Source organism: Cinclus cinclus, chromosome 11 (assembly GCF_963662255.1).
Source record: "Cinclus cinclus chromosome 11, bCinCin1.1, whole genome shotgun sequence".
Classification (NCBI taxonomy): Eukaryota; Metazoa; Chordata; class Aves; order Passeriformes; family Cinclidae; genus Cinclus; species Cinclus cinclus.
Window position 1 is genome coordinate 12,595,014 of NC_085056.1, and position 71,600 is coordinate 12,666,613.

Here is a 71,600-nt window from a genome sequence, read left to right on the forward strand (position 1 = left end):
AAATCCTTTAAGTGCTCCAAACAAACACCTATCATCAGGCTAACAGTATAGTGTGCTCAGTGTACAGCAAGTATAACTAACACCAGGATTAAAATCCACACACTGTAGGGTATTATGCCATAATCCACCTTTCCTCAGCTGTTACACTCCAGACCTCTTCACTGCCTGTCCTGCCAAATCCCTGGATAACCTCTCATACACTCCATGCTCTTGACTTCTCCTGGTTTTCTTTAGTCCAGCCTCAAAGGCCCTTGACCCCCCCCCCCATCCCAACCTCTCACTCCTTTGACTAGCAGGCATCATCACATCACACATTTCACCTGACTCCTATGAAGTAACAGCAGTAACAGCACTCCCAGGCAGTACAGCTGCTTAAACTCCTCCTCCTCTTCCATTTGACAAAATACCTTGTCAGGATTTCAGAGTCAGTCATTTGCAAGTTACCAGTCAGTTCTCAAGTCTACTTTCCAATCTTAGAGCCTGAAATCTAACAAACAGCAAATTTGGTCATTTTAAGTTCCATGCTTTTAACATGGGAAAATTTTTGCCAAGAACTGGAAGCCTGAGCTAAGGCAGCACACAAAGAGAGGAGAAAAAAACCCTCCTATTTCAAAAACCAGCACAACAAAATGCTTTTGTGTTTACTTGTGAGTTTTTTCCTTGAAAACTGTGTATGAGGATCTCACTCACAGAAACAAAACCAAAGCTTTGATATATGGAAGATATACAATCTGCATGAAACAATTATATTTTTAAAAATATTTTCTATATTTTACAGTTTAAAAATCTCCATCACAAATATGTGCAAAAGGTATTTTGAGCATATATAAATTTACTTCAGGTAATACCCCAGTATAAAAAAATACTTTCTGTTAGGTTTAGTACTTCCCTGAATTCAAGCTCATCCTGATGTAGAATTACAAGGAAGACTGCAAAATAGGAGACCTAATTTTCAGAAATACTAATCAAAATAAAGACAGGGAGCTGTGTCTAAGTGTAGGATCTGCTTACACTGATTTTCACAGCAAAAAACTATCATACTGAATTTATCATATATGAAAAATCTACACATTTGTCACACACTTCTTTTGGGAAGTCTGCCATAAGTGCCTGTGCAATTCTAGGAACAGGTAAGGGCAAACAGCCAATATGAACTTTCTCCCACTGCTCCATTCCCTGAAAAAGATCTTGAGCTTTTCTCTTTTTCCCCCCAATCTGTCACATGACCAAGAATATTTTCAGAATTTCTTTTTCACCCAAGTGTAGTTTTCTGCCAAGGTACATGAAGATATCCAGGCAATGACAGTGGTGCTATGTACAGATCTCAGGACCTAAAGAGCACCTTCTTATCACTCCAACAATCTTAGGGTATGCTACGGGGTTTTTGATGCTGATATGTCTTTCATATTGCATCCACCCAAAAGTATAAAAATAGTGAATGTCATAAAATGTAGCATTAACATCAAAGCAAAACTGCTCTCCTCAGTAGAGTTTGGAAGTTCAAGAGTTATATTTTTTGTAAACATTTCTTAATAAGGAAAACCTTAAAAGTTCCTCCATGTTTCAAGTGGGGGTTTTCCCTAGTGTCTCCTGATATGCAATGAATCTTCTCAAATTCATCTTCACATTGTCAAGAACACACAGTTGATCTGTACTATATTGTCCTTTGCCTTCTTTTCGCATCTGTAAAACCAAAAGAATATATGGTTTACTAATGGAGAAGTCTGTCCTGTTAGATCACCTCGAGTTTACTGTAATTCTGCATATAGGTGTTCTATCAAGAAATGCTACCCATGGCTTGTGAGAACTCCAAGGTGATCCCGTGTGCACACATGGAGCTTAGCAATTATTTCTGCAAGTCAACTTACTACAATACATTGCTGCCTAAAACTAGACTAATGGCACATTAATTCACCCCAAAATCTGAGCCATATACTTCTTTTCTGTGGCTTTTTATATGGAAAACCTTGTACATTCAACCTAACAACTAAAGCATTATCAGGTATGTACTTTGTGTACATAGCCTTTAGACTATGAAAGTCACTCCTCAGGCCGCATCTGACCAAAGAAACAATGTGCATGAGGTCATTCTCTGTTTAAGTCTAGGATGCACTTAAAATCACAGTTTAGAATCCCAGCCTTGTTATTGTTGAAAATACAGGACACATGAACTGTTTTACTTAACCAAGAATGGAACAAAAACATCCAACTGCAACTACAAGATAAAAACCAAAGATGTTAATGTAACTTCAGAAAGGACTTTTTCTCCCACCTCCAGAGACATCTGCAGGATTTTTTGTACAAGTGTCTCAGAACAATACAGGGATTTGGACATCAGTAATACTGATGGTGTAATGCAGATGTTGCAATGCAGGTGCTGCACTGTTACCTTGACACTTCCATGAACTTTTAAGTAAGTGTATTTGCTTTCCTCTAAAGTGGAGAATCAGAAAACCAAACACTTTTTTTCTGTCATCTTATAAATTAATTATCTCTTCTAGGAGCCCAGAGTTCAACCTTTAACCCATATTGTGTGCTGAGACCCTGAGCTGGCTGCCCTTGATGCCTACCCTCATCCTGAACACTGGCTGAAACTCCTTCAGTGTTGGAAGCAACTTTATCTGTAACGCCGCCTTTTCTGCTTCTTTGCCATCTGCAAATACATCAAAAAGTGCATCCAAGGCTTCCCCTGCTACCACAAGAGAAGATTCCTTCATAGCAACCTCAAGAAGAAATTTTCCAATCATCTGTAATAAGAAAGAATAATTCATTTTACCAGCAATGCTAAAGAAAATTGAAAGAAGCATCAAAATTGTTTCAAGCTTGCAATGCAAAGTTTGCTTTTTCACCTTCAGTGTTTCAGCTGTATCTTGTCCTTTTGCCAGGACACTTCCAGAAATTCCAAGGATGCTCACCATGTTCACTCTAACACTGGCATTGCTGCTTTGAATACCAGCCTCACACAAAGCCAATAGCTGCTCAGGAGTCATACACTGGTCAGCAAGAGGAAAGCAGGGGAAGAAGGAAGACAGACACAGTTATATTTTCATGAAAATTTTGAAATATGACATTTAGACACTGTACTTTTACAGAACACAGGCAAATTCTTCACAATCAGAGTCCTAAAGTATGAAAACTATATGAATTCTGAAAATGCAGTTACCAAGAAATTTCAATTCCCTTTCAATTTGTTTCTTCTAGAACATAATCAAGGCTGACACGAAGAAAAAGTTGAGATTTTCACAAATTTATCTAGCTCAATAGCTCCTTCCAACTCATTACAACTTACAGTATAGAAGCTCAGTTTTCAGTTTAAGGCCAGAAGGGTCTAGCAGACTATCTAATATTGTGTTTTGTATAACAAACCATTACGATTCATTCCTGTATTCAACTCACTAATTCATATCCAACCAAGATTCAAGGACTACCACCTTCAACTAGGTAACATCAGGAAATAAAGAATCCACCATTTCTAGGTGCTAATTTTTTAAATATTTGTCATTATAACTACCTTCTAAAGATACCTGTGGCTTATTGCTACTCTGGTTTTGAAATACCTTTCAAAAAAGCATGTTGAGGAGGTGATATACAAAAAAATATTCTTGTAAGGTTCACAAAAATCACAGTTAATGCTATTAAATCTGTTCTTCCAGTGTTTACAACTGTTGAAATTTTGAAATGAATTTATATTGTTTTGTTTTAAAAACTTTCCAGCCCAATCTCACAGGAATTTGAACCTATCAGAGCATTTGAGTTTGAAAGCTTTTACCTGGGAGATGTTCTTTGATGCCATTGTTTGTAGGAGAGCCCTCAAAGCACTGGTTACAGCTTCCAGGAAGTCTGTGTCTGTAGGGAGTTCTGTCCAAGAATAGAACCCAGAGCCACAAGTTAAATAGTAATATGAGGGACTCAGAAAGCGAAGAAATACCAATTACTTAATCGTTCCTCCAGGTACTACCACAACAGGAAAAGCTAAATTTTCAGAAACTGGTCTCTGTAGGTTGCAGCCATAGTGATTTGTTTGGATTCAGCATTGACTGCATCTGCAGGTTAGAACACAGCTGGGCCTCCTTTCCAGGCACATCCCTGGTTGAGACACTTGTGTGACCTAATGGACAGTGCCAGCCACTGTCACCAGAACAGCAGCTGAGAACTGGTATCACATGAAAGCCATAATACAGGAAATGAGAAAACTATAGAAGCTGACTGCATCCTTTGCCCCATTTTTTCTGCCTTTTTAAGCAAGCTTTTCAGACACCCAGAACACTGGGGCTCTTTCCAGTTCATATAAGGAACATGCTTTCCAGTGGTTTAATAACATTTCAGGAATGCATGATTCAAACTCTGCATTATTCTTGTTTAACTACAAACTCATTGATAGCAGCCATCACCTTCAATCTATGTTCTGCATTTCTTGAGACTTTTCATTTTCCACTAAAGTGTTTATTTTCTGGACCACTCCAGATACAGAACTTCTTGATTTATGTGAATCTCCTCCCTTCTCATGTAAACAATCAGATCTTTATTCCTCTTTTTTACCCTGTAAACCACAGAATTCCTTCTAACCACATGTTGGTATGTTATCAGTTCCATCTGGCAGTTTTCATTACACAGCATTTAAACACTAAAAAACACTAATGGCCTGTGCCATTAAATTAATTTTAGCACCCTTAGCTGTCTTCAGACAGCAGCTTCTCCAGCTTCATCCGAGAACTTCCCATAACAAAACATTACACATGGACCCAAAATATTGGAAGTCGTCTCTTCAAGCATGAGACATATTTTATGTGAATTTCCTTGCATATGTTTTCATAGGTATTTTCATTTCTGCATTTTAGTTTACCACACACTGCACCCTCAGTAATAATGTTCCCATAGACTGATCACATATCTTTAAAGACATTGAGGAAAAAAGTGTGTTTTGTAGGCAGAGGCATTTTCAAGCACTAATGCAGTGTCATTTTATACACCACATCAGAGCACTACGTAAGCTACATCTGTGGCTACAAATGGAGACACTTGAAGGAAGGGAAGGAAATTGAGTTTCTTGAGCTTCTAAGAGATGAGAAATGACAAAGCCACACATATGCCAGACTTCAACAGAACTGTCTTAGGGAAAACGTTTTCTGAGTTTGGAGAATTGGCAGCTTTTCCAGGCTCTAAGAATATCCCATATTTTTTGAAAACCTATCACCACTGACCATAAAACAAAGATGATCAGAATAATCTGAAGGAAAGAGTCTGTCAGGGACCCACATCTTCAGTTTGGAAACCAGTGGGGTTTTCTTAAACCTTTTTTTTGTTTTTTTCTAGTCTTGGTTCAGCTTCTCTCATGTCAGTAACAGAGAGAACATAGCATAATGATCCAACAGGGTTCTGGAAATGATGCTGCTCTCATGTATAGGATCACAGAAAGCAGCTGGAAATGCTACCTGCTGCACAGATGATCCAGTAACACTGTACTAGCAGATGAACGGGCAAACCTTCACAGTATGTCTACGAAATAATGGACCTTGGAGGAACTACAGTGAAGACATTCTAGTGTTCACCAGGATGTATCACAGAACCTGTGAAGCTGGGAAAGATCTCTGAGATCAGTCCAACCTGTGACCGAACACCACCATGCCAACCAGACCCTGGCACTGAGTGCCACATTCAGTCTGTCCTTAAACATCTCCAGGGATGGTGACTCAGCCATCCCTAGGCAGCCCATTCCCATGTCTAAATACAGATCTAATATATATTCTAAAATAGTATTTTTAGAAGAATTAAATTTATTACCTTCTCTGTTGAAATTGAACCACAACCAGAACAGGAAGCTGAGCAGCTTTAACATTTAGTTGCTATAACCTTGCACACTTTCTTACTACAAACCTAGTTCCAATAAAGCCATCATAAGCATAAAGCATGTCCTGGGGACAAGGTGACTTCTTTCTTTCCTAGTGTAATAAGCACAGACACTCAAGATTTTTGCACCAACTGCTTTTGCCATAATTTGGTAAGATTACTAGAAAAAAAAATTATGTGAAAGACTGTGCTAGACATGTTTTGTTTTCACATCTCCTTACACTAGCTAGGACATTTAAAAAGCAAATGTCCCATCTTCTTCATGCTTGTCTGATGGCTGAAAAACTTATTACTACAAATATGATCAAGCAAACAGTTCTGGTCTCCCAGCATGGCAGTATTAATCCACTAAGAGACTTTCTGCATAGACCCAAACATGAAATAGATTCTTGCACTACAAGCAGACTTGCTCAAAGTGCAGTTTGGATAAACACATCTTAACATATCTAGATGACCATCAAAAGGGGTCAGCAAGTCCCCTTTACTAAACACCTTACCTGTTTTAGAAAAGATCAGCTGTGAGACATGCTGTGCAAGGGACTGAAGTGCTGAAGCACCCCCAAGACAATCCACATCTGACACCAACAAAATGCTCTGAAGACATGTTAAAGCTCTACACTGCACTGTATTCAGTCTGAAACAAACAAAAAACACACTGAGCAGGTATTCTGAAAACACCTGTTGTAATATAAAGAGGAATCTTGAATTTAATAAGGCTGTGATCCAGTATGCAGTTCACAAAAACATTTGTATCCCTTTATTCAAAATCACATATCAGATTGCCAGTTTCCAGATCTTAAGAGCAGCCAAAGATGAACAACCCTTCTAAGTGTTCTAAAACAACTGAGTATACGTGAGAAACAGTAAGAGACAATGAAATGCCTACTTTTTAATTAATGGTTTCCAAGACGGATTGTGCATACAGATGTCTAGAGCAACACTGTTCGGAAAAGCAGTTTTTTCAAGAATCTGAGGAGGGGAAAAAGAAAGGTTTAGCAAAAAAGCCCTTTTTCTTTTATTATAGTCTGTTCACAGGGAAGACCAAAATTTTAGCTAATGTCAAACAGGTACCTCAAACTGCGTAATTCAAAGTTTTCCAGATAGCAAATATCTCACCTGCTAAAAATGCCAGAAATTTCCTCAATCACTTAAATGGTGCAATCATATACTGGGTTTAGCATAGGGTATTTTAAGTGTTGAACTGTACTAACAACAGGTGATTTTCTACATCTCTGCTATTCTTTCTTATTTAGCTCTTTCTTCTTATAGATTCTGCTACAGGATTTTCAGACAGCTGCAAGTCTGGAAGGCCTTGCCATGAAACTCTGGCTATTAAGTACAAAAAGCTTTCAAAGTTTTCACCTTGCACCTTGATATCTTAGCTCAGAATTCTACAATGCTGCTGAACTAGCGCAGTAACTGATTCAAATAATCAACTTTACCTTTACAACTCCAAATAAAAACGAGCAAAAAAAAAAACAAAACTCAAAAACATCTAATTTCCTGTCAGTGCCAAATACTGCATTTCAGACACTTTGTATAAAACAGGGAGAGAGGAACTTGCACTTTTTCAGTGCTGACTGTTGCCATTCATTAATGTTATTTCCACTTCATTTAGCTAATACAGAAATCTGGCTGTCACACTTCAGCCAAGTTTCTTTTCTTTTTGTGGGTAGTCTTTTTCAAGTCCAAATCAAGGAATAACAACCTTTGTATTTTGGGGGAAGAAAAAAATTAAAAAGCCCTACCAGATTTCTGAAACACATGACCCTTCTATTGTCACTTACATGAGGAAATTATTTAGGTCATGCAATGATGCACCACCTCCACGCCAACAACATGAGGTCAAACTAATTTGAAAAAATATTTCCTTCAGGTGGATTGGGATAATTTGTTTGCCTAACCTGGGATATAAGGCAGGAACAAGGGAAAGACTGTATCATGTGTAGGAAACAATATAGCACACAATACCTTCTTTGGAATGAGGTTGTTGAGAAATGCTGAGTTAACCTCATCAGAGAGGCACAGGGGTGACAGCAGCAGCCCACTCCCCTCGTTGTAGGAGTTTTCCATGAACAAGTCACTCTCATCACTGCTGGAGAGTTCTTCCCACTCGTCATCGGAGGGATCTGAGAACAAGACAGACTTGTAAGAGCCCCCATGCAACAGGTATCCTACTTGCCAACTGAAATTGGCTCCTCCAAACTTCTTGGTTTAGGAATCTTTAAGATCTTGGGCTCTAACAAACTCCTCACAAACCAAGTGCCATTAAGCCACAGTTCTAAATATTTTACTAAAAATTTTATACTCACTGAGGCACATATTTTAATGAGAGAGGTTCTTCATATGTGGGCATGTTAATCTCTGATATTAACAATATGTTGTTTAAAATATCAAAAAAGGTACAGAAGAAACATTTCATAAAGATTTACTAAGATTTTAACTTGTACAACTTCACTTTCTGAGGTTGATTCAAGCATGCAAATACACCAGTTGAACTTGTCTACTAATTGCAGTCAGTTTAAGGCAATTCCTCTGGCAATACTGAAGCTACAGGCAGATGTCCTCTGCCTGGGCAGTAACTGGGCTGGATGAAGTTGTTACTGTCTCCACAGCAAGGTCAGTTGAAACAAAATGATGACAGCAAAGAAATAATCTCTGACAGTCATTTCAGGGAACACATTTCACATAAATTAAACTAGGTTTATAATCTTAAACTAGGCCATACTTACATGACTTATTCTACTAGCAGATCTTTAAGGGCAGATATGATGACAGGAGTCCAAGTCCTATTACCAACAGGCTGCTGTGTGAATAATCTGTTCACAGCTGAAGGGGGACTCAGGCTGACAAGCACAAACTAAAATCATCCTCATTTATATTTAAACTCATATCTACAACCACAGAGTTCACACTCATTTAGCTGAAGTTTCTTTAAATCTGGTTACATTTTAACTAGTGTTTACCCAAGTCCTAAGTCTAGAGGTTGGACTGATCCTCCTTTCCAATAGATGAAAGTTCTGTGTACATAGGTCAGGATATTTAACTATTGTGACAAAAAAATACCATATTCACCCCCAAGTAATTTTGTCTGACAACACAAATTCTCCTAAGATGTAGGTCCTGTAGTAACTACAGAACAGCCATGCATTTTTGTGGCAAAAGGTAAATTCACAAAAATTCAGCAAGAAAGATCCGAATGAATGCATTTCACTTGTACTGTACAAGTTTAGGAATTTATTTGAAGGTGATGATTATGGTTTATCTGATGTAGAGTAACTCATCAAGGTGTGGCAACTTGATCACACAGGTATATGGTAATATCCAATTAATTCAACAACCATAAGGTGTTGGTGTTAATAGCCTTTGCATGAGAAAATGGTAAAGCATTTCATGCTTTACCAAACCATGGCAGCAAGAAACATGAAAATAAAGCAGACATCCCCCCTTCAGTCCTTTGCCTCTTCTAAAGAATTCCTTTTGCATCTTTAGAAAATAAAGGAAGCAAAAAAATATCCCTTGAAAACTCACTGATAACAATACAAGCTGACAATGCAATTCAGCAGTAACAAAGACAGCAGTTGTCATAAGTTGACAGCGAGTGACCAGGGCAGAGCATGAACTGGGATCTAGAATGCCTGCCCATAAGTCTTATCAGCTTTCTCATAATGTTCTGGGAAACACAGAGGCATTTTCAGCAGCAATCCCATCTTACCTAGCACTGGTAACCCAAGAACTACAGACTGGACAGCAGTGCTGGAGTCTCTTGGCTTCTTGCCCAGGTGCCCATCAAACGGGAGCACTCTGCTGCTTCCACACACTGGCCAGTGCTCAGTAAAACACATCCCTCACCAGCCTGGTTATTTCTCTCAGTTCTGTTGCAAGCTGAGTGTTTTTATGAACTCAGGATAATGGCTAAAGCTATTTTAGTCCTCAAATAATTTGAAAATTAAATGAACAGCTGCCTCTGGATTCCTCTTAATTTCTAGAGACTGTCTGCCCATAAATGGGTAAAGTACTGTAGCAAAATACAACACAATCAATCTTACATTACACTGAGTGAATGGCAGAATATGCAGCTTATCCACAAGAGATTTTCCAATTAAAGAGGAAAGCTTATGAATTACAGCTCATTAAATGAGAAATGCAGTTATGAAAGGAGCTTCATACACTAGGTACAGAATTTCCTTGTGCTGTAACAGAAAAAAAAGTCACCATTGGGAATAACTGGGTATTACTGTGGATTTTATTAGAACCTGAAAGTTTTACTCAGTTACTTTCTACACAATTACTCCTGCATCAGGCTAAAACTATGACAGCAGTCAAAGTTTTCAGGTTTTTGAGGGTTTAGGGGATTAGTTTGGTTTGTTTGTTGGCTTTTTAAAAATAGCATTTGATAATCTCATTTGCTTTCCTGAAGATTAGAAGAAAAATTATCAAAATAGAGTTTCACAGTTCATAAAAGATACAGAATATCCTACTCCCCTCCAAATAACAACCTCTGTTTTCTCTCTCCTCCTCAAGGGTCACAAAGGCAGAACTCTGGAAGCCGAGGTTGACATTGTTGCCAGAGCCGCAGGCAAAAGCAGTTCCTACTCCTAATTTTGCAACACTTGTAGTATCAAAACTAAATCAAAGCTACAAGATTTATCTACTTTAAAAAATGGATGTCCCCATCTTGCAATCAGATTCACACATATCTTGCATCAAAAGAACAGTCACTCTAAGTGAACAAAGATTTTGCTGTAACACTTCAGGAAAGATCTCTCTGGCGTGAGTGCTTTTTCATTTGTCCTTAAATGTTGGCACATACAGGATCACACAAAAAAACCCCACCCAGAATCTTAAGCAATGTAAGTCACTTAAATGGAGAAAAAACCCACTTAAAATAGTAATAGAAATGACAACCTACTTTGCCCCCAGATGATGATATCAGGGACAATATGCCCAAAAACCCAGACAACTAAACAGCAAACTAAATGTGACCTATTCAGAAACAAAACACACCATAACACTTGCAACAAACGAGACTCCTACAAACCTTCACTGCAGCACATATTAACAATGATTTCCAGAGCAGTCTGCTGAGCCGTCAGTAAAGCTGTCACTTCTTTCAGTTCCCACTTATCAGACTAAAAAATTAAAAACATGAACCAAATTTGATTTTGGAAAACAACATTTAAGTGCCATTTAAAGTATCCAAGCTGCCAGTTAAAAATACAGTCCAGCCATTTCCTCTTCTCAGTCTACACACAAACTTGGAAAAAAAAAAACAACCCAAAACACAAACCCAAGCAGAGCTATCTACCATCTTTTTGATGGATGCTCCAGAGAAAATTTTATTCTCAAGGAATGCCACTTGCACTAAAGCTGCCCAAAAGCCAGTCAGCCACACTTACTGGAAGTAAATCTGAAACGTCATTTTCTCTTCTGAGTTTTCCTTTTGGTATTTCTTCCATGTTATCATCTTCACTCAAAACACAGTTTTCTGTAATATCACTCATGTTTTCCTCAGTTTCTGCTTCCACAGTAACTTTTAACCTATTTTTTTCAGCTTCACTCATACGAATAATTGTTTCACCAGCATCTATTGCCAATGATTCTGAAAATATCTTCAGGATTGCATTAACCGTGCTTCCCAGGCTGCCTGGTGGAATGGTATCCTTTATATTCCAGATAGTACCTAAATACGAGGTAACCAAATTACATAAATTATTAAAGTGCTCAATTCCCAGCTCTGTAATAGCCATTTTGCAAGGACACAGCCTCCACTACTTAAAACACTCTGTGTCTATATTCACTATAAATGTTCAAGCCTTTTCTCTGCAGAGTTCTATTTCTTTTTTGGTATAGCACTTCAATTGTCATGCCCCCATCTTAAGCTGAGGTAAATTTCTGTATGCAAGTATTTACAGAATATTTATGTGGAATAAACTTGGTATCACCCTGTACCTGAAATAACAAATCCACATGCGAGAATAATTTTCTAAGGAGTCTCAAAATTTATTTATTTATTACACTCCAGTATCAAAAATCTTCATGGTTAAGCATTTGAGGTAACAAGAAGAATTCAAGGTAGAGAATCTGAGGTTAAAAATCAGCTAGTGAGATCAAAACTCCTGTACCACTTATTATTGACTCATTTAACTATTAAAAAATAAACAGCAGTTAAAGTGGGCTATCACACTGAGCAGGGGCTGAATTCAGAATCAAGCCAGTTTTAAAAGTAGTTGCATCTATCTACTTGCATCTCCAAAAGGCAGATATAACCTCACAAACCATCTGTACAAGCCTTGTCAATCAGATGTCCAGACCACAGCAGAGAAGACTAAGTCTTCTGTCCTTCCCAGCCTCATTTACCTGCCACACTCCCCATCTCAAAGCCATGATCCCCCCTGAGCACTGTACCTGCTATCAGTGTTCTCAGAAGGATGTGCTTCATGGTGCTCTCTGGACACAGCATCACTGTTTCCAGTATTTGTTGTGCAGAAGTATTAAATGAAGAAAGAAGATCTGGATTATCTTCCGTCACTGCCTGCAAGCAGTTTGCTGCAGCGAACACAAGAGCAAACAATTAACAAACCCAATAGCAGCTTCTACTCTGCTAATGAGAAAGCATTATCTTCCTGAAAGCTGGAGAAATGAAATGCTGACACAGGAAAAAAATTTCATGCAGCATCATGATGTAATGGTCTGACACTGTCCTTCACAAGCTGTATTTTGGATTAAAAGACATTCTGTGGCAACTCCATACATAGACCAGGCAAGGACCATACCACATCAGACATGGAATTGGCTGTATTAATTTCAGCTACTCAAATTTATCCATTGTATACTGACAATGAACAACATAAAAAAATGCTGGAAGCACACACACCTGTATGACCATTATGAAGCTATAATAACAATAATACTGATAAAACCAGATTGAAAGTGATTGGAATTGTTTGGGGTTTTTTTTAGGACTATCTGCTCTCTCTGCTCAACAATTTAAACCCTCCATTACCAGAACATGAAAACAAAATTAATAACATGGCCTCCCTCTTCCCACAAAATTTTTCTTCCCATGTAGCCACAAATAAGCCATTCACTTTTGGACTGAAAACAAACAACAGATGTCAGCTTCTTTATTATGCACTGTTCAAAAATGAACTTAAAGTGTTATACTCAGTGCAAACTTAAGCAATGCTAAAGTGGGTCCATTATGCAATAACTGTATTATCAGTGTTACATTCATATAGTTTAAAAAAAGTATCTTTAAACCCTTCTCTTTTTACCACTTACCTACTGAAATGGCAAGATCCACATTTGTGGCAAATTTCTTCATGCAATGTAACACAGCCTCCAGACATCCTTCTTTATTGAATATATACAGGGCAGTATTGTTGCATTCACTAATGTATGGAAAAAAGCAGTCAAATATTTTTCCAGGAAAAAAAAAAGCACTGTAGCAACATCTTAAGCACCCCATATTTGTTATTACTCACATTTTTAAAAGATACCTAAGAATTATGCACTAGCCAAAGAACTATCCTTCATTATTGAGGTTATGATCAACTCTATACTGCTGAAATAGAAGCTGCAAAATCCTGGACACTTCTGAGGAAAGCTGGTTTGTGCCAGCTGCTTCCTCACAGTGTTTGGAGTTTATTAGGAGCCTAACCACACGCTGTTGGAGTGTGGGAGGCAGCTCAGAGCTGTGGGCTGCAAGCCAGCCCAGGGCTTCCTGCAGCTACAGGAGACATCACCCACAAACACACTGCCAGCGGAGCAGGCTGCTGCCTCTCACATCAGTACACACTCACTCCACAAAACTGCTCCAACCATTCAGAAATGCATTTACTTTCATTATCTAACAGTGGTACTTGTGTTTCTTCAAGTTCTCACAGCTACTGTGAGGCACTGCACAGCACTAAAACTCCTGTATGCAAAGTGTATAATGTGAGAAAAAAAATTAAGAGAAACAACATAAAGTTCAAGAAGGGCTTTTGGAATTTGTATCACTTCAGTCTTTATAGTCATTTCTGTATTAATAGTGTTGCCATTTGTCTTTCTTCACTGGCGCATTAATAGAAAAATTTACATTATTTTCTCACATAATAAATTTTATTGGTGTCTCAGTAACTGAGGGATAGCTGCCCCAAACAGTTGATATTAATTTTTGGGAAGACCTGCAGAGGGAGGAAGTAGTATAAAAACTCCTCATATTCCTAGAACACTGATCAGAACTTAATTTTTTCTGTTTCTTGCATCATGATATAGATCTACAAACTGTACAATACACTGTGACAGAACATGTTCAGAAAAAGGATCAGAATTCAGGATGAATAACCAGTAGAAAAAGAATTTGTTACTCTTCTAAATCTAATTACCAACTTTGTGCACTTTTAGAATCCTTCACTTACAAAAAAGTAATCTATACCAGAAGTTATACTTTAATTTTAGATGAGATGAAGGCTCATCATTATTAAAGCAAGATACATGTAGGAGCAACACAATCAGAATCAGCAAATGAATGCATCTTCCCATGCCAGGACAGTCATATCTTTTCTGCCTCAATTACCACACTCCTTTTCAGGAACAATTTAGTTTAGCTAAAATGCCAGTGTTTACACAGTACTTGCCATATATTCCACAGCAAATTAATAGCCTCATTGGCTATGTCTTCAATATAATTTTTGTTCATCCCTCTGCATTTCTTTGGAGAGAGCTGGTTAGCATCCAGTCCAGTGCTGCACTACAACCAAACAAAAGAACCAGGGTTGGGAAACAATCAAGCCACAAAGAGAAGCAAAACTTTAAAGTATTATTAGCATTGAGTGGAGAGATCCTCTCATGAAGCATTTATCACTAGAACTTATTTCCTTTCTTTATGAAAACTTGAACCATTGATAACTTTTCTCTTGTAGAAAGACTCTTACAGTACTTGCTTTGCAGTTAGTCTTTAGAAGCACTTTCTAATTAAAAAAAAAAAAAACACTTGGGAATTTTAGAACCTGAAGTGCTGTTTCTTGCTAATAGTCTGTATGCAGTTGCCAACAGTTGTTTCTAACCACAAAGATTAACTCAGCTAATACCTTACTGTGCTTTATAGTAATGCCATTACTCATATTTTAAAATGGGGAAGAAACATACAGAAAATGATGGTATTGCTCAAGGTTGCCCATACAAAGACAGCAGGTTAAGAGGAATCAATCAGTTTCCAAACTGCAGTGCAACACAAAGAACACAAATTCAATACAGGTTATTCTACAGTAACTACCCAGCAATACATCCAAACATCCATTTATACAAAATTGCTCACCAAAAAAAAAAACCTCACTAGAATAATGCTACAACACAAATGAAGGACCTGGATTCTCACTGACAGAATAAACTTGTCTTAACTGACATTACAGACCCAAAATCTCCATCCAGACCTTTCACTCAGAAATCATCCTAGGCAGCAAACCTCACCATGGACACAAGTTAGCTGGCCAGGAGCCAGAACATAGTGGTTAGAAATCTCTGGAAAAACTTTTGTATCACTAAACCTCTCAAAACCTTCTTTAAAAAGATCTTTCAAGCATCTTATTGTAATAATAGTTACAAAAATAGAACTGTGTTTGTATATGGGACAATTCAATGTCTAGATCAGGTTTAAAATCAAAATAAAAATAAACACACCTCTTTCAGAAGTGCAACCAGAGGTGTCATGATGTCATTTGTCACCATGTCATCACAGACATCAAATCCTCCACAAGCACTCAGATTTCTGGGGAAAACAAAAAATAAACACTTTGGATGAGATATTTTCCAAGAATGTTTAAAAAACCCCCATGCCTCTGATATTCTTCTCTAAAGGTTATGGTACTTTTTGTTTTAAATTCAATTTGCTATAACAGTAGCTTTAGTCTCCTACCTCACTAACACAAGAAAACAGCTTTGGTGTTACCAAAAAAACTGATTTTCATTTATTCATCAAGCATAATTAGAAAGCTTATCTGTACAAAAACATCACGACATAAAATGCCACACCAGCTGCGTTCAAGTTGTCTCTATCTCCTCATAAAGCCATACACTTCTAGCATAGATCCTGCTCCTGACATTAAAAGTCTCACAGAGCAAGAAAAGCCCCTCTCACTGACTTGAGCTGACACAGGCTTAGCTCCTTAGACCAGAATTAAAGCAAGAGAGGCTGGCACTCAAGTTCACAGCTGTCACCAGCAGAACCCCCGAGCTTCCCCCCATGCCAGGATGCCCTGATTCCACCTGTGCAGTACCAAGTGCTTACCGGAGAGCACCCGCGGCTGTCTCCCGAACAGCTAAGCTGTGATCCATCAGCAAGGGCCCCAAGCAGCGCACCACGTCCCTCTGCACAAAGGCTGGGATGACGTGCTTCTGCTGCAACAGCTTGGAAATACTGGCACAGGCATACTCCCTCACCTCAGCACTTGGATGCTGCAGCTGCGGGGACACAGACAGGGCACATCGCAGTGAGGGAAAAGGAAGCCAGGTTTTATTGAGTGAAAAGATTGATCAGGGCCAGCACGCGGCTCCCATTTTATTTCTAGAGCCACACGGAGCTTTTAACTTCCATGAAAGTTTATAAATCCTTGCCTGGGTTATGTGTGTTAACTTTATGGCTAGATAAATGCTATTCTGGATGTTTGACAAGACAGCCGTAGTCCAGACACAGATTTGACACTAGCTGGCACTGGTGAGACCTCAATTACTGTGTATTAAAAAGAAGACTGAAGGGGGGGGGGATATCATCAATGAAGTACAACAGACTTAACACATGCCACCAGAGAAAAAGCTGAAAAATCATAAAAGAAAATACAAAAAAAATTTATAGCCTGTAAATTAAAAGCATCTGCATAACAGCAAGAAACAAGTATTTCCTACATTCCCCAAGACAATGTTGACTTGTGCTGCAATAAGAGTTTTAGGTGAGATACAAGAATTGTAAATTGCAAAAATAATAATGCAGTAGAAGTGCATATCCTGGCAGGCCACAGAATTCGCTGAGAACCTGTCAGATAAACACCTGCTGAAGAACAGAACAGTAGTAACATCAGATCCTACCTCCATTGAAAAAGGTGTCACAGCTCATCCTCACCTGTGCCCTTATTTACTCTCTCTTCCCCTCTCTTTCCTAAATAAGTTAGTCCAAAAGAATAATCATTCAGTGATTGGTTAAATGAGTTCGGTGAAGTTGGTTGGGAAAAGTGAACAAAGGGAATTTAATTACTTGAAGGAAAACCGATTTTTGCTCCTGGTTCTAAAGTCACACCTGCAAAAGGAGATTTTGCACGAGTTTTCATCTGCAATACTTAAGCCAGGACTACGGCATACAAGTGGCCAAAGCCAGTCTTTTTTTGCATTTTGTCTCCGTTGTTCACTACGTGTGGCTCTCGGACTCTCGGCTCTGGCCACCCGCAGAACTCTCCGTCCGGGGAGACCGAAGGCAAGCCCGGCAGGGAGGAGGGGAGCGGAGCTCCCCGCCCCGCCGCAGCAGCGCGCACGGGAGCGCGGGCGGGGCCGGTGCCGCCCCGCCGGGCCGTGACGCCGGGGGAGCGACAGGGAGCGAGGAGCGGCCCCGCGCGGCTCCTTCCCGCCGGGGGCGGGACCGCGCCCGGGCTCTCGCCCGACACCGGCGCGGGGGAAGCGGAGGCCTCGGTCTCACCCCCCCCCCCCCCCCCCCCCGCCCGGCCCCGCAGCCCCCGCCGCTCCCCCGATCCGGAGCGGGTTTGCGCCGAGCCCGCCCGCCCCCTCCCGCACCTTCTCCAGCAGCTCCGCCGCCGCCTCCTCCTCGGGGCCGCGCTCGCCGTCGCGCTGCGGCTCGGGGCCGGCGGGGGCTCGGGGCGCCCTGCGGAACCGCCGCGCCCGACTCTTGCCCATGGCCGCTCGGCGCCGGCGCGCCCACGTGTGCGGCCCCGCGCAGGCGCCGCGCCCGCCCCGCTCCGCACACCCCGCCCCGCCGCACATCCGCGCTCACACCCACCCCGGCACCGCAGCATCCCGCACCGAGCGAGGACACCGCGCCTGCTGCGCTCAACGGAAAACAATTTCCTCTAAGGGCACTTACAGAGGCGGGATTGACCTGGAGCATGGAAACCTGGAAGGGGTTTCCTCTCTGGTGTCAGTATCTTAGATTATAAGAACCACATCAAATACAGGAAATGTTGGTCCGGTATGAAAGTTAGAGAATGCAGCTATAAATTTTCTGAAGTTCTTCTGTGTTCAGTAGAGATCTGTATTTGCACAGTACAAAAGAAGATAACACCTGTTTATACAAAGATTTTATTTTATACACATTTACCTACAAAATATACAGCAGTTAAAAATAATGGATGGGCAGAAGACTTACTGGAAAAAAAATCCAGAAGACAATTCTTAAAGTTTCAACTGACAAAGTTACATCAATAGGCTGCCTTTAAAAGCCAGTCTACCCTGTAGTAGGGGTTACTGAAGTTGCAAGAGCTTAGCAGTTAGAGTCAATTTAAAGAGTTCAAAACATTTAAAAAGGCACCTCGAACAACTTAAACTCTTTAAAACTTGACAGTTTTAGCTATTCAAAAGTTACACTTTATGCATATATCATCCACACCTTGTTGTTAACACTCCGAATAACAAATTTTGTTATTTTATTGTGGCACTCTTTAAATTTTCTTCACCAAATCTGAAGCTATACATTTGCAACACGAGTTTCATATTCTGACTATCACAGCATAAAAATCCACTCAGAATGGTCGGGTGGATTTAGATACAGTACAACCTTACAACCGGGAAGATACAAGCATATTTAAGACAATTTTTAAAAAAAATTAAAATCTTAAAATAAGTTTTGAACCAGATCAAACAAGGAACTATGTATGACCACAAGGAAAGTGGCTGGTGCACTATATACACAACTTGACAAATATGATCCTTGATATATTTGCAAAGTTCTTAAACAGTAAGACCAGTTTTCTCCAGCACAGTCAGTCTTCCTGCGAGCCTTTAAACCAGTTCCAAAAAGAGTGACCAGGAGACAAGGACAGCTGTAATGAGGAAGTGTGCTAATAAAACATCAGGAGAATGGCAAACGTTCCCTTCAATAGTCTTCACGAGAACAAGAAAATCCATACACCAGATATTACTTTTGTCCTGAACATTGGCATCAATCTGCTATTTACAATAGCTCACAAAGACAACACAAATGAGGTTTCATTTCAAGTTCAACTTCATTGCCGATTAACATACTTCACCTGTATGTTCTGTTCTAGCTGAAGTAAAAAAAGTGACACTAATACTGAAAAAGAGGTAATCAGAAATAGCAAAAGCACTGATAATGTGATAACAAAGAATTTGGATAAATACTCAAGAAAGTAATATTGCACACTTTCACTGTCAACTGTGTTAAGACTTTTACTCCCAGGCAGTGACAACCAGTCCCATTTGATTTTTTTGCTATCATACTACCTTAAAAAAGGTCATTTTTGGTTTCCATGGCAGTGGAAAAAAATGAAGGAAGACAGCCCTTATTGAACATGAGGCCTAGGTTTCAAAATTAATTTTCCAGTCTGCAAGAGAGAAAACAAAATAAAGTTTAAACCCTGAAAGTTGAACCCAACAATTACATTTCAGTGTTACAGGGAGAGTTTAAAACAGCATACAAAATTAAACTAGTGCATTCCACATTCCAGTTTTACAGACACACAGAATTTGATGAGGTATATAAAAGTGCTGCTCAGAAAAACAAATTATGTGTCTTTTTTTTTTAAAAACAAACAAGGTTTAAGCAGTGAAGCACTAACACTTACATCATCACAGGACATATTATATTCTGCCAAAACAGTTCGACATCGGGCTGCTATACTGTGTGGATTGGTCAAGGAAAGCAGCTAACACTTGAACACACAAGTAAGAAAAAACTAAAAGAGCAGCAGAGGCTCCAACAACTGCAGTAACTACATTTTTAATGTGATAAACATTATCAAAGGATACATTGATGGTGCCACCACTCTTTTATGTATTCCAGCAAAGAACAAGCCTATTAGGGTAATACAGCTAATTGTGAAAAATGGGTGATTCCAGAGTGATGTGAAAAATGATACCTAGGAAAGAAATCTGATTAGTTCAACTGCATACCTTCTAAAACACACAGAGTCACTGTCTAGATCACTTAACTAAAAATAAAATACTGCTCCTAGCCATTTCCAAGTACTTGTGTGCAATTCTTTAGATAAGCATTCCGGGTAAAGTAGTTTGGCAGGCATTGTCCCAGGACACATTCCACAACAATTCCAGACAGCTTGACAGCTTTACTAAAAATCACCTCCCAGTTTCACGGGACAATGTGTTTATCCCTTCAGTTTTCAATGTACCACGGCAGCACCAAGCTATGGAACACAGGTTCCACAGGTTTGGCATTAACCTGACCTTACCTTTTGTGTCTCTGGGTCTATTAACCAGTTCCAAGCCCCAGTTGCTGTGCAGACTGATACCACTATCAAAATCACTGATGAAGAAAAGAATGAGAGTCATAAACAGCATACCCCACTCATATTTAAACACATTTATTTTTCAGCAGCAACTCTTAAACACTTATTTCTTTTATCACTTCTGAGGGAGGAAAAGTTCCTAATTGGAAAGCAGAAATGAGAACACGCAAAGAAACTTCTAATATGTGAAACCCTAAGGATTCTATACAAACTTCAGGGACAGAACAAGTACATCTGAAAATCTAAATTCTGTCAAGTACAAACATCCTGGTCCTTTGAAGAACCCAAAGCTATCTTTTCAAAAGGCAGTTGAAAAAGATCTATCAAAAGCATAGAGCTTCTTCTCTAAATCATATAAATACTTTCTTTTCAGGGTAACAGGAAGAAAAGTTAACATTGGTTGCACACCCATTATAATTAAAATAGAAAGTCCTCTTTTATGTGAAATACAAAACAAGCAATTTGGGAAGAAACATGAGCTACTGAATACAACACTAGTTATGCACATCTCATTTAAATATGCTTAAAAGTTTCCAGTATTTTATTTCAAATTATAACTGGCAGATAATAGTGATTTTGGAAGCCAAATGCATTCCTAAAGTATGTGTGTGCAAATTCAGCAAAACTATATATAAATATCTGATTGCTCTGAAACAAGGGGGCATGAGGTGGTGGCAGTGGTGTTTGGTTTTGCTTTCTAAGTAGTCATTCCTTCAGTTCCTTCATTCAAAATTGACCTCTCAGGAAAAAAAAATATACTACTTTATGTGTTCTAAAAAAAGTCTGTATTCTTTGAGTAGGAAAACTTTAGCAGAGCCTCAAAACCAAAAGTTGTGTGATTCCACCACAGACTACTGACCCCTAAGATGGCAGTATATCTGTGGAATTTTCTCTTTTTCCCTCCTTCAAACCTTCCTGTCATAACACATTAGCCTTTATGGTACACTGCTACAACTTTTTCACCTTCAATTTTACAGGGACTATCTCACCTGATCATATTTTGTTTAAGTAACCACAGCAATTGCCTAGGAAGTCTGAGTCTTGAAGAAAAAAACTTCAGTAACATAATAAAAATCAAATAAAACAGAAACACAACTTCATATATTTCCAGAACAATTCAGCCCTGAGCCAATTCAATCTCAACTTCATTTTTCTAACTCTGGCTAAAATATTAGTTTATTATCCTGTATGAACTAGTTGCAGAGTGTTTGAATCGATGCCACAAATTTTAAAGCAAGTCTAAAAATGTTTTCTTTCAGCAAACTTAAATAAAGGATACACACTAGTAAATCTAACAAGCTTGAAAGACACACTCCTATTTATTCCTTGGGACATCAAACTTACTTCTCCAACGTCCTGTAGCAGGTTGCAAACATGCAATGTATTCAGTAAGTCTTCTTTCAAAAGCTTTGAGATCTGGGGAAGATGTATAGCAAGCATAATTAGATCTTCATCTATTTAGTAATATTTTTAAGTAGAAGATTAAAAGAATTCACCTTTTCCCCATGCACATCCAGTTCTTCAACAGGCAGAGAAAACCAATGCAATCATCCTTGATAAGCACTAAAAGTCTAGTCATAGTAGCTTTACTCCACTTCAGGTAAAAAGTACAGTGGTGGAGTTAATTTAAAAGCAAAAAACATTCCCACTTACAAAAGAGAAAAATTAATACAGCTGAGAAATCATACTACTTCAGACATCCTTGGAAACAGTGACTTAGATTTATAGTAACTTAAATTGCCCCTCAAAACAAAACAATAAAAAGTATCACATTTTGAAGTACTAAGTGTATCAGGAACCCATCAAGTTCTACTATCAATATAATTGCAATTTTTAAAAATAAGTTGGCCATTTGCCACTGTTCAAGGGATTATTTGTAGCAGTGTGGCTTTGCTGACCTTGCTTTGTAGAAATTTTGAGGGTCACGATATATATGCAAAAAAATCCCACAGCAAACACTACTCCAGTGATCTCATTCCAATCATTATTTTCTGTAATTAATAATTATTTTGATTATAATGATTTTCTTCTTATTGCCATTGTTCTCCAACAGTCTTTCCACTGAAACTGCTGTTAAATCCATTTCAAGATGATGCTCGCAATTGTCTCCAAGGGGCTGTTTCACCTTAAGCCCAGGCTAGATTTACACTTCTGTTCAACAAGGTCAATATTTGATAACATTCCAGTTAAAGCTAGAATTCTACCTGGAGTTAAGTTTTAATTAGGATCAACTTCCAGCTAAAGCCTCTGTCACTATCAACATGGAACTTCAACTTCCAACTATTGCTGTATTAGTTATCACAATAAACCAGTTAAAGAATAAGCTTAGGAAAAAATAAGTATGATCACTATGAAAGTAGTTTTTTGCACTGCAAATTTATTCTTAGGTGGTTTGCAGGTGATTTTATGGGGGAAGATTACAGTATCTTGACTTCAGCCACAGAACAGCTAACTAGTCTTAATTACTGCCAAGAACACGGTAGTTAATGGCCTGTCCTACACTTCCCTTCTGGGGAAGTTAAAACCACTGTCAGTAATTACAGATAATTAACTGTTCCCTGACTAGCACAAACCCCTCAAACTAGTCACTGAAGCGAGAGGGGCAACACAAGGCACCACATGAAAACCTGCTATTTGAGAAACAGCACCCTGAAGGTATAAAACCAACCTATTGACAACAAAGCTCTCGAGGAAACACTCACAGAATGCAGACATCACTGAAACAAAATATGAACAAAACTTAAAAAAAAAAAGCTTTAACTTATTTTCAACTACGCACGCTCTAAGAGCCTTCTCTGAGTGGATCCCTGTGGCAGCTGTGACTAGCAGGGCACACTCCTGCGAACCCGCAGCTTGCACAAGCATAGCAACAAAGCCCTGACAACGCCGGACTATCGCTATCTGTCGACACGGCTACTTCTAGTGCTAATTCCGGAACACTGGTCCATTTTGAAAATATCTACCAGTCTTTGGACTCTAAGAACTCCTTTCAGGGTTTTGACATCCTATAGGCTATCACTTCAAAGAACTTGCAACCCAAACCACCAAGTGTCCTCAGACAAGAAGGAGCTATTCGAGGTCGCGTTCTTCAAATGAAAAAGGAGCCTTGGCTCAGAGTAGAGCCTAGTGGGGCTCAAGAGCTGAAAGAAAGGCGAAAAGCCGTGAGCGGGCAAGGAGCTCCCACAGCACAACAGGATTTTCATCGCCACAGCCGAGTAGGGGCAGCGAAAGGGAGCCGCGGGCACTCCCTCCTCCCAAGCAGGCAGCAGCCCCCTCAGCACAGGCCCTCCCGCGGGCCCTGCTCCCCGGGACGGCCGGAGAGCAGCACAGCCCGCCCCGAGCGCGGGACGCCGAGGAGGCCCCGGAACCCCGCCCTAGCTCGCCTGTCTGCGCCGAGGAGGAGCGCCGGGAGCGCGGTGCAGAGGGAGCCGAGGCCTCCCGCGGCCGCTTCGTCCCGCTCCGCAGGGACGGGGCAGCGCGCTCCGGCAGCCCGGGCGCGGAGCTGGCAGCTCCCGGCGCGCCGAAGAAGCAGCTCCGGGCTCGCTCCGAGCGGCCGCACTCACCCTCAGCCTGGTCCAGGGAGTTCATGGCGGGCGGGCGGGCGGAGCACCGAGCACCGGGCGGAGCACCGAGCACGGGCCGTTCCCCGCGGCCCCCGCCCCGCCTGCCCGGCCCCGCAACAACGCCCCGCGCTACTCGCCCGCCGCGCCGCCCGCAGCAAGCGCGCCTCGCATTGGCCACGGGCAGGGAAGGGGCGCGGCTCGGCCGGCTCAGGGGGTGTTGCCCAACAGCTGTGTAGAACTCTGTTTATTAAACAGCACCATGGCGGGTTTTCCATTTTTTATTTTTTTTCCCGCCTCCTAACGTCTTCACATGACTTGAGACGGCCGTTCAATATATGTTTCTCGGCAGACAATAAAAGCTAGAAAAGAAGATACGATGTTCTTCCTTCAAGACAGCCCAGGGCCAGCCTCTGCACTTGTTCATTCGAGGGATTTTCTTCACCTCTGGCACTCGCAGTCAGCAGCAGCGCTCCGGCACGGCCAGGCTGCTCGCCCAGGCGCTTGTGAGAGCCATTGCAGTGCCCAGATTTAAAGGCTGCTTTTGAAAACTGCTCCAGCAAGACTGACCTGGGATCTCCTCAGTAGGGCCGGGCAAAGCTCTTGCAAGCTACAAGCATGAGCCGTAGGCTGCGCATGCAATCCCAGTTCATCAGGGTTTCTGTGCAGGACGATGGCACTGGGGCACGGAGACAATCTGTCTGTCTCTGGGTGTGTATCTCTGTTTGAAGGGATGTGAGGTGCTGCCACACGTCGCTCCTTACCCCCCATCCCTTGGGCGCACTGCTGAAGGAGCGGTGTGGCACCAGAGGGATGGCCTTTGTGACAGCAGCAGTGCTGGTGTCCCTGCCCTGTTGCCTGATCAGGCCTGGCTGAGCTCCAGCGGTGGCAATCGCAAACTGGATGGCAGCAGCCAAAATAATGGTCACCCAAAAGTAGTGCTGAAAGGTTGGGTTTCTCTGCCCGGTGTAAGTGTCCCATGGGACATACAGGGATCAGCCATCATCATCACACTGCCTTGCCTGCTGCTAGCCCAGGTGGGCTACAGAGGTAGCTGAGCTGGTCCGTTTGCTAAATGAAAGCTTTCTGAGTTACTGAGTGACTCGATTAGTGATCTCTCCAGGGACCCGGGCTCTCTGCACCGCCATCTGTTTTCAGCTAACTGGTACTAGAGCCTGGCTTCTATTTTGTAGTCCAGTAAGAATTTTGTGTTGCTTAAAGCAGAGGCACTGCAGTGCTCTCGGGGTTGCGGTGTAATTTCTCTCCTTCTGTTTCCTAAAAGGAACTTGAAAATAATGAAAATATGATTTATAGTAATTTTGGTCTCATGGATTTAATCATAATTACAAAAAAATTGTGTATTATAGAAATTTATACATTACTTTTGCTTTGATGATGGCTCACTGAATTTAAATGATGGCCCATTATTTTCTTAAGAGTGTTTGAGTCCAGCTTATGATAGTTCTGCCTAGTTAGTTTACACCAGTTTTGCCAGTGTAAAAACCAGAAGAAACACAATACTTATGCTGATTGGAGTTATGTCTTCCAAGTGGAAACGCAGAACACCTCAGTGGTGTTTTTCTGGCTGTTGACAAAGACTATAACAGATATTAGCACTGGAGTTTCACTGAATCAAAGACTGGAGTATGGGAAATGTTTTCTTCCTTTCTACAACTGTACTCTTGCAGTCTGTAGAACCTTTAATTATTCAGACCCCAGGAAACTGCATGCTGCTCTGAAAAAGTGAGTTCTCTGCATAGGCCTTGAAAATTTCCAGCATCCTGAAAGGATAAGAAAGTTGTTATTTGCATTGAACTATTTAGACTTATGTGAGCTTGCTGATGTGCACATCTCCTCTGGTCTTTTCTGTTACTCCAGCTATTAGGTTTATGTCTGAACAAATACAGATATCATAAAGCTATTTTTTTATTCAAACTTCAATGATTTGTGACACTTCGAGGTTGAACATCAGGAAAAAAATTCCAAAAGTTATAACCACTGAGATACTTAAGTAAATTATAATTCCTTTATTGTTTCTAATATAAAACTTCTTGGACTGTGATGCTTTAGGGTTTTTTCCCCCCCAAATATCTTTTACTGTCTGCTGTACGTCTCTGTTGACTAGCCAAGATAAATGAGGCAAGGCAGCGTAACTGTCATCACACTACAGCTATGACTTAAATAAATTGTTTCTTAGGGTTAGTGCATCTGTTAATAACCCTTGATATCTTTTTCTGCCAACACCTGTGAAGCCTGAAAATTAACAGCCTAAGCAAAAGGGCTCAGTGCACACTTGGATTGCTTCACAAGGCAGAGGTGGTTGGAAAAACCATGCTTTGTCAGTTTAGAGTGCTGTCTCAAGTACCTCTTCTCAAGGTGCGAGGGATGCATCTTTCTGAGTTTAACATCTTTGGTATCTATTTCTGGTTCTCACAGCTGTACTTGGAGCATAATGTGAGAGCATCTGTTGGCAGCATCTGCTATCAGAGATAATTAGGATGGGTCACTTGTTTCTTAGTTTGATTGCTTTTCCAGCCTTCTGCATTTTTTAGTCTACATATCCTTTCTCCTACTCATTTTCCTCTCAACAATCCCTCCCTCTTGAGGCAATATGTTACTTCAGAGATACTGTGGTAGTCTAAGACTGTTACATATTCAGTCTTTTTGAATTTACTAATCCTGTATTTTTATAAATCTATTTACTGTGGTAAGTTTGAAGAGCATAATCCTAACTTGCATTTAGTCATAGAAGGATAGTGTTTACGTGCTTCATATTCCTTTTTTTGAGTAGATTTTGGAAGCTTAAAGCTTAAATCTTATCAAGAGACTGTCCATTTTTACTTCACACTATCTCATTTTCCCTGAGAAGTATTTTTACTTATCTACAGTACTGCTGGGGTTTTTCTGTAAGAGAATCTGTACTCGGGACTTCTTGGTTTAGACAACAAAAAAATCTGATCAGAAAACTCCATAATGTTGTTTCTTTTTCCTTTTTTTTTTTTTCTTTTTTTTTTTTTTTGGTAGCAGGCCTGTAGAGAATATTAAGTTTAAAGTTTATCCTGGAAGATGAGCTTCATCAAATAGATGCATATTCTGTAGAAAAGAGAATGCCTTTTGTTAAACATCTGAACAAAGTCCAGAGGATCATCTCTACATAATGTAAGTATAGTGCAGAAATATGGATTTTGTGTTATGTGTGGCTTGATGTAATAGAAGATTCATTTTCACTTCTTAGAAGTGCAGTATGAAACTTGCTCTGTCACACTGAACATGCTAAGTTATGGCTTGAGATACTATAATGGTCTGAATTTTGGTAGGCTGTAAAGCTAATTTGTATTTCTCTGTTCTTTTTCTGCAACTGGAATTAGATTTTTTATAATTTTAGATACTTACAGCAGGTGTGGTAAAACTTCACCATCATATTCCATATAACACTTCAGAAGACAGGCTTCTTTTATTCAGGATGACTTAGTCCCTTATTTAGCTTATTGTTCTTCTATTGTTCTTCTTTACACATCTGTCACATGAGAGGCACATCAGTTTCTGAGCAAGAAATCAAATCACTGCCAGCAATCCAATAAGTATCTGCATTTCTGCTGCTTCAATAATTTGCTATTTGTGAATCAGGTCATGATAATTCTTATGGAAGGTGACTGAACTTGTACCAAACTGGCTCTGCATTGACTTATTTACTTACTATGCTGAATTGGCTTTTAGTCATAAATTAGGCCCAGCCACCCCCAGCCCCTCTGATAACTGAGGACCAGCTGGAATGCAAGGGGATTTATTTTCTGCCAAATTTACTTACACTTAGCACAAGAAACTCCCTCATCAACTTCTTGTTCACTTTTTTTGCCACTTTTTAAAAATAGGATATGGATTATTGCTCAGTCTTGGGCCATATGTATTCAGCTTTTCCATTTTCTAGTCCTTCCCATTTAATTCTTCAGTAGAGTCTTCTCAGCCTCTTAATCCCCATGTTCTCCTACACATTGTATTTGGTTTTCTAAAAGCTGGGGAATACATACAGGGAACAGATGTATTCACCTGATTTTGCCTTTTTCTCGGGGCTGCTTTAGTCCTTCAAATATCACTCCTGGTGTGATAATAGAGTGACAATGTTGTCTTGTTTTACTGACTTTCAGGTTGAAAGTTAAGTGTTTCAAACAAGAATATTTTTTGAAATCTTGGATTTTTGCGAAAGACATTACACCTTAAAAATACAGGCTCGCAGGAAAACCAAACTGTTTGTTTCCAACAATGTAGAGGAGCCAAGACTGGAAGCTGGATATGTTTAATTTCTATTGGAAGTAGTGGTGTGGAATCTGTGCTATGGGCAGGCACACATGGAGAGGTGCTGGGGCACTGTTCCTGTGTGCCTGGTCATTGCCCATGGGTATGTCCCATCTCCCTCCCTGGCTGGCAGTGCCTCCTCTGAGTGAGGTAGCCCTTAGGTGTTCTCACCAGCTGTGATGGGTGCAGAGCTCAGTGGGACAGGTTGTGGTGCTGGAACAGCTGCATTCCTGTGGCAGCTTCCTGAGAGCTGGCATCTAATAACTTGTTTGAACTGCTCTGCTCACAGCCTTCTTTGTGCCTGACATGGGAGTGTATTTTGAAATGATGAGCCATGTACACTTGCCAGGATATGCTGTATTTCTTCTTGTTTCCAACCATTGTTTTGGACATTTGTTTGTTTAGCCTGAGATCCTATTCGCAGCAGCTGCTGTGAGGGTTGTTTGCATTCAGTTGTCTGCTTGTCCTGTAGGATTAAAGTTGATACTGCTTTTGCAGAACAAGGATTCCTTCTAGCCTAATAAGTGCTTCTTATGAAAAACAAACAAAATAACCACAAGCACACAAATCTGGTTATAATTTTTCTTCTCACATACCTCCGTTCTATACCTGCTTCCAGAAGGGTATATCCTGAAATAACATAGCAATCCCTCTGTTAAATAAACTTCCCTTGCTTTTCTCTCTGTAGTATTGCAGCTATAACAGAGAAGTGGGAGATAATTTCTCTTGAGGTTTTTGGCTAATCATCTTCTGAGGAAAAACACTGTTTCTAGATAAATACAGAATTTAAATGGATTCTTTATATTTAATTATTGTACTCAGGTTATCAGTATCTTTTTAAAAAAATCCATTGTTAATGCCCTTATAACTGGCAATCCTGAGCCCTCTTTCCTGTTGCTTCAATAAATGTACTATTTATGAAGCTGTAATCATGGAAGTTCTTATTGAATTCAACCAGGCCTATAGTGCTGAATTGATTCTAATCAGAAATCAGTCCTGGTCACACCCAGTCCCTCTGATCTCTGAGGAATGCAAAGGAACTGGAATGCAAAGGGGGTGATTTTTTTGCTAAATTTCTATTCCCTTTATGCAAAAGTCACTTCTAGCTGCTGATGCTTAATGAAGGCACTTGCTGCTTGTACAGTACCTCTTCAGTGCCTCTTTACTTAGGGGAAAAATGGATGTAGCAAAAGCTTTAGAAGCATCTTGTGTAAGCAGAAAGTTTGGGTTAAAATGTCCCACTGTGGCTGCAAATTTTTGCTGTGACTGTTGTGATGTAAGTGTACTTCTTTAGGTTTTATTTAAGCAATGTCAGGAGGAGCTGACTGAGCTGCTCTAAGTGTGTTATAAGACACTCAGTAATTTAGGCAAACCCAAAGAAGGAAATCTGACCTTTTCACATCTCCCTAGAGTTTTTAATGAAGAGTGGTGAAGGAAAAAAAGTAGTATATCACTTCTAGTTGATATGGCACTCTTTACAAAACAAATGTAGTGTGAAAATCTTTTAAATATGCTTGTTTTATCTGTTTAACACTTTGGATTAGTCTAGCTTTTGAAAGTCTTTTCTGGTAACATATATCTAAACTAATATTCTTACATTTTCTACTAGAAATCATTACAAAATACCCTGTACCTTCTAATCAAAGTGAGAGAAACTTAAACAAATAATCATATTTAATAGTATTCAATATTAATAGTAGCTTAACCAAGTGGTGATGTAGATCCATTATGCAAAAATTGCCTGAATAGAGCAGTGTAAATATGCTTGTACTTTTGGTGTTTGGTATGCTATGTGTATATTTTGCAGATCCCCAAAAACTTGGAATGCGGCTTCTGTTGGAGATAGGCAAGCAAGCTCATTTCTGCTGACTCCTGCATTGGTGTATGTCTGTTGTGGGTATTTTTTCAACATAGCTTTAAATATATTTAGAAAAAATGTTTTGTAACACCGGTGAAAACTGTTCCTGGTTAGTCTCTAGTGTCTGGCTGTAGTCTGGTGGCTTTTTCTAGTCACACTGCCTTCCCTTGGAGTGAGATTTGAGTCCCAGCATCAAAATGGAAGAAAGTTCAGGAGAGAATGCTACAAAAGTAGTGTTATTTGGGTTGGAATAGGTGAATGGGCTGCTCTCAGTAGGATAATTCTGAGAAGTTTACAGCCTAGTTTAACCAGCCATGTTTCTTATGCATTTTTTACATGTCTAACAAATATCCTCAGGGAAAATGAGAAGTGGGGGGGAACCCCTTGCTTTAAGGAACTGTTTTTATCATTTTTTGCAGCATTGTTAAGCAGTAAAGTAGTGAAACTTGGTGATGTTCTAATACAGTTTTGCTGTCTGTGCTGTTCCTTAATTGATTTTCCAGTTGGCTGCAGATGACTACACCAGGGATGATTGTTGAGAGAAGCTACACATGCAGTTTTACCAACAGATGCAGAAAGAATGAGACACCTTCTGACTTTCATTGCTGCCACCAGCAAGGAGGAAAAGTAGGTTTCTATTAAAGGTAGGTGGGGTTTTTTTTTGCTAATTCTGTTACAGGGATGGTAATTACATAGATAGGTGTAACCCAGTTCAGAAATGTGACCCTGCAAATATGTAGATAATATTTGAAGGTCTATTTAATGTTTCTGGATCACCTTAAAACTTCTAGCTAGTTTTAGAATTTCTTATGCATCTAGGCAATATTTTTTGCAATATTCAATTCCCTTCCTCCTCACTGACTTCCAAATTTGATGTATCTCCTCCTGATAGTCTTATGACTGAACTACAGCAGAGATTCTCTCTTTTGGTTCATGGAGTGTGGCATATGTGTAGTGGTACATAATCTCTTCAAATGAGGGTTAGAAATTCTCTGCCACTATCACAGTTTAGTGATCTATTGAAATGTTTAGGCACAGGAATCCAGACAGAACTAAAGCTGCTTCAGCTGGGTCAGTTAATGTGTCTGAAATGCAAAGAATTGGAGCAGGTAAATTGACGTATCTTCTTTTTTTAAAAAAACAATTAGATAGTGAAGCTGAGCAATTTGTTTTCAGTTGTTTTAAACCAAATATGTGTCTTTATTATGTAGGTGAAACACTTTTAGAACTGCTTTAAAAAGTAGGTATATTCCAATATATAAAAAATTAGTTCTTCCTTGACTATCTACTGTTCCATTTGTAATTTCAGGATCAGTGTTAACAAACATTTTTGTTGGTGAATCAAATGGAATTTGTGACTTTCATCTCTCCACATTGCTAAAAAATGTGATCTTCCAAGTTAAATTACTAAAATCAAGTTATCAGTAAAATTCTTAAAGGTTAATGTTCAGCATCAATCCTTACAACATATGTATTGCTAAGCCTTAATTTTTGTGCTATCTTCAGTATTTTTGAAAAAAAAAAACAGGCTCCTAACAAAATTACAGTAATGTCAGTGTAATAGTTCATAATAGACAATAATCTTTTCAGGTGAATATTTCTCAGTGTGCTAGGATGATGAGATAAAATCAGGTTATAAATATAAATTTTAAGAGTTTTTCACTCTAGCACTAAAATGTGATCAAGCAGGAATCATTAACTGAAAATCTTCCTCTGATGTATATTACAGCTTCCTATTATAACAAGTAATTTCAAAATTTTCTGCATATCTTAAAACAGAGATCACAGATACTTCCCATTTTTGTAGAAGGTGTTTCTGATCAAAGAACACATTTTTCTGTGGGTTTCTCACAGCTCAGCATTGGACTTGGTACTTGTGGCTTCTAGCACATACAAGATGACAACAGCACAGCAATGGGAAACAGTGACACAAACTTTTAGTTTTATATAACCAACTTCTCTTTCCTTCAAGAGATTATTCTAGAATTATAGGCAATCACTTACAGGAACCTGAACATGAACTGAAAATAACATACCTCACTTAAGTCAGATCTCACAGCTGCACTCCAAGAAGTTAAATGACTGTTTTTTATTCTTGAACAGCTCAACATGGCATTTTCCTCTTGCCCTGTAATCAGACTTCATTATTCCATCTAGAGAAAGTTTAGGTTGTTTGAAAGATGTCACTTAAAATATTGTACATTCAGAACTGCAGTTTAAATTTCTTTCAACCAGTTTAAATTTTAAACACAGGTTCATTGCACTTCTGGGTAACAGAATTTGACCTAGTTAAAATGAGACAGTTTTGAAATAGTTAATTGAATTAATTTCTAATAATGTATAATACATGTAGTGATTAAATGTCTGTCCTGCGTTGCTGCTTACATGGCATAAAATGCACTTAACAAACTCATATATAATAATTAAATGATAGGAAGGTATATAGCAATTGCCTAATTATCATTTCAGTTTCTCATGTTGATTCTATGTAAATAAATAAAAATGCTTTTGAAGATTTATCTCTATTTGTTACAGAACTTTTTATTGCAAATTTACAAATTTCTCATATTTTCATGTATCGGGAACACAGTAACAAAAATGCAGTTTTTCCTGGTACAAAAGGAACTGCCCTGTTCTTCAATTAAAAATATTCTGAAATTAAGAAAAAAATCTGTATAAATCCTATTATTTTGGATGTAGATGTTTGTGAGAAAGCTTTTGTGTAGAATTGGGAATCTTTGTCTTGTTCATGATCTAAAGTTAAAACTGACCAATAATGATTTGACAGGAGGAAGGAGAACTTACAGCTTTTCATTTATATTTCAAATTACATTCATGTACTGGTTCTAAATCAAAACTAACCTCTGCAGCTACAGGTGGGCTGTGTCAATACTGAACACAATACTGAAGGCTTAAAACATCTCACTCTGTTATATTGCACAGCCTTAAGAGCTGTATTTTTCTATCTGTCTGGAGAAGTGCAAAGTCAATGGAAACACCAGTTTGATAAAGCTGTCTCTCCCTTCTCTGTAATACATAATGTGCCTGTGCAGGATGCACTGGCTCTCAAAGATAAAGCTCTTGGGAGCAGATTTGCTGAGTAGACCAGGATTTCACACAAGACAGCTGGTCTAGTAGGTGACTGCCTAGCATGGGAGCTGTGAGATGTGCAGTGTGCTTCTGGACATGAGACTTATTTCTGTTACAAGTAGGAAAATACTTGGATTGGTTGGAGTTTAACCCAGTAAGTGACCCTGCAGCTACCAGAAGATAGATAATTGAAGGTATTTTTTTTCTTTGTAAAATACTACTTCAAGCATTTTTTAAATCTGATATAAACTTGCTTATGCATAAGAAATAATCTGTAAATAAATGACAAGCACAAGAGATCAAAAGTTTGTGTATAAAATGCTGGCATGTCTATTAATGGGCATGGGTGTTCTGCAGTATGTGCAGATATTCTTCACTAAATTGGACATGTTTTAAAGACATATACACAATGGGGAATAATGGTGAATTGCTCTCTCACAGGTTACAGCTGCAGTGTTTGATCATCTGCTAATGCTGTTGAGGATTTAAGTTATGATAACAGTGAACACAGAAATGTATTTATGTTAGTGATATCCATCAAAATAAAATGTAGCTCTTGGTTTAACAGGATTCAGTAATATAATGGTGTATAAACTTATTTCAATTAAAAAGTTTAAAGTTCAGCAAAATACCTTAAAAAAAAGTCCCCACCCAACCACATACATAAATTAAAGACTTGGAATATCAGTGTCATTTTGACTGTAGAACTACTCTACAGAAAATTCTTGGATGCCCTTGTGATAAGAGGATAGTGAGATTCTCATAGGCTTCTACTTGTGCTCCTAATTTCTTTTGAAGAGTTGCTCACCACTTCTATTTATTTAGACTCAGACTTATTGAGCAAACTCATCTTTTACGTGAAGTTGAAGACATAATCTCATAAGGATGTAAGGCCATGGACAGGCATTGCCATCCACACCTTAAACACACTTTCACCTCCTCTGCTGTCAAGCAGTATTGCTGTCTTAGGCTAGTCATCCTTTCCTAAGGTTAAACCTTGATTTGGGTGAAAGGCTGTCAGGGGATTTTCTTCCAGCACTCTTGCAGTTTCATATTTCAAAGTAATTCATTCTGTTTCTGTGACTGACTTGATCACTTGCCACAGTACATTTATTCATAGAATGTAGTAGATACTACATGAACTGCAATCAAGTAGATGGGTGAGATGTAGAAAAATCTGAACTTGCAAATATTTGGCAGTGATCAAATAATAGTTGAAAGAGTGGAACTCAGCCATGCTATTTTCAGAGCAAATTTTATGTGAAAGAATTGGAGAGTAGGGGAGTATACTATTCTTTATCTAAAAGTGAATTCGTTCTAACATTATAAAAGCATAAGAACATAAAACTCATCTTTCATGTCCTTAGTCTGAAATCAGATTCAGCTACTGTCCTTGCATCTGTTTGAAGTTGGTATGGGTTGAGGTGAACACCTGGCTATTTTAGAATGCTTTTTTTCCTCCCCTGTTGTGAACTTTTCCCATTCCACAAAGCTTTCTTTTTTAGTTACCAAGTTGGTTGCAAATCTTTTGAGTTACTGAAGCTCATGGGGAAACCAGAAGGGCAGCAAAAACGGTGAGGGCGGTTCAGGTTTTAAACATGAATATTCTCGGATGCATAGGATTAGAGTAGAAGGTTTTGTTGTAAATTAAATACTACTTTAATGATTGAAAATTATGGGGAAGTCAGCAAAAAAATTATTGTGACATCTGCTTAATTGGATTATTTTCTTTTATTAAATGCTGGTGTAAAAATAAACTGTATGTACACTCTTGACAGCTATTGATGTGCTGAGTCTGATTCTTTGGATGAATACTAGGCACAAACTCTATCAAAACTAGTGACCTACATTATGGTCATGGATTAAATCCTTGTTTAGAAGCAGCCTCAGATGACATCTGTTTGTCATGAAATAAAATCTGGCTTTTACTTTTCCTACCAATTGCACTTCATTTGTCAGTTTGTTTTAACTTGTGTGCAGGTTAACCTTGATATCAGATAGTTAGACTGTGTGGTGTGCTCATGCTATGATTAGTAACACTGCAGGTCAGTGTGCTCTGTTGTTAATACCTACAGGACTGGTAGCTCAGTGCCTGTGCATCTTTTAAAGTAGAGCACTGAATGAGAGAGGCCAAGGCGTTTGTAGCTGTTGGGGTGTGGTGCCACTGCTTCGGCTGCGGTGCTCATTGCTGTATCCATTGTCAGTTACCTATTTTCGGGTATTTCTTTAGCCTGGTGAGACCTTCACAGTTAAAGGAGTGTCCTGTACAAACAAAGGTAGGTTTTACTGCTTGTTTTAAAACAGTTGATGATAAAACACAAAAACCATTTCCAGACAGGACTCTCAGATGCAAAGGATAATCCTGACCTCTTCTTTTAACACCTGTTAAAAGGTTTGGACTTCTGAGATGTTCTTGACATCAACCTGCAAAATGGCCACGTCTTGGAGGGACACTTGGCCTTTTGCCACCAGGTGAGTGACAAAACCCTGTCGCTGTTTGGTTTAATAACTGTAAATCATTTCTGGTTAGAACCTGATGCTGACAACTACACATCTATTCTGGCTGGAGAACTGAAGTAATTTAAATAATGGTTTAAAGAACTTTTCATTTAAATAATGAAAACAGCAGCCATTTTTCTTCAAGCCCATGTCAGTTAGCCTGAAAGGTACTGTTTCTGTATTGAAAATAACTAACTTCCTTCCTTCCTTCCTTCCTTCCTTCCTTCCAACCCCATACTCAAAAATCCACCACCATGTGTTTATACTAGAAGGGACTAAATAACCAATTTTTCATGACAAATGTTAAATTTACTAATAAAACTGAGTTTTTGTGGCCCCTCTGACTTCTGTCATTCCTATGAAGCCATGGGCATCCATCCAACTGCCAGATTCTTTCCGTTTCAGGGTGGGAGACCACAAGGACATGGAACACACAAAAGTGCATGTAAAATCATTAGGTTTGATAATACAATAAAATGGAACATCAAGGTGGCAATTAACCTTTCACTGATAAAAGAGGGGATTGATTTTTAGATGTAAGCAGATGTGGCAAGGATTACCAAATACAGAAACTACAATTGTCTTACAGTATTTGTTATATTTTGTCACAGCCATTCGTGTTAAACCAGTACAGCACCAATGGGGAGCTTTAGCTAAGAAGACACTGTGACAGGACTGAGAACAGCAGAAGTCCTGCAACCACTATCACACCCTCTATCACCTGCAAGAAATGAAAAATTTAAGAAGGCTTCCCATTAAAACAAATGCTCATGAGTATCACTGCTGCACCTTTGTGATTTTACATTAATAAAGTCGTAAACAATTGCAGAATAAAGTTGTGTGTTTTACACAGTTGCCACCAGTTTCAGCTTGTGCTTGATCTTCATCAGACTATTCGGATTAGAATGGGCAGGTCTCATCAGACCTCCATTTCTCTGCATATGATGGATGGAATTTCTCTTAATTCATGGAAAGTCTCTCAGGCATTCCTGCATTTTACCTTAGAGACGTGAAGACACTGACCAAGAATTGTTGGTGTGAATTGCTGGTCTGTTAACTGACAGTTTGAAACAGTTTTATATCAGTCTCTTGAATGTTGAATTTGCTTGGGATTGGATATTTTTAATTTCCAACTGCTTTAACTTCTATTATAAATTGAAATTATAACAGTGGGAATATTAAAGAAAAAAGTGAAATAATTATAATTAGAAAAGCAGTGAATTAAACTAATGTGAAGAACTGCCTTAATTTTTAGTTACATACATTCCAATGAAATATCAGATTTAAACATTTTTAACATCCATTCTATGAAAATACCAAGTATACTTGGATTTAATACATGCAAAATAAATGGCAGATGCTCTGCCAAAATATTTAATATTAAAATATCACTTCTAGATGGAACATAAACAAACATGCCAGCAATGCCGATCTTGAAATTTGATGTGGATTTTTCCAACTTCTGAGAGACACAAATGTTTTAATACAGAAAATAGTTTAGAAGTTTGCGAAGTTTATATTATGTTACTGAAAATAACTTTTGTAATGCATTAAATACATCATTACCTGCAACCATAATAGGCACAGTGTCTTTGCAGAAATGAGTGAAATTTTAAAATTATTGCCATGTCTTTAAAAATATGAAGTAGCTTTTGCTTTATATTTCTCATGTGTCACAGCTGTTTTTCATAATAGTGAGAGAAAATTTCCACTGGTAGTGAATAGCAAAGAACATGACTAGTATGTGTTCATATCAGTGTATCAGAGTAATTATATAATTTTGTTCTTCTTGCAAGACAAACTGTCTAATGTCATTACAGTGCATTTTGTAGTGTAGCACTTGACTGTCTAGAAGGTTACACAGTAACTTCAGTATTATGTTTTTCTGATAGCGCTTGCTGGATTTTCTCTATCACACCTCCTTGTCAGATGAGTTTTTATTATTAAATTCATTCATTCTATGAATTAAATAAATTCATAAATTTATTTTTTTACCAAGAAACAATACCAGCTATAAATCTTATTGGGGCAAAAATTCTCTGCAGTGCAAACCATAGAAAATAGCCCTGTGCTCGAGAGCTAAGTGGTGTCTTTCTGTAAGATCTGCCAATTTATTTTTATCTTGCAACTTTTTTCATTCATTCATCATTTTCATTAATACATTAACTAAACCCTTAGGAACTACCTGTCAGCCCAGGAGTAAGTAATAATGTAGCTTTCTATTTTTCAAGAATCAATTTTTAAGAATGATTTGTGGTAAGTGATAGTATAATGGTAGTGCCCTTATTGAATAGGTAACTAGTCCTCAAAATTATTGAACCTCACCTAACTCCTAACTATGAATTTATTTAGTTGTTGGTACTGCAATGTCTGAGGGCTGCAGACACTTACAAATTGCCCTGCTGGTGTCCATGTGAGATCGGAGATTGCCTAGGCTTTCCCAGGGGGACCTGGAAGCTTGTTTCAAAGTCTGGAATTGAACTAATTCTCTTGAGCCCCACAGTAGGTCCTTAATCACAAAATCATTCCCCACTTCCCCCAAAGGGATTAAATGTAATAACTTGTATCATTTAAGGGCTTTTCTTTTTTAACACTTGAGGTTGAGGGTTTGAGGTGAACTTTGTAAAGAGTTAGCTGTCATGGTGTAGAATTTCTCTTTCCGAAGGCAGGGAATGGAAGTTGAGATGCTGCTCTGGCACACAGGGATTGATCGGACCCTGCTGGCCCTGCAGTGGGCTCCAGCTCTGAGTGGTGCCTTGGTAAACACCAATCCCTCTGTGTCCTGGGGAAGCTGCTAAAACCAAGCATCCCAAGGAAACAGAGTGAAAGACGTGCATAGCTGCACTGTGAAGAATGGAAATGAACGTGTAAAAGGGAAAAGGAATAATGTGCTGCCGTTTTAGGAGCCAGCTTGGGCCTCTGATTTCACACACGAACAGAAAATTTAAGGGAGCTAAAAACCGCAAAAGCAGTTTATACCTGCATTTGGACACAAGGGGAGCACTTCTGTGGATGCTTACTTTTCAAGTGAATTAGGTTAAAGTTACTGGGTGTTTTGACATGCAAATAGCATAAAACTATATTCAGCATGCCTGTGCACAAAGGAAATCATGTTTGAATCTTCAGTAATTTAAATACAGGGAAAAAACCCACACAAACCAACCAAGCAAACCAAACAAACCCAAGCCTTGCAAAATGTTGCCATCTAAGTGAATTGTAATTTATTTTTCTGAGAAAACTTCTCAGCAGTGTATGTACTTCTTACGTGGTCCTGCTATTTTCAGATTCTCATAAGTGGTCTTAATCACTATTAGGCAAATAAAAATGCTTATGTCCCCTTCAATTAGGTGTTGGGGTGAGGTATAGTCTTTTAAAATTGCTTAAAAAGGCCAGTAGTCCTTAAACATTCACAGTGCTGGGAAGCGTGGAAGAAGTATGAAGCACGGTGCAGGTGAGCAAAGAGAAAGGAAAGGCAGACTGAGCTGCGGACAGTTCCTAAATCCTACTGCACTTTGGAGGGGCTGGCAGCGCTTCCCTTAGGGAAGAAGTGTCCCAGTGGTTGGGGCGTGGTGTGAGGGAGGTGAGCACACCGCACTGCCCAGCACGGAGCATCTGCTCTGCCCAGGAGCGCGAGGGCTCCAGCACAAACTGCCTTTCACCCCTGCTCGTGGAAAGCCAAGTGGAGAAATCAAATCCCCACCTGGCTGCTTTTGCAGCTCAGTCTTGAGTCACCTGTGAGCTTCTCGAGGTCCCCGCGCTGCCCTCAGAGCCGCCGGCCATGTTGGAGTGTGCGGCTGTGAGGAGCAGCCGCCCGAGGCCAGGGTGGAGAACACAAACAACACCTTTGTGTTACACCTGAGGATGGGAATAAACCCTACTCTTCACCAGCATTAGGGCACACAGGAAGCCAGAAAATGGCTCTCACATCCTTTGATCAATCTGCTGTTTGTTTTCCCAACTGCCTACATCCCATTTTACCAAAAAGAAAACGTATCAGATGAGATTTTAACCAGAACCCTGCTCCAGTGATCAAGTAGAAAAAGGAACGATAACTTTCATCTATAGTTAAGGCTGAGATATCACCCAGAGTGCTTGAATTATTGACTGCTCTTCATACTGTCAGTACTGCCGGTGATTTCCACTTCCTCAGGTCTCATGTGGTGATATATTTTAAAGGCACTGTATTTCTCATCTTACCCTCGTACATCTTTAGCTGGATTTACTTTTCTGACAGAAAACTTGTATTTAAAGTATTTTTCAAACACCAGTGCTATTCTGACCTGCTTTTGAACTCAAATATTGTACTTGGAGTAAAGGAAAATGTTGTTGAACTGTATTCCTTCTGAAGAGGCCTGGTAAATTTTGAGTAACTAAGGCACGAGAAAGTGACTTCCTTGTTTATAATGTGTTTTTCGGGGCAGAGAACTTTTCTGCAGTGTACCAACATCCTGGCCGCATCTCAGCCTGGTGCTTGCCCTGGTGCCGTGCACCTAACGTGACAGAGGCAGGGACAAGGAGGGAAGGGAGTGGGAGGCTGCCCATTTCCCCAGCTAGTGACTGTGCTGCACCTTTATGGTCAGAGATGCCAAGGAGGAAAACAGCTCTCACTGCTAGCCCTTCCCCAGGAGCCTGGGAATAGAACACGGATCATGGAGGGCAACGAGGCATCTGAAGCTAGTCTCCTGCTGGAGCAGATCAAAGTGACACAGAGAGCCTTGTAGCTGCTGCAATCCAACCAAGAGGGAGGAACCAGTGGCCTCACTTTTCTTTTATTTCCATGGACAAAATGCAGGTGGCATGCTCTCTACCCACTGCAGACTGTGGAGGAAAGTGCACTATTCCCTTTGCCTGTCTTCTTTTATCCTGTTGCTTCACCAGCTGGCAGCTAGTGACAGGCAGGTGAGCATTGTGGGCAGCTCTCCCACTCCACCTTGAAGGCTGCCTGCTGCTGCAGTGTGTCTCAGTAGAAGGACCCTGCTGCAGGTAAGAACTTCTTCATGATGTATTTCTCTAAAGTAGTCCACAAGCTGCAAAAGAAAGCTTCAGTTAATGCAATGTTGCTTATGCTTGTTGCAAAGCTGCATGTAAAACCTCAGCACAGTTGGTTTAGCTGTTTCTGCGCCTTGTATCGCCTAGGTACAGTATGAATCCTGGGTGGGCTGTGGGAAAACCTGTCAGCTCAGTCCCCCTCAAACACTCACATGAGCAGTGGGATTGAGAAAGAAGAGTTAGTGGTTTATGAAGGTTTCTCATGTTTTCCAGCTGCAGAGCATGAGTAGGGAGACTGTGGTAGGGCAGAAGTAAACTGCCTATACTGTCTAAACAGTCTTTGCAACTGTTGTGCAAAGATGTGTTGAAAAATACAAATAGTGGTTGGCTTGTTAATTGCTGAGTAATGAGGGCTGTTGCTTTAGTCTGAGTGCACCGATGATTAAAATAATTAATCATCAAGCTTCCATCATCTTGCACTGCATGATTAATTATTTTAATGCCTTTAGATACTGTTCTTTTAAGCATTTCCTAATTCTGCATTATTTCTCAAACTGGATTGTTTTGTTTTTTGTAGTTACCTGTGCTACATAGGGTTGGGCATAAGTTCTTTATTGTGTTTTTAGTTTGCTTTTTTGGTTTAATGAGTTTTATTAAAGATGAGGGTGTTCTGTGGGTACTAGGCAGGATGCTGTTTCCTCTTGTGTTAAGAAATTTTCACGTGTGCTTGGTTTTTCTTGGTTTGTGAGCTGAATAAATGGTGTGAGCCTAAGGCTCTTATCCTTTATTTTGGGCTCATTTGTGTGTTGTAAACTTCCTACTGATGTTTGCAAAAGTACATATTTTATTGGGTATTTTCCTCTTTGGTACTTTTTCCTTATAATCTTTTTGTAGTGTTTAATGGGGTGTAACACTGTTGGGGAGGTAAGTGGAATGTGTAGAGGGAAGAAAATTTCCATTCTCAAGTCTGTTATGAATGAAATTATGTACAGTGTTGGCTTGACAGTACTTAAACTACTTTGATGTCTTAGCAGCTTCTTAATATCCCTTTGGTGAGAACTAATTGTTCAAAAATGTTCTCTGGTAATTCTGGCATGCAAAATTATAATTCCTGATTTGCTGGGTAGATCTTAGACTCAAGTCTAAGTCAGAAACTGAAAACTGTGGAGTTCTGATTCATTTAAGGTATGTTCAGGGTTGGTTTGTCTAACAGGGCTACATTAACAATACTAAAGCTGCAATATCAAGTGTCTAGAAGACAATGAACTGAGTCTCCAGTCCTATCCCAGGTGTGAATGTGATGTTGCTATATTCTCTGGTTATGGTTGTCCTCTGTCGTGTGTGACCATTGTTCACCCATTTGTGCAGAATGTTTGTTTCAATATACCTGGGATATTTTAAAATCAAAACTGCTTTATGTAATAAAGGCAGAGGGTGTTGCCGAAATTGGAAGGCTCTTCATAGATAAAAGTCAGCAACACACTGTAATTTTCTAAGGCTGTGATAAGCCTGAGAGCTGAGATGTCACAAAAATCATGATGTTCTTCCTGGAGTTTCTTGCCTATCACAACATTTCTGTGTAACTTCGGGCAAACCAAGTAAAGTGTTTGTAACTGGATCCTGTTTGTGTAAGGATTTCTTTTTTTTTTGGAGTAGCCAGGTGGGTATGCTGTCAGTGAATATCCCAAACTCTTTCATCCTCGGTGACAAGGGATGAAGAAAAGTTAGGGGAAACAGGATGCTGCATCCAGTGTGTGTGCTAAATGCTGGGTGATGATAGAAGGCACTCATCTAGTTATAGTCCCTATAATAAAAAAAAAAAAAACCCAAACTTGATTTAAAAAATGATGCTTTGTTCCTTATCAAATAGGCAGTCACTCAATTAAGGTGATGCATCTTTATTTAAATATGCAATCTTGCAATCAGAGCATGTGCCATACTTTAAATGGGTGCTGGAAACACTTTCAACTCAGACACATTCTAGCAACTGAGCACTTTGTTCTGCATCTGTGAAGCTTCATGAGGCTCCTTAGGGTATGAAAAGCAAACAGAAACATCACTATTTTAGCTTTATTTAGAGTCAGTATTGCTTTACTGTATGGCTTTGCTTTATTTAGTAGCAATTTCCTAACACATTTTGGTGCAAACCAGCTGAGGAGCCATTTTAGTGATGTCTGCTTGGGTCCTTCTTTCTGACTTTTGAAGGGAAAAGTGCTGGATTGTGTAATTTCTGTAAACTAATGAGCTGTACTGAAGTAAAACACATATCACAGATGGCATGAAAGGAAATAGAAACTTCTTGGAAATGTATCTGCTGCCTCTTGTGAGCCACTCTGAAATTGCAACAGGAGGTATACTTGTTTCTCACGAAAGCTGTGAGGTTTCAAGCCTCTTCAACCTTTACTGTAAGTGTTTAGGCTCTTGGGCTAAGTCTTTCTGAAATTTCAGCTATTGACACCTGCGTGGAAAGGCTGGAGGCAGAGATGGGCTGTGGCAGGCTGAGTTGGTTTGTCAAGCCAAGTACAGCCTCTGTGCCTTAGATCAGGCTATTCTAAGTGATGGGAACCGTTTTGTGACAAAACTTTTAAATAGCAAAGCAGTGTGGTAGTAAATAACCAAGATTTTGTTCCTGGGTGACTCAGTTGGCTAAGTGGACTCAATCAACAACACAGGCACAGGCCAGAGCTGGCTTTTGCACGTCTGGGCACAAAGAAAGCAAGTTGTGTTTCATCTGGGAGCTGGTGCTTTGCAGCTGCTACTGTAAGACTGACTGCTGTACTGCACTGAAACACATAAGCCAAATCCTTGCATGGCTTATTTCTCTCTTGATTCCATTAGCAGAAGGGAGAACACTTTTACAAGTGCTGTTTTCAGAGGAAAAAGACTGGAATTGCCTGGTTTGAGTCCATATTTTAGGTAGGATTTGGAGATACACCAGTATTCTATTAGAGACCACAGAAATGAGCTATGGCTGTGAAAACATGCATCATGCTTGTTAAAGTGTTAAGATATTGATTTTTCTCGAGGAAAAATGGGAAGAGAAGAGACGAGAAGAGAAGAGAAGAGAAGAGAAGAGAAGAGAAGAGAAGAGAAGAGAAGAGAAGAGAAGAGAAGAGAAGAGAAGAGAAGAGAGAAGAGAAGAATAAAGGGGGAAAAAAAGTTGTTTGGATACGATAAGAGGTGTGTCCAGGTACCTCAGCAGAGAAAATACATTATATGACTGGGAAGTTTTTCACCCTTCCTGACAATGAAACTGTGTGCCTCAAGTTCCAAGGCTGGACCCATTAAATCAGGGACTTCTTTTGTTACTGTTTTTGTTTGTTTGTTTGTTTGTTTTCTTGTCCCTCTTAGATCTTGCCGAAACCACTGTTGGTGTGATGTTTCTCTGATACTTTTTCCACAGCTTTTAACTCCAAGGGGTTAAGTTCTTTCGAGAAGTCACCTGGCTGAATGGGCAGGGTATGTAATCAGACAATCTAAGGATGCTGGGCTCAGGACCCTGGCAATAGCCGGAGGGGTTAACAGAGCCTCCCGCCCGTCCAGCCGGGATTTCCTCGCTGAACAGTTCCTTCAGCGCATTTGTTTTCTCCAGCGCCAAGGATTTGCTTCAAAGGGATGCCATATGCCTGGAGTCCTCAAGCAGTTACTTAAGTGGGAGGGAAGGGGAAAACAGCTCTACATAAACTGCTCCGCGACTTTTTAAATCGTTCGCACACGAACATACCTGTGCGCTCTGCTTCCTTTGACCCCCTGCTCGCAGGGGACCCGGTGCCAGCTCTCCAGCTTTGTGGGAAAGGGCCATGAGGGTTAGGAAAGTTGGAATTTAAAGCGAGTGGAAGATGGGAGTGGGTCGTTAGGACAAGAGGGAAGCTGGAGGACTGTTTGGAAAGTTTTTGATAGGCATTGCTAGGCGGGACCTCGGTGGACCCCGCTTTATCTCAGGGCTTTGGGAGAGCCCGGAGATGCGGAGTTGCAGGTTAAGACAAAACCTACAGGAAGGAAACCCAGAGACTGCCCGTACCCGCGGGGCGTGCTGGCTCTGAAGAGCCCACGGGTGCCGCCCCGGGAAGGGGGACGTGCCCCTGCAGCAGGACGAAGAGGAGAACCCCGCTCCTTGAGCCTCCTTCCCGGCCGGTGCCGGTGCCCTCAGGGTCCCCGTCCCGGTCCCCTCGCCGCGCTCCGCCTGCGCTGCCTTCCGTGCCCGCCAGGGGGCAGCGGCGCACCGGGCAGCGGGCGGGGCGGGGGTTCCCCGGCCCGGGCTGGAATCGCGCCGCGGCCCGGGCCGTTCCCGGCTGGAATGTTCACGGGGAACCCGGCCCGTGCCGTTCCCGGCTGGAATGTTCACGGGGAACCCGGCCCGTGCCGTTCCCGGCTGGAATGTTCACGGGGAACCCGGCCCGGGCCGTTCCCGGCTGGAATGTTCACGGGGAACCCGGCCCGTGCCGTTCCCGGCTGGAATGCTCACGGGGAACCCGGCCCGGGCCGTTCCCGGCTGGAATGCTCGCAGGCAGCCCCCGGTCCTTTCCCGGAGGGAATGTTCACATGGAGCCCGCGCCATGGGGGATGGCCAGGGCGGCACAGAGCACGGGCAGGCCCTGCAAGACTCCTGCCAAGGGGCGGGGGGAGCGGTCAGCAGGATCCTGGCGCTGCTGGACACATTTGGCTTCTGAAAGCTATCGGAAAAGAAAGAAGCTGGGGAAGAGCAAGAAGGGGAATTAAAATAATGCGTCTGAGCATTGTTCGGCTCAGTTGGGATGTTTCTCATATAGGTCGGGATGCTTATGTCAGTAAAACATGATGGAAGGGTTGTATTGTTTCCCTGCTATCCATCTATACCAGTACCGTATCCTATCGTATTTTAGCCATTCACTATGGAACCTGCTCTGGCTGATGATTACAGAAAGAACAGAAAGGAAAAATAGATCTGCATGACAGAGGACTTCCTTCCCCGGGCTGAGGGGTTTCCCGTATCCTGAAAGCATCAATCAGAACAGCTGGGGCTGTGTGTGGCGGGTCAGGGGGGCGATGGGCGAGAGCGGCAGCCCCGGGGCCAGGCACAGGGAGCGGCTTTGTGCGGCTGCACTCCCGGCCCGGCCGCACCTCAGCACAAGAAGCGCAGGAAGGCTCAGTAGTACCACGAGGCTGAGGAAATCACCAGCCCTCACTTGATGAAACCGAAATTTTGCTTTAAAGTTGTTTTATTCGGGGAAAATCAAAGATGGTCTTCTGTTTCTGCATCTGTGCTCCAACTGGTCTTCCACTGAGAGTTTGTGGAGATGAACTTGGAAGCAGAGGACCAGAAAGTTGTTTCTGGGTTGCAGTTTCTTTGTTCGACTTTCTACTTGGAGCACTTATATAAGAACATATAACAAAATGAAAAACTTGGTTTAAAACATGGGAATTTCTATTTAAACATTGAATTAGATTTGGGTGAGAAATGTATACTCTTTGTTAGCTACCTCTGAGTTTTAAAAGCAAGGAAACAAAACTGCTCCAAAATTAGAAACAAAGCCCCTTGGCTCTGCCCACCACCCCAGCCTGTCCCAGAGGGGTGATCTCAGTGTTTAGGGGCAGTGGGAATGACAGAGCACTCCACCTCCTGTGCAGGGAGCACTGTGCCCACCTAAACTATACAATCAGGTAGAAAATTGTGTGTTGCTTTGACTTGCTATGATAATACATAGCAAATGCAGACTGGCTCATGTATTAACGGTTTCCTCAATATGCTATTGAAAGATTTGATAAATGCAACAGCACTTAAACAGCTGTTTTTCTCCAAAATTCCCCAAGTTAGAAACCCTGCCTTGGCACACTGGGTTCTCTCCTGTCTTCCCACAGTGGCAAAGCAGGCTTGAAAACTCTTTGCTCACAAGCCTCAAATGGGACTCTGAAGGAAAGAATTTAATTTCATTTTTTGATGTAGGAAGTTAACAAAATTAACATAATTGTGCTCTGCAGGGCGGGTGCTGTGCAGGCCAGCCAGCCACACAGTGCTAAGCTCTGTGCAGCAGAGCAAGGTGCACTGGCTGCTGCTATTTTGTACACCTCTCCAATTACTCTTGCTGATTTTTAGAAAGAAACTGATTTCCTTTAATAATATATTTTTTTGAGAACTGAGAAGTATTCAGAAAAACAAACTCGCTCCTTTCTCCATCTGGCTGGAGTGTCAAGGAGGTCACTTGGCTCAGGGGTGCACCAGGGCTGCTGGGGACATTAACATATCCAGCAGCCCCTTAGCAAAGGTCTTGGAGCTGCACCACAGTCCCATGAAGGCAGGACCTTCCTGTGCTGCTGATGTAGCATGTGCTGCCTGGGCAGGGCAGGGTGGCTCATGCCCATGTCCTGGGCCTGTCTGCCCTGGAAAAATGCATCCCTTCAGAAGTGGACTAGTTTTTCTCTGTGGAAAACAATCCTTCATCTCACTGGTGTGCAAAGTCCCACACTTAGGCACAAACTGAATTACCTGATTAATGTTAGTCTTCATATGTACTTTCAGACTGGGCTACTTTTAGAGCTTAGAATAAGGTTGAAAGATTGATAATGGATTTGGTTGGTCAGAAATAGCTATTCTGCTTTGAATACACAGAGCTGGATGAAGATGAATTTCCCCACAGAGGCAAGATGTTGAAGCTAAGTGGGTTTTGCCCATGTAGTGTGTCACCTACAATTAGCCATCAGGGTAGGGCCCCTTTCAGAGGTGGGCACTGGGCTCAGCTGGGCTCCTCAGCACCTGTGAGAGTCCCATTCCATCCAGAAAGAAACAGGGGGCTCCTGCATTCACCCCGACTTGCATGCCAGTTCCAGCCTTTCTCTGTGGGTACCCCAGCCTCCCAATGGCAGATCTACAAGCTCCCTGGAGGCACAGGCTGGTTTTGGGGCAGTTTATTCATGGTACATTGCAGGTGACACTTCACTGTCTTTTTTGTGGGTTTGAAAATAAATTGTTGTGTCAAAAAATTGATGGAGGTATCTGGAATATTTTGGGGAATGACAAGGTTTGGGAGGCACACTTGTCTATGAATAAAAGTGGATAGAAGTTCCCTTACAATATCTCCTCAGCACATCTGCATTTGCGAGCCCCTTCCACATCTGCCTGTCCCCACTGCAGTGCTGTGGATTGTGGTTATGCTGCCATCACACAGACCTGTGACACTGCAGTGTCACTGGGAAGGTACTACAGCCACCTGAGCCAGCATGCAGGACTGTGTGGAGACATTGGTATTTTAGGGAAGTCTTAAAAAAAAAAAAGAGACCACACAGAATTTTAATTAAAGAAAAACACATGCCAAAGAGAAATGGGATGCCAATACCCCTTCTCAAGTTTGATAACCCTTTCTGTGGGGCCCTCCTTTCATACTTCAAAGCACCTGCCCAGTGGGGATGTAGCCATGCTGGGTATACCCACCACACAGTGTGCCCCTTCCCCATGCCCACTCTGACTCCCAGGCTGATGAAAACATTAGAGGTGAGATTTCAATACTGAGGTTCAATGTGAATGAAACATGGCAGAGATGTTGTTTCATGAAGAAATTGTTTGAGAGCAAATTGCCATGGATCAATGTAATCTAATTCCTTTGCTTCCGTGATCTAAATACATGCTTTAATAATTTATTAAGGGGGAGCATCTAACAGACAGGAGGGAAATTATAAAGGGTGGTTTAACGGAAAGTGGTATAGGGCAATAAAATATTGAAGTCAGTCATTAAAAGGTGGGGTGATGTCAAAGTAGTTAAAGGTGGAGGAGAGAGAAAGTAAAACAGACTTCACATGTTGGGCAAAAAGCCCTTCAGGACCATTAGAAAATCTGGTGGGTGTGAGGTTTATTCTGTTCCTTTCCATAGAGATCCTACAGGCATGGGCTAGACTAATGGCTCTTTCATCTCTGACTTAGATTTAAACTTAAAACTGAAGAGATACTGTAGGAGGTTTCTGGTTCTCAAAATTCACTGTTCTTTTCTCCTCTGCTATTATCTTAGTTCACAGAAAGGGTTTGTTATGGCTTGAGCTGCTGGACTTGGGGCAGAGCACCCCTAAAGCAGCCCTGCAGGCAGCTTGGTGCTGTTGAGGGACTCAGGTGCACAGAGCCATCCAGGTGCCACTGTGTCAGACATCATCCCTTTCGTCTTGTTGTATGGCTCATTTGTGGAAGAAAGTAAAAGCAGACAAAAGCTGTTCTGAGGTGCTTTTAAAGGGAAATATCCTCACTGCTGACACTGTCTGTCCACAGAGAGTGAGAGGGCTGAAGCTGCACAGCAATGACAATTTGGGGCAAAAATAGCACCAGGAGGTACCGGGAGGATTTCATTGTACTGAAAGTTCAGCAGATCTTGTTCAGATATTTGAATGTAAGGATTCAGCTGAGTCTCACCAGGACCATAGAGAGTGGTACATTCCACTTCTTCCTGGACCTTATTTTCTGTACTTGTGGGGGTCCTCACACAAACTGACACACAGGGAATGTGGGTCCTGTTCACAAAATCTTTGCATTTACTTGTGCAAAAGCTTTTAGCATGGACGTGACATGGACATCATCTGGTAAACAGCAAGAATGGAAGGGTTGGATTTTTTTGCCTTGTTATGTCTTTAAATACCTTATAATGTGCTCTTTAGGCTCCTGGACATAATTCTGTATTAAATAGAATGCAATAGGAAGGGCTTACTTGAGACTTGCTCTGCCTTTCAGACAAAGATTTGTCCAAGACACCAGTTTGGTTTTCTGCTGCACTGGAAATTCTTCCTTAGAGCTCTGAAGATGTTTCTGAACTGCAGGGTCCTGGTGATGGGATGGTCCTCAGGCTTGTGAGGGCTCAATGCTCCATGTATCCTTGATTTTGCACCCAATAACAGTAATCGTAGGAAATTATAATTTGCACTGATTTTCTATATATTTAATGTTTTTTAAAGTTTACTCGGCAGAAAGCATCATTGATCTCTTATACAATTCTGGATCCTGGCTGTACTCTGTGATCTCTTCATCTATTTATTTTGCTATTAATAGTACTTACTGATTTGTATGTAGTAAGTGATTTAGTCAAAACTATTTGGAGGCCAAATTTTCTAGGGACTTCTTGTGGTGTTACAATATCATTACTAATTGGATGAATTTCAAATACATTCAAATTTGTTTAATATTTAGCAATCTGAAGTCTAAGTAAGCATTGCTTCTGGCATGCCTGCTCTAAATGGCCAGTGTGCATTAGGAAAGGTTTGTATCAACACTAAAAGCTTCATTACTTCAACACTAAAGCACCGAAATAAATAAATGCAACGTTAGCACTTTACCAAACTGTGTTCCAGACAAAATCTTTCCCCCCACTTTCCTTCACCTCTGATTATGACTGGCCCCTCCCCTCTCCCCCCTCTTGCCAGGCTTTCATTCCTGCATTTATGTGGTGCTCCGGAGCTGTTGGTTGGAGGAGCTCCACAATGGGGACAGGAGTTGGGACAGAGCGGCTGACAGGAGTAATGGCTTTGCTTTGTAAGTCTGTCATTTAATGCTTAACTAATGCAGAATTACTGTCAGCCTCCCGCGGAGCTCACTTTCCTCTCCACCTGAATGCGTAATGACTCTGTGGCAAGGAATTTGAAATAAACACTTAATGGCTGGACACTTAGAAAATTAGGAAAGTAGCCGAATTTTGCTAGGTTATTATCTCGCCAGCTCTCTCTGTCCCGTGACAGGTGTGGGACAAAAACCTGCCGTGCCAAGCCCCTCACGGTGCAGGTGCTCCCTGGGCAGCCTCTGCCCACCGGGCACCGACCTCACTGGGATGCAGCGCTGCCTGCAACACCAGCAACCAGTGATGTCTGAGGCTTTCTGGTCGAGTTGTGGCCGACTTCCCCTGAAGGGGTGCTCTGCATGCAGGAATCTGTCCCGGGTGCCAAGCCCCTTGCTGGCAGCTCTGTCCCACAGCAGTGCTGGTGCGTGGGACTTCTCCTGGGCTGCAGTGCACCCTGGAGCCACCGCGATGCTTCGCCCCAGAGAGCAGAGCAGTCCCTGCTGAGCTCTTGTCGCTCAGTTTGCAAACCCCTCTGGAACCATGTGGGAGGAAATATGTTTTCTAAATGGCAGTCATTACCAGCTAATGGGAATGTTAGCAAACGGGGAGAGCTCGGAAACACGGGGGTGGTCGAGTGGGGGCCAGCAGGAGGGCTGTGCCACCACAGGAGCTTGGCAGGATGTGGGGGCTTGCTATGGGCAGGCCCAAGACAGCCAGTGCCTCCAAAAATGACTGCTGGACCTGGTGAATTACAGCTTGGTAGGATGGAGGCAAACCCAGGTGACATCTCCTTGTAATCAGGATTATGTTCCCACTCCTCAATGTCTGTTCCCTCCCACAGAAGGGCCCAATGATGTATGGGAACATATGAGTGTTTCCATGCTGCTTTCAGACAAAGTGGTCTGGGTTACTTTTCATCAATTTTGGCTCAACTTTGCATGTGCTCTAGTGGCCTGCAGCTGGCCCCTGCAAGACGGTGAGAGCTGAAGCCAGCTGTGCTTCCTAGAGATACTGTTGGGGTCAGAGATGGTTCTTTGTCCAAGGTCCAGTTCTCCTGAGGTCTCCCTGGAATCTGCACCAAAATTATTCTAGGTTGTGCATTTCTACCTGCCTTGTCTGTCATCAGAGACATTTGGAAAACAGCCTTGACCTCCCTGCTTTGGGCAGAAAGGGTTGATGCACACCAAAAATTTTGAAAGTGGAAACATTTCCACTTATGCTGTTAAAAAAGTTATACATCATCTTTTTCAGTGAACTGAGTATCCTGCTTTCACATGTGGTGCAATAGCTGTGTTAGATCCCAGCTGAACAAAATTGGCTGGTCTGAGATACCTGCTGTCCCTGGACAACTGTGAGCTGCTCAACACAAGGATGGGACCATCCTGCCATGTGGGAGGATGTTTTCTGGCCTCAGTGGTCAAATTTGAATTTGCTGTTGTTGTTTTTTCCCCCCATATACTACTTTTCAGCTAAAACATTCAGGAGAATAATTGGGTTGAAAAAATTTAAACCAACCATAATTTCTCAGTACAACCACCAGGGAAAATACATGGCACATGCAAAGCAGTGTCAGGAGTGATTGGTGTTTAGTCTTTGAAATACTGAATCTTGTATCTGAAAACCCAAACATAAGCCAAAAGCAGAGAGCAAAGGCTAGAGATGCTGGGCTGTTGTGCTGAAGTGGGTGATGGCAGGAGGCCACAGCATGAGCTGGTGCCCAGCTGCTTGGCCAGCTTCATCACGGGCACAGGGTTTCAGGACGAGGTACCTGCACACAGCTGTGAAAGAGGCTGGCAGTGTCCTCCTTGGGAGCACAGCCAGTGCCCTGCCCCGTGACTGTGCCCTGCCCTGTGCTGCCACAGGTCACAGGTGCCTTTGATCCACGTGTGCTGTGTTATGTTCATGCTGCCTGTTGAAGGGGATGGCTGTAAGGTGATGCAAGCCCTGGGGAGGAGATACCTGAACTAGCTCCTGTTCCCAGCAGTGCCCTGGGGCTCAGGCAGAACTTCCCACTTCCTGCATAACTTGTTAATAACCAGACGTGAGGCAAGTCCTTGATGCTGGGATTTAATATGGGCTGGAGTTATTAATGCATCTGAAAAATGGAAACCACAAGTGAGATGCCATCTCCAAGGTGCACTAATGGAAGGATTGTTCCATTTTACTTAACACAAGCCATTAAAAGAGCTTTCAACAAGTAGCCTCTGTATAAAGAAATCTAGGAAGCAACTGGTCACTGAACCTTGGTGTTTGTGTGCTCACTTGTTTGCAAAGAGAATAAAAAATATGCTTAATTAATTAGAATCATTAATTTAATATGGATTTACCAATTTTGAAAACAGATTTGAAAGCTATTTGTGAAAGCTGTGTCTTTCAAGAATGCGTTACACAGGTTATCTGCCCAGAGTGTCTTGAGGCTGGTACCAGACAGCCTGGTCTGCATACCTGAACTCACACCATTGCTGTAGTGACAAACTGCAAAGCCATTAATCTGTCATGCACTTCTGCTTTGCTTCTCTCCACTGTGTCTAATCCAGGCTCTCGGATGTGAGCTGATGTCTCAGGGCTCCTTTGCAGATCATGGCACCTCCAGCAATTTCTTGCTGTGTCCAGACCTGTTAATGTGTCCAAAATCGGGTGAGCATTTTGGGTTGCACTGAGTGCAGTTTTTGTATCTTTCTTCCTTGTGCGACACCGCTGTTCTCATGGCTGACACCTAAACTGAGTAAAAAAACAGGAGACAAGGAAGGGGTTAGGCAAGAGTTCTGTGTATCCATATCTGTCCCACAAACTGACTCACCTGCTGGAAATCAGCATCATTGCCACCCTGCTCCCTGCTCTATGAAATGCTTGGTGACCTGGTAGACCTTTGCCATGTGGGATATTTTTGTCTTCATGTGTTTCCCAAGAAGGTAACTCAAATTGCTTTGGGAAAGTTTCCTATGTCCCAGTGCAGACAAATTTGCACAAGATTCCCAGGGCCCAACTACTTTGAATTCATGGGTCTAAACCACCAAATTTCTCAGCTTTAAAGCCTTATCTCCTGTAACCTGCCAGTACAGCAGAAACAGGAAATCTCACCCAGCACATTCCTCCTGCCATGTGAGATGCTTGCTTTTTTTCTCTGGAAATCCTAAAAAGCACTGTAGAAACAGTGTTTTGGGAACCCAGGTTATTGTGTCCTGTTGATTCCAAATCAGCTTACCCCTTTTAATGGTAAAGGATGTTTTTTTCCTAACTGCAGCTGTTGTGAACCAGCCTGACAGTCAGACTGGAGCAGTTCCTTTTCAGGGATTACCATTGGTAGCTGAGATTTTTCCAGTCAAACTGGGCCTTCAGAGGCAGCTACAGCAATGCAGCTGAGACATGTGCATGTCTGCAGCCAAGGTCAGTGTGGCCACAGAGTCTCTGGTCCCCAACATTTCTGCATGACCAACTCACTCATGTCACTGGGTGGAGTCACACAAGGTCTTTTGGTGGATAGGACAAGTACACAGTTGTTATGTATTGGTCAGTCATGCCCTCTACCAGATTCTACCATTTCCTAGTAAAGGGAAATTGACCTTATGTTTAGACAATGTCCTCAGAAAAACTGATTTCCAGCTCATAGCAACCCCCAGGCTTCCACTCTTGTGTCTTTCAAAGCTGTACAAAATAAAAGAGTGTTTGCTCAGCTCTTCCAGGGCTCCTGCACTTCTGCCAAGAAGTGACAAAGATGTTATGCTTACCTAGATCCGTGTGGGCCAAATATTAGCTACAGCCACATCCAGCTGTCAAATGACTTAATTGAACTGGACACCCCCATCCTTTACAGGGTTCAGATCTCTCCTTCAAACAGCTACTTCCACATTCCATCGATGTACTCTCCACAGCACCATCTCCTAACAGGCACAGCTCTAATTGTTTTGTTAAATTTGATGCACAGTTTGTAGAATCCATTATCTCTTTTACATGATCCCTTTTGTAGGGGAGGCTCCATGCAGGCTTATTCGTGTAGTTCCTAAAAAGTCAATCTGCACCTCTCCTTGGTACGGCCCCATCTGCAGAAATCAGAGCATAAACGCAGAGTGAGAAAGGGCAGCAACAACAAGAGCAGAAGAAAGCAGCGTGCCTGGGAGAGGGATATGAGGAGTAAAAGAGAGAATTGTCTTTGATGTATTCGTTTCCTCTTATTAGTATCCATCTAGTGGTGCTCAGGCTGAGATAGCTGACCTGTCCAAAAGTTAGTGATCCACACACAATCCACTCCCAATAGTGCAAAAGTACAGACATCACAGAATGAAAATAGCAGAAGTCAAGATGAAGGAGGAAACCACGGGCTGCCAGATATGAGTGGGAATAACCTAAGTTCACCCAAGTGGCAGAGGTACTGTCTTAGTTTGTGGAGAGTGAGGGGAAAAAATGTCTTAACAATCTCATTCTCCCACCTATAAGTACATCTCTTCTGTTTTCTATGCTGCTACTGATAAAGACTGCCCACGCTTGAAAGGACCTGGCAGGGTACAAGGTCAACCTTACACAATTTCCTCTAATTGTGTGGGTCTGGCTGACCTCCTTATTCCAGTGCAAGGAGGAATAACAGCAGGCAGAGATGAGAAGGGAAAAAGACAGCCAAAACTTTTCCCGTCCCTGTGTCAGGAGACTTCCTACATCACAGAGTGCAATTTCCATAAAACAGGCTCTGGGTGTGCTGGTGGCTGGCTCCTCCCACGGCCTGCATCTGCACTGCCCACAAAAAGCACACAGCAGGAGGCACAAGGCATTGCACACTCAAATTAGCCCAACCTGCCTGGAGCACATGGCAAGCTGAGGTTTGCCCCACTCTCGGCTTTCTGCTCCTCAGCCAAGGCATTGGGCTGCTCTGCAAAATAGAAAAAGAGGGGAAATACACCTGTGTGTGTCTTCACCTGTGTTCTGTGAGCCAGCCCTGCACTCTGCTGCATAATTGCCTCCTTCAGCTGCAGGTCCTGGACATGCCATGTGCTCTTTTCTTAATTCAGAGAATGGAGTGTTGCAGGGTGTGTTTTGCTATTTGCAGGAGATTTGCATCATCTGCATGGGTGAAAGTGATAACTCATCCCCTGGGTGACCCACCATCCACACATTGTGTGACGGCCCCCAGAGCATCAGCCCCACCAAATCAGAGGGAAGTGCATCTCAGCTCTCCATAGCAGCACTTGGACAGCTCTTCCCAGTGGGTTTCTATAAGTCTTGCCAATCCTGGAAGTAGGTGTGTTGGGCATTGGTACTAGCTTAAAAGTTTATTTGAATTGCTCCCTGGGGACATGGCCAGCTCTGTGTTCAGCTCCGTTGGAAAGAGTTGAGAAGAAATTTCACAGAGACGGTAAATCAACAGGTTTCACTTATAAGCTCATAGGTATCATTTCATAATAATCTCTTGACAAATGGATGTCAGTTCTCCAGAAACTTAGCTCAAGAAAGCAGAAAATGAAAACTTGCTACAAGTTTTTATTGCCAATGCTTCATATCCAATCACAGGGAGTCTGCACTGTGTCTTTTCTCAGTGCTTGTGTTCCTGAGGAAATGAAAATCTAATAGATGGACAGCAGTAAAATATATCACTGACTCTTAAAACTATGGGAAATAGCATCACAGGGAATAATTATTCAGAACCACTAAAGAGTTTTGTAAAGAGGAAATGTGTTTTTAGAACAGATCTCTCACTGCTAGAAGAAGCTGCAGGGTGTGCCCAGGAGCTCTGTGGCTGTGCTGGCCCAGGGCTGAGTTGCTAACAGCAGCAACCTGGCATGTCATGAGAAATACTTGGGCAAGAGGGAGCATGCTGTCCCCTCCAGCAGCAGGATGCTGGCAGTGACAGCTGTGGCACCTCCTCGGCTGGCACTTGGTGGCTGGAGGCACCCTGGTGCTGGGAGTCCTCTCTGTCTGCCACCTGTCCATCAGGTTGCAGATGCACTTGGGAGGGTGTAAGGACTGTTGTCTTGGTTTTCCTGTTAATATGTTATGACTGTAAGAGAAAAGGTAAAACACTTCATTGTCAGAGAAGCCATGTGCCTGCAACTGCCATTTACTCTTGTAGGACCTTCAGATGCTCAGGTCCTTTGCAGTGGCCCTCTCCAAAACACAGGCTCATTTAAACTGTATGTGCTCATGGTTTTCACTGTACTTTTCTGTACTTTCTGCAGCTCATGGTGGGTGACCACTTGTGCTGGTGCCTGGAGTTGCTGCTGCAGAGATGGGGCTGTGTCTGGGGTTCTCCTCACCTTCTTCAAGTTCCTTTTCAAAGGTCTCACCTCACTCCTGCTGAAGGAAACACCAGCAGTTGAAGTGAGAGTGTGGCTGGTCCTGGACCTGCATCCAGCTTCTCCCTGGGCACTTGCTGCTGCCACTATGCATCAGTGGGGCTCAGGAAACCCATCTTGTCTGTGGCTGGTGTTAATGCCATCAGTGCTGGCCTCCCAGAGCTGCTGGAGGTGAAATGAATCCAGTCCCTTACGCAGGGAGTGAGTGTGGCTAAAAAGCCTGGGGGCTGCGTCCACCTCTGGCTCCTGCACTCTTCATGTCCCAGTGCCATCGTCCTGCACAGAAACCCTGATGAACTGGGATTGCATGCGCAGCCTACGGCTCATGCTTGTAGCTTGCAAGAGCTTTGCCCATCCCTACTGAGGAGATCCCAGGTCAGTCTTGCTGGAGCAGTTTTCAAAAGCAGCCTTTAAATCTGGGCACTGCAATGGCTCTCACAAGCGCCTGGGCGAGCAGCCTGGCCGTGCCGGAGCGCTGCTGCTGACTGCGAGTGCCAGAGGTGAAGAAAATCCCTCGAATGAACAAGTGCAGAGGCTGGCCCTGGGCTGTCTTGAAGGAAGAACATCGTATCTTCTTTTCTAGCTTTTATTGTCTGCTGAGACAGTTATGGAACAGCCGTCTCAAGTTATGTGAGAATGTTAGGATGTGCAAAAGAGGAAAAAATGGGAAGATGCCATTTAATAAATAAAGTTATGGGTTGACATGCCAGCATGTTGTTGCTACAGCAACTCTATGTGCCCAAGACACCACATTACCACAGACCCCTTGGGGGTGATATACTAGGACCAGACCTGCACCCCTCAACACTGCTCCCCTCCAGCACTTGCAAGGCACCCCAAATAAGCACAATCCCCTGGTTTTAACTCCAAAGTCTCAGTGCTCATCTGCTGTTAGCTGCAGCTAATGACTCATGATCCACAGAGAGCTTTCCAGTTGCACTGTTAAACCCTTAGATATACACTTAAATCTTATGTTAACAGTAAAATGTGAAAATGTGCATATCCAGGTAAATGCTTCATGAAGAATGGAAGCATGAGGCTTGAAAATATCTTGACTATATAAATATTTTGTTTATTAAAAGGGTAATGTTGTATATATAATTTACCAAGGAATTTCTAGCTGTCTGTTTTCCAGAGTGTCATTGTAATATCTTGGAATAATTACTAGGTAGACAGACAGACAGACAGACAGACAGATTTAGCCTTTAATGTAACAGAGCTCTTTAAAGCTGGATGTAGTTTGTTACTCCCCATGCTGTGCAATCATACTCAGCTGCCCATCATGTAGGGCTTCCTGGGGCACTGGGATCAGGTGATGGTATGACACTTTGAAGGTCTATCCATGGTACGGATACCATTAAACAATCTTACCTCAGGCTTTGCAGGATTCAGGAGTGTGAAGTTGTAGAGAATGGGGGGTATAACTATATGAGGAAAAAGAAGAAGTAATGTTGTGGGATAAGTGCATACCCAAGTATTTTTAATTTTTGTTATTTAAGAACCAGCTTATGCCCAGAAATATTCAAGATGAGGACCACCATCCTTTTATCTTTTCAGACAACAAGGATGCAGGCTGCAGGAGCCAGCAGCCCATGGAAAACAGAATCTAATTCAAAGACTGCATAAAACTACAGCTGGCTATAAATCACAAAATTTAACCTCACATCCCAGCTGTCCTACATTTTCCAGCAGTGCATTTATTTTTCAGTCTTACATTTACCATTCTGAAGGTTACTAGAAATTAACATGAAATCAATTTATCCCAATGTGGTCATTTTAGTTTTACGTGTGTGCTGCCTGAAACAGCACATCAGTGATTGCTCTAATCTCTCTAACCACAATTTGCCAGCTGACATGAAAGTTACAGTGACACAGAAAGTGATTTTATTTAATACTGAGTGTATCTAGGACTGAGACTAGTTCCCCATTTTGGGGAAGACAAGCCAAGAGTGAAACAAAGCCTCATGTGGGATGGGGCTCCAGAAGGAGGGATAGATGCTGAAGCAGTCACCCTTGTCCTTCTCTTTGGGCAGGCTGTTGGGCCACAGAGACACTGAGTTTGCTTGATGTAGAAATTCCAGATTACACAGGTTTACATTTCTGCCACAGGAAGCATCTGATGCTTTTATTTGGGGTAGCCACTATGGCAAGTACTATTTTCTCCAGTTAATTTTAGACATCAAGGAAACCTAATTCCTTGGGGTTGCTCCTGGTGCTGCAGCCTGAGAAGCACAGCACCGTGTCAGTGATGTGTTTTCCACTGGGGCTGCTGTGATGTGCTGCTCCACACCGCTCCAAAAGAACTGGGGCTGCTGTAATTAACATAGTAAAAACTTGTTTCTGGTGCCAGTTAATTCCTTATGTTTATATGGTGAAGAGTGATGAAGAATAGAACTAAAATATTCAATGTCGGAAAAAGGAAAAAGAAAGGCAAAACTAAAAAAAAAAGGTCGTGGGGATGAAACCAACTCCTGTGCATGGAGAATTAGGCTGAACTGGCAGGCCCAAGGTGTGGTGCAGTGGCTGGGAAGGGCTTGAAGAGAGCAAGGTGTGCACTCTGGCTATGGAGACCTCCCATCATCCATTTTCCTTGAAACAAAGACAACCATGGCAAAAATTTTGCAGTTACATTTGCAGGGTGATGAAGAGCAAGAAGTCTGCTCACTGAGCAGGACCCCTAACAGTCTCACCTCCCAATTAGTTAACTGGTTTCTAAATGAGACCTGCAAGTGTAAAAAGGAGGGAGCAGGAAGGGCTGGTGCTCTTCAAAACAGGTCAGTCTTAAAACACACATTTGACTATCCAGACAAAAGTGAGCAATTTGCATATTTTACCTAGAATATTGTGAGTACAGTGCAGCTCCTGCTGCTAGACTTTTGATGACTGCTGGTATAAGGTTTCAGGCTGAATACTTCTGCATTTTCACATTCATCTCCACATGGATCTGCACCTTTTCAGAATCCCCTAGTAACAGCACTGATGTTTTTACACTTGTATTTAATTCATCAGGACCTTCAGGTGACAAAACTGGACCCGAAAAAAAATTTAATTGAAGGTTAGCTAATTGCTGTCAAAAGCAACATCTACTATTTGTGTTTGACGAACATGAAGACTGGGACTCTGCAGGAGAGGCAGCATGGCCCCAGTGTCACAGGAAGCTTATCAAGAGAGGAGTAATTGTAGATTTGTCTTTATGGGGATAAACCAAGGAGTCAGTTAACACTTAAATGAGGATATGCTTAAGTTAATTTGATTTTCATACTAGATAAAGCATGGTGATCATTCACCAAAGCACTTGAGCTCAGAAGAAAGCTCTTTGTGGCCTGAGGAAGGCATACGTTGAGACCATTTAAGCTCTAGCTTCCCCTGTCCATGGACAGCATCCTCCTTTGGAGCCAGCTGGGCTTTTGGGGAGACTGTGCCTCCCTTCCTTCCCTGGGGCATTGGTCTCACCCACATGGATGCTTTCTAATTTTCTTCAGCCCAAATGGGTAACATTAGGGCAGATCAGCATGAACCCATCTTCCTGCAGCTGCTGCGGGCCTGGCAACCATGTGAAGGGGGAGGATGCTGGACATTGGTGTGTTCAGCGGATGATGCCCTAATTCAGTTTCCAAACAGTGGTTTGCATTTAGGTTATGCTGACAGGGAGTACCCTGCATCTAAGCAAGAGAAAAAAAAATCCCCAGATTTGCATGCTTGGGGGTTTGCACCAGTTTCTCTTCAGCCGTGTATAAGCAGTGCAAGTGAAACTGGGCTGCAGGTTCTGCGGGCTGCCAAGCTCAAACGATTTGCCAGGCCAGACATGTCACTGCAGCAGAGCCATAGCTGAACCCAGGCATCCCCTGCCTCGTGGGCAGCTGGTACCCACAGCCTGGCTCCACACAAGCATCCTTGTGATGTGCTCCCACTGATGGTGCTTGGCTTCCTCGCTGCCAGGGCCAGCTCGTTTTTCTGGGAAGGAGGCAATGTTGCAGACAGCAGAGCTGCTCTCCTGTGCGCTACTTAGGAGGACCTCCCATGCCCCAGATACATCAAAGTGTGTAACATTATCTCCTCGAGGAAGCGCTGGCATTCTGCTTCAGCAGTTTGCAACGTTGGGGCGGTTTCTCTCTGGGACAGCAGGACCCACGGGTGCTGGTGCTGTGGGCAGTGGCAGCAGGCAGCTGGAGGATGTGGCATCTGCACAAAGCAGAGACCTGCCAGGAGTTTAAACTGGATATCCCTGCCAGGAGCCCCGTGGCACCAGGCACCGGGAGGTCTCCGCTGGTGTTAACCTCACTCAGGTCTTCCTGCTGCGCTCCCTCCAGGGATGGGTTTGTAATGGGGCTAGAGGGTGCCAGCAGTGCATAAGAGTGACGGACAAGCTGTTACGTTGTTATATTTTGCTGCCTATCATTTTAATATCACTTCTAATGTATGAATTATACCCCCATTGTGTGTAATTATATTTCTCCTCCCAACCCTGCTCAAGGAACAATGAAAAGATGGAGCTGTTAATATTAAAAACAGCACATCTCTCTCAAAAAAAGTTAGAGGTCACACCTTAATTCCTAGTGCATAAGGATAGTTAATCAAAAGATGATGGGACTAGAATGAGTATGGGGACAAAAATATCCTGCACAATTTCTTGTGGAATTTAATTAGAAAGGAAGTATTAATAGCATCTATATGTGCAACTCTATTTTGCCTTGCAATATGAGTAGCCTTACCTTGGAGCCAGACTGATGAAAAGCCCACTGAACTTCTTGTTCTTTCCTCTTTTTTTTTTCTTTCTTTCTTTTTGTTTGTTTGTTTGTTTTCCCCCTTCCTTTAATACAGGAAAGTAATGACCCAAAATCAATAATAACAACAACAACAACAACTATTATTATTATTATTATTATTATTATTATTATTATTATTATCAACAAACCCCAGGAGGAATCAACTTCCTATCAGGTCTCTTTAGAATTTCTCTTTTAGGTCAAGAGATGATGCTAATCGATGAGGCATTTTGCAAAAGTTTGTGCTCTACTTGTCCTAGTAATGAACCTTCAACCTTTAATTCTCTTAGCAGCACATAGTTCCTCAATGGGAAAGTCGCTGTGGGGGCCTTCGTGTTGAAAAGCCAATTAATTATGCTAACTGGGGGCTTGGTACTGTTTGCCTTTGGTCCCTGGTTGCTTGGGCAAGCCTGTTCCAGGCCACCCCAACACTGTGGGATGAGAACTGGCTGCAAATCAGAGCTTCCAGGCCACTTTCTTCCCAGATAAGGGACTCTGCTTCCAGGGCAGGGACCTCATCCTGCCTTCAGATTCACAGAGTATGCCTGCTGGATAGCATGACTGTAGAATGTTTTAGCAGAAATAGGGATAGTTCATTATAACAAAAAGTGGATTTCCTTCCCTTCCCACTCAAAACAGACTCAGGTTTTTGATACTCTTTTTCATTAATTTTCTCACAAGATGAGAAAAAATTGAATTTAGTCTGTGTCTTGCAACTTGATTTCAATTATGAGATCATAAAGCAGATTTTGTTTTTTAATGAATTAAGGAATTAAGGCTTTGTAAAATGAATTTACCATGGCTTGTAAAATGCTTTGTTCAGATGAAAACAACTAAAATATGAAACATTTTTTTATGGTTATTCTGTTTGCTTTCCCTTTGTGGTTGCCACACAGGTGGGCTGGAGGCTGGTTGGGGGCAATAGGCAGAGCATGGCATAGCTGTGCCTGGTGCTGAGGCACAGGTTTGAAGCTCTGGTGGGATGTAATGGGAGATGTGGACCATGGGGAGGTGAGAGAGTGTGAGGAGGAAGCCGACACTAAATAGGATGGGTCATCCTTTGTGGTCATACATCTGTTCCAAATGTGCTTCAATTAATGCTATATATGAGACAAACAGTCCATTCTTCAAGTCCCCCTTTTTAATTATTTTTTCTTCTGTTTAGCAATCCTGCTGCTAAAGGAGATCAGGCACATAAGCCAAATTAAATTTCATCCTTAGTCTCCAAGCACACTATGTTGCTTGTGCCAGAGACCTGAGTGAAGCCAACCCCACTTGTGCCACTTCCTTTAGCTGGGGCCAGGAACTTGTCCAGTGGTTTCAAAACAACAGAAAGTGTGCTCAGTGTCCTCTGGGTCACCTCTGGCCTACAGAAATGCTTTAAATTGCCTTTCTGCTTCTTCAGGTCATTGCTGTATTTTCAGAAACATGCCTTTTCTTAGGACAATGAATGACCTGCACAGCCCATCAGTAATGTCACAGCCTTCCCATGGCAGTGCCTGTCCCTCAAGGAGCACAGACCAGCCATGTGGAGCAGGGCCTTGGTGCAGCAACTGCAGGGAGACAAGGTGTCTCTGGTCTCCTGTCTCTCACGCTAGCATAAATGAGGGCCATTGCCAACCAAATAATTTGGCAAAGCCATTTCCTTGTCCTGACATGGGGCTGTTTGCCCACTGAGGTTTTATGGCGCCACAGGTAGAAAAGAAGCCAAAATTTTTGCTGAGCTGCACCATAAAGTGTTTCAGCAAGAGCTGCCTCCTTCCTGTTGGTGTCAGGAGTCGAGATTCCCAGAGCAGCAGCAGTGGGATTAGCCCCTCACAGCAGGGATGGCCAGAGTGGGGAGCAGTGGCAATGGCCAGAGGGGGAGCATGGCAGGCTGCTCTGTTGGCAGATGCCTATTAGGAAGGGGGAGCACTTGGCTGCCTTGAAGTTTGAATTTCTACTTCCCCAGGCAAAAGAGAGTGTTATGCAAGGGAGGTTTGCATTGACCTTTAAAGATAATCTCTGCTAAGCATTCAGACTGTTATTTTGTAGTAGCACCCTGTTTTCCTGAAGATTCTTCAGTGTGAGCTTCCGAGGAAAACCGAGATCTTATTTTATATATGACATATACAGGATGATCTCTTATCATGTCTGGCAAAGATTTAAAAAGTATATGTGGGAGCAAATGCCATCTGGGCATGAATGTTTAAACACAGACCTTCTGGGATAATTTGAGTCCCTGGGCTGAGGGCCTACACTTAGATCACTGACTCAGCTGAGTGATTTTTATGATTACGTGGAGCCAGGCAACATGCTAAGGGCTGAGCACCTATGTGAATAATAAATAATCTCACCATTTGCATTCTTCCAGCATGCCTGCTTTTCCAACCAATGACCCTGTCTACGTTTTGGAGGCGGTGGAAGTCAGTGCTTGATTTATGTCTCATCACATGGTGGTACAAAACCAGTGAGCCCATCGACCTGAGATGCTATGCTGCAGGGCAAACTGTGCCTGCCATGGGGCCACAGTGCTCATACAGCCACAGTAGGCGTGTCCAGCCAGCCAGGCACTGGAGAAGGGAATCACGGCTGGAGTGAGAGTCCACTGCCAGCACTGCAGCAGAGAGACATTTTTGTGACATGGAACATATGTTCCCAAAAGATTGTGATAGGATGAGCTCATGGCTTCTTGTGCTGCTGTGAGTGTCAATGCAGAGGAGGTGGAAACCTGGATGGTCTTGGGCATTGTTCCTTTGCAAAACCCTTTATTTCTGGAAGGGAACCAGTGGAGCATGAGTGGAGAAGAGGATGGGTATCATCTCTGTGCAGGGGCACAGGCATGTTCAGGCACTGGGGCCACAAGCGACTGTCGAGGATTTCCAGCAACTCCTAACTCTCAGGCTCATGCAGGCACTTGGGCTCCAATTATAGTGATATCTTGCTCTCAGTCCAATTAAAATTTCATAATCTCTCCACCAGCTGGGTTGGACAGAGTGTACACCAGGTCAAGAAATATCTTCTAGCTACAGTACTTCTCTGGGAAGTTTTTGGCTCCATGAGGAATAGTACCTATACAGATCTGATGGAGAAGGGCTGTAAAACCGCAGAACTTGCAGCTTCCTTGCAGCCCTTTTTGCAAGCTATTTTATTCCACATTTGGGGGCAGGAAAATTAGGCTTTGAAATATGAGTTGTAGATAAGGCTGTGAGGAAGCTTAGGATCACAGCCTTAGGTGAAAATAAAACTGTAATACATAAAGCATTAAAAAGGTGAAGTATAATGGCAGCCTCCAAAGACTTGTGAACAGCTTCAAGGCAGTCTGCCGTATTGCTGCAATTTTAACATGAATTATATGACACTAGGAAAGACCTGCTCCTGATCGGAGAAATGGCTACATGGCTGCTTGCTGCAATACACCGAGGGCTCTGTTTTAATCAGAAGTAGCTGCCATTCGGCCACCTTTTTGTTAATGGTATTATTGATTATTTGGAGCTACTCACAAGCCTCAAAGCACTTTACAGAATTAGGGAAAGCCTCTGGAGCAGAGTTGTTGTTTGTTAGTTTGTTTTTCTTCTGCAGAGCAGTTTCGATGCACACCAAATCCTGAGGTCTGTAGTTAGCTCCATCTTAATGAGACCTGGCTTAGCCAAAACTCCCGCTGGCTTTGGTGCTCACCCAGCAAAGTCAGTGAGTGCCTCAGACCCCATCCAGTGCAAGTGGCTGGCCAGAGCAACCAGTGGTACAAAACGCTTGGAATTTTGTCTAATAATGCCTAAGAATTAAATTTGTAGATAATACATGAATTAATTAATTTGGGTCTTGCAGATGCCCTTCTTTGAGCTGAATGTTGGTCACAATTTGAGAACTACTTGTTGTGGGCAAAGCCAGGTAGGATGCACCGCTGCAGCCCCACAAAGAACAGGATGTTTGAGGCATCCAGCCCAGGCATTGCTGGTGCACTCGAGCGTCTTTTGATTCACCAGCCTCAGTGAACAGAGATTCAACCCCAACAACTGGCCATGTCCTTCCCTAGAGCTTTGAATTGACAATATGATGTGCTGGGAGATGATTTGTTCTCTGAACTTGCACTGGGGATGCAGCTAATGAGGGGCAAGGAGATGGGCAAGCATGACTTTTCATCAAGTAGGAAAAGTTTCCTGAGCAGAAGTCATTGCCTGCTGCGAGCAGCTTCGGGCCTGGCATGACAGCAGCGGTGCTGCTACCATCTGTTGGTGAACAGCAGAAAAGGAGCAACAATAAACCCTCAATAAATCACATCCCAGACACGCAGGTATGCATGGCCATCCCTCAGTGAGCACAGAAGGGTGTGCTGTGCTGCAAAGACCCCTCAGAAAAGCCGGGTCAGAAGCTGCCCTGGGGACAGTGCCGGCTGTGCTGGCACTGGTGAGCAGCAGGTGACACTCAGCTTGGGGCAGAGAGGAAGGCAGGCAGTGAGAACGCAGGCAGAGCACTGCAGCAGGCCGGCAAGCAGTGGCCTCCCACCTTGTTTTCCTCCAAAATCCCATCCCTGGTGGCTCTCCTTTGGGGGAGTGGCAGGGATGGCAATGTCAGGGGGATGGCACAGCTCCTGGGCTGCAGCTTTGCCAAGGCCACCCTGTGTGCTGTGAAGCACAAGCTCTGCAGGCACAGCAGGTGTTGGGGCCAGCAAGCCCTGCAGGCTGGCTTCTCCAGGGCACAGCAGCTGTGTGGAGCAGCCTTGGCACGGTGGGAATCTCCTGGTGAGTTAATTCTGTATTCCCAGGCCCCTTTAGCAGAATGTCCTAGTGTGAGGGAGCCTGGCAAAGCTGCAAAGAGAGTCGGCTGAGTCACTGCAAACAATGGCTTTAAGAAAGTGATAGTATGTCTTAAGATCCAAGAAATTCTTGTAGAGATCTGAACCTGCCCTTGAAGGTGCTACTAACCCCTGACAGAAGGGTTATGGCTCCAGAGGTTTATTTTTTGGTTTAGAGGACACTCTATTTATCATTTAAAAGTGCTGTCTAAGATGGCAACCAGCCTTGACCACAGCTCATCTTCCCAGCTCCCTGTGGAGCAGGGCTCCCGCAGCTCCCACAGAGGTTTTCTGTAAATGTTGTAAAGCTCTTTTTGTATTTTTAATAACAAGGTGGACAATAACTCTATTTACAGGAAAATCTTCCTTTTGCAGGAGTATCATGTATACCTCTTTCTTATTTGTTGCTCTCTGTTCCTACAACCCTCTTGCAAACGGGTAATCCTTGTTCTGATTTTTTTTCTAGCAGGGATGTTTTGTTTTCCTGTTGGCTGATGCTGTCTGTTCAGTCTGTGGAGGATTAACCTATGTGCTGTTGCTAGGTGGCCTTAAGCAAAGAAATAACGCAGATCACAGATTCCTGCATTCCTGCAATATGTAACTCCCTTGTTCGGCAAGATTTTTCTTTCTCTGTCCCTCTCATGTTTTGTGCTTATGGCTGCAGAGATATCTATAAGAAGATGCACATATAATTTGAACAAAAATAATGGACCAGAGCCCTCCAAAACATCAGGTTTATTTGATTTTAAAATATTTAGTAACACTCTTTGCCAGCTCTTTCCATGGCTTGTCTTCTGACACTGTCTAAGCCTCTTCCATAATTTTTAGATTTTTCTCTTTTTCATGTGAAGTCTTGGGCTCCTGAGGGATACCCAGCTCATCATCATAGCCGACAGGCACCGTGAGAAAGGGGTTCCAGTGGGGCTGTGGATTGCACTCCTCTGAGACCACCCAGGTGTGTCAGGGTCTCATCAGGGTCAGAGCATGATGGGTATGGGCATCCCATTTTGTACAAAAAAATACCTAGAGCAAGGAAGAGTTCAAGGAAGATCTGCAAAAGTGATTGCTGGGCTGATAGAATCATCTGGGGAGGGAAGATTAGAATTTTGTAGCTCAGGCATGCCTTACTGCCAGGCCGCTGTCTACCAGTGCCTGTCATATTTTGCAGCACTTTAATGCTTTTGCTCAAAGGACCTTTGAAGTCTCTTATGACCCAAATACAGCCTAAATCATGGAGCATTCCCCAGAGAGACATAGCAGTTATTGGCTCAGTTTGCTCCTGGTGAAACTGAGGCAGAATGATTCAAGAGCATTGTTTTCCTCATGGCATATGCTCAAATGTGTAGTTCTCATAGGTAACTGCACTTCTCACTTCTCATGGACACAGAGCAGAGAGGCACTGCCCCAGGGCCATAGAATACTCACCAAAAACCCAGCCACAATTCTGTTGACTCCAGAGCCTAACTTCTGACTCTGTTCCAGCTCCTGTCTCTGCCTGTATTGCTCTGGTCCTCTGTGCCCTGCCTTCACAAGAATATTTTCTGCCAACAAAAATAGTGAGAGGGATTTGTGATGTGGTTTCATAGTAAAATAGGACTCTGCAGCCTTCTTTTGTGTGTGCGCATTGGTACCAACTTCTGACAGCATTAGAGAGGCAGTGAAATCAAAGGTACTCTGTATCTTCAGGTGGGTGGTGCAAGACAAGCACCTATGAGGGCAGATGGGTGCTCTGTGTGTCCCTAGTGAGAGCACCTGAAATTCCAGCTCTTCCTGGCAGGTTGGTGTCTTCACCTCCAGAGGTAGACATCAAAATGAGCCCATTGTATTTATCTGGGAAAGTCTTTTATCCTAACCTTTTCTTTATCATGTTGTTGGACAAGTAATTCCCTCTACTGACTGCTAATAACCTGGGATTTAACTTTCTTTTTTATTTTAACCCATCCTGCTATTTGAACTGCTCATAAGCAGTATTTATCAGCCTTCTTCAGACGCTGATTAGAGCTGAGCAAATACATCCCTGTGAATATTTAATGACTTGGGGTTTAAATTTTTCACATCTTTTCTTGAGAGTTCATTTTATAGACATTTTTTGATATGCAGTTATTCTTAAATAATTTGAAATCTCCTAAAATTGCACACTGGACTCCTAAATGAATATTTCACACTGATGCCGCACAGGGCAGTTAACAAGTGGCTGTGTAAAGCCCACAGTGCTGCAGACAGGTCCAGCCAGCCCCATCCACGGCCCCATGCAGCTGTGCTCTGAGTCTGCACACTCAGGTGTGCAAATGTAGGCAGCAGTTGGCACAAATATTTTCCATATCCAAAACAGATTTGCTGTTACTGTTTTGTCCATGAATGCTCAGGTCATTTGACAGTAAGGAAGAAGCAGGTACAGTACAGCCCGAGGCAGAGTTGCAAAACCCACACCAAATTACAGAGATATTTGTTTTGCATCACTATCAGTTGCCCGCCTCTATTTCTGATTCCCAGCCAGGAGTGATGTGACTGACGGGCCTGCCGAGTGCTTACCATGATACATTCCTCATTCTCAGCCTCTTGTTTTTCAGGCTGGCTCACATGTTGAATCTGGCAGTTTGCATTAATAAAATAGGTTGGTCTGAAATGCCCACAGGACTTTTTTTCACCTAACACGGCAAGGTGGGGTTTCTTTTGTATATACAAAAGACTGATGTAAAAATACATATTTCTACAAAGCTCTTCTTTTCTTCCTTCTGTAGCTCTTTAGTTTGGCAGCCCCAGACTGGCCCCAGCGCTCCATACTGGGGTGGCCATCTGCACCCTGTGACTGCAGCCAGGATGGGCTGATGTTGGGTACGGCTGCACCAGGGGCCTCACACACACTGCTGGAGCTCACTGCAGTGGGGAAGGGTGGGCTGGAAGCAGGGCAATGGCCTGGGGTTTAGGAGCAGTTTAGGCCACAGCTAACTCTGACACTTGGCAAGCCTTAGTTCGTTACTAAGTACCACTGTGTCTCAGTGACCAGGTCTCATCCAGCTAGGCTGCCTTTATCCTGTGGTCATTGGGCAGGAGACTGCTAAAAATACCCTGAAAAGGCAAACTTCCTTGTTCACACTGATGTTAGTAGCTCCTAGGAACTGGAGGAGCTGCAAGAGAGTGCCTGGGAACTAGCCCTGTCCCGATGCCACCCTGACTGTGACTGGAGCCCTGTGGTGGTGCCGGACAGGGTGCAGCTGAACATACAGAACTCCCAGGGAAGCAGGGGCATGAGGACCCACATGCAGGGCCCATCCCAGGGCTGGTGCCGCTGACCCCTGGAGGTACAAGCCATCTTTGTCCTCCTGCCATGGCAGTGTCTGAGACAGCAGCCGACATTGTTTCTTCCAAGGGACTGGCTGCAGCCCCTGCATGCTTGTGGCCACCCAGGGCAGTGAGGCAAGTAGCCGGGAACCAGCAGTAGACCCCCACACCATGTCTCACCCTGTAGGGGACAAACTTCCCTCTCCAAACTGCTGTGTGTTGGGAACTATTTTAACTCCTGAGGAAACCAGGACAGTTGTTGCTACTTTCTGAAATGACTCAGCCCTGCAGTAGCCTCCAGCTGAGAGCTCTGCCAGGTACAGATGTCTGCAAATGCCAAAGAGAAACTGTGAAGGTTTTGTAAACTTTATACACAAACTTTTGTAAACTTTGTACAAATAAGCAATCTCCTGCAGGTTGTCTTTTCCCCCCCTTTCTTATATAGGAGAGGATCCTGTTCCCTGTTCCCAGTTAAAATTAGGAAAGTGGTAAAAACCTGGCACTATTGATGTGTAACTTTCAAAATATGAAGCCTAAGTTTTGAAAAGGCCTGTACTTTCTTGCTGGGAATTTGTTTCCACTGAAAGTGAAGAGAAGCTTGGCATTTAGCTTCCCTAAATTCATTGGGAAACCCCAGTTTACATGCCTGTTAGATATGCCGGACCCTTCAGAAGCATTTCACAAACTAAAAGCAGAGTCGTTGATATAATTGAAACTTCCTGAAGTTTCTGCTGGCCTGTGGTATCGGGAGTGCTCAGCTGTTGGTTATTAATGATCACACAGCAAAGAGAAGGCTCATACAAATGTTATGTCTTATTGCTATTGATTGGTTGTACGGGTATTACTTGACCAGAGTACGGTGAAATTGATTAACTTCATTAATTATTTATTACGTAGTAACTAGATATTTAATGTATCTGTACAGCTATTGCGTCTCTGCATTTTGATTAACATTTCCTTCACGCAGAAGAACGAACCCGTGCAGTAAAACATCCTGACATGAAATCTAGTGGCTGCGCGGTGCCTGCCGCCGGCGAGGCTGGTTCCCCTCGGGAGCTGGACCCTGTGCGGAGCAGCCACGGCCGCACCGAGCCGTGCGGAGCCACCCCGGGGCCACGGCCCTTCCTAAGGCGCCCGCGGCCCGGGGAGCGATGCCGTTCTGCAGCCTCGGCCGAGGCAGCGGCGCTGTGAGGGGCGGGCAGCCAGTGCTGGAGGGGACGCTCGGTGTGCGCCCGGCTGGCAGCGCGGGGGAGGCAGCGGGGCCCGCGGCCCCCGCTGCGGGGCTGGCGGCAGCGCCGTGCGTGTCGCGGCGGGCTCTGGGGCCGAGCCCGGGACAGGCTGGCACGAACCGGAGCGGCCGCAAACCGGGGGCTCTGGGAGGCGTACGGCCGCTCCTGAAAGGAGCCGCGTCCGGCGAGAGGGCCCGAGCCGCCCCTGCCGCCTCCTCCTCCTCCTCCGCGCCTCCGCTCCGCGCCCCCGCCTCGCCCCGCGGCTTTCTCACAGCTCCTGCTGCTTCCCGTTCCTCCCCCGGCTCCCGTTGCTATGCCCCGCCGGGCCGGCCGCTGTCAGGAATTCGTGGCCTGTCCAGCTGCTCCCAGCGTGGCCCCGCGCCCCGGCTGTGCCGCCGTGAGCCCCTCCGAGCTGCTCGCCCGAGGCTGGGCACGGCACCAGAGCTGCGGGCTCCCAAATGGTGCACCGGGCTCCTTCCCACGGCGTGCTTTTTCCTTTCGAGAAGACATGTCAGGACCTGACATTATGTTGTTCCCCGAGTGGCGATGGCTCCCGAGAATGGCCATCACTTGGTATCGCATTCGCCCGGGATCTGCGGGCAGGAGCACTCAGCCCCGCAGCCGCCACTGTGGCCGGCCAGATCCGCCCTCGCAGCGCCCACCGTGCCCGGCGGTTGCGTGGCCGTGCTCGAACTGCTCCGGTGCTTTGGTGCTCCACTGCTGTGCCGTGCCTTTCCAGCTGGACTCTCACGGCGATGCCGACCTGGGAAATCCCCTGGCAGTCCACGGCAGTGTGGTCGCCCAGACAGCAGTGGTGGTTGCCCGGAGAAGCGTGAAAGCTTCTGAGTCGCAGATTTTCATCTGCTGCCCTCGTGGATGTTTGTGCCCGCCTCTGGGAAATTCCACGCACTGGGACCCTGCGCATTCGATGCCTGATTGGAGGACACAACAATAGTACTGAGCAACATAGCAAGATAATCAAATAAACAGCAGGGCAATTTTAAAAGTTGATATTGTTATAAGTATTTTAAGAATTTGCACTGATGCGTTTAAAATGCGCTTTAGGATTTAAAAATAAAACCCTAAAAATAAATATAAACAAATCCAGTTCTCTTTAAACCCTGTGGCTGTCCTATTTTGCCCAGCTGGCTGTAAGCCTTATTG

General features: G+C 42.7%; 2 protein-coding genes across 3 annotated transcripts; both read right to left on the reverse strand.

Annotated features, from left to right (window-relative positions):
- Positions 1-709: 709 nt before the first annotated feature.
- Positions 710-17,730, reverse strand: HEATR3 (HEAT repeat containing 3). Its single transcript, XM_062499781.1, has 15 exons — positions 17,611-17,730; positions 16,121-16,293; positions 15,514-15,601; positions 14,472-14,584; positions 13,132-13,241; positions 12,256-12,396; positions 11,247-11,530; positions 10,889-10,979; positions 7,819-7,976; positions 6,734-6,816; positions 6,345-6,481; positions 3,770-3,858; positions 2,850-2,993; positions 2,571-2,747; positions 710-1,683 (listed from the first exon to the last, which is right to left on the reverse strand). Exons 1-15 carry the CDS (start codon positions 17,728-17,730, stop codon positions 1,564-1,566), a joined length of 2,028 nt encoding a protein of 675 aa, XP_062355765.1. The 3' UTR covers positions 710-1,563.
- Positions 17,731-18,019: 289 nt separating this feature from the next.
- On the reverse strand, positions 18,020-23,947 carry CNEP1R1 (CTD nuclear envelope phosphatase 1 regulatory subunit 1). 2 transcript variants are annotated; one of them, XR_009933531.1, is made up of 7 exons: positions 23,879-23,947; positions 21,660-21,731; positions 20,259-20,332; positions 19,819-19,928; positions 19,635-19,689; positions 19,294-19,394; positions 18,020-18,083 (listed from the first exon to the last, which is right to left on the reverse strand). XR_009933531.1 is itself a non-coding variant. In XM_062499782.1 (6 exons), exons 1-6 carry the CDS (start codon positions 23,901-23,903, stop codon positions 19,353-19,355), a joined length of 378 nt encoding a protein of 125 aa, XP_062355766.1. In that variant the 5' UTR covers positions 23,904-23,947; the 3' UTR covers positions 18,115-19,352. The 2 variants fall into 2 exon arrangements, 1 of the variants encoding a protein (XP_062355766.1); XM_062499782.1 differs by lacking the exon at positions 18,020-18,083 and having other exon boundaries at positions 18,115-19,394.
- Between the last annotated feature and the right edge of the window lie 47,653 nt (positions 23,948-71,600).

Excerpts from the sequence above, each read along its gene's own strand:
- HEATR3 (XM_062499781.1), bottom strand. The coding sequence starts at position 17,730 with ATGGGCAAGAGTCGGGCGCGGCGGTTCCGCAGGGCGCCCCGAGCCCCC. Across the intron at positions 12,397-13,131 it reads GGATCTTGCCATTTCAGTAG|CAAACTGCTTGCAGGCAGTG; the intron begins GTAAGTGGTAAA and ends TGTTCGCTGCAG. Across the intron at positions 2,748-2,849 it reads ATACAGCTGAAACACTGAAG|ATGATTGGAAAATTTCTTCT; the intron begins GTGAAAAAGCAA and ends TTCTTATTACAG.
- CNEP1R1 (XM_062499782.1), bottom strand. The coding sequence starts at position 23,903 with ATGAACTCCCTGGACCAGGCTGAGG. Across the intron at positions 19,929-20,258 it reads TAGACCCAGAGACACAAAAG|GTATCATTTTTCACATCACT; the intron begins GTAAGGTCAGGT and ends TTTCTTTCCTAG. Across the intron at positions 19,395-19,634 it reads ATAATATGTCCTGTGATGAT|ACTGGAAAATTAATTTTGAA; the intron begins GTAAGTGTTAGT and ends TCTCTCTTGCAG.